The 72,089-nt window shown below is 35.6% G+C and overlaps 1 protein-coding gene across 1 annotated transcript; it reads left to right on the forward strand.

Annotated features, from left to right (window-relative positions):
• The first annotated feature begins 411 nt into the window (after window positions 1-411).
• Window positions 412-58,412, forward strand: LOC112665491 (ovostatin homolog 2-like). Its single transcript, XM_035707118.2, is given in 37 exon segments — window positions 412-613; window positions 932-1,115; window positions 1,632-1,788; window positions 2,563-2,615; window positions 3,053-3,073; window positions 4,835-5,003; window positions 5,477-5,561; window positions 9,763-9,880; window positions 11,762-11,873; window positions 13,185-13,294; window positions 13,628-13,786; window positions 14,659-14,886; window positions 15,685-15,739; window positions 16,170-16,315; window positions 16,703-16,852; window positions 29,413-29,583; window positions 30,373-30,520; window positions 33,075-33,100; window positions 33,102-33,157; window positions 33,574-33,802; window positions 34,165-34,294; window positions 36,550-36,668; window positions 37,346-37,397; window positions 38,374-38,457; window positions 39,213-39,389; window positions 40,322-40,403; window positions 41,219-41,375; window positions 43,545-43,619; window positions 44,458-44,623; window positions 45,421-45,632; window positions 46,678-46,887; window positions 47,336-47,460; window positions 48,885-48,975; window positions 49,361-49,429; window positions 50,411-50,513; window positions 51,200-51,275; window positions 58,239-58,412. Coding segments are annotated over 36 exon segments (4,347 nt in total). The 5' UTR covers window positions 412-548; the 3' UTR covers window positions 51,253-51,275; window positions 58,239-58,412.
• Window positions 58,413-72,089: the final 13,677 nt, after the last annotated feature.

A 72,089-nucleotide genomic window follows, 5' to 3' on the forward strand; every position in this document is an offset into this window, starting at 1 on the left:
AGATATACTATACTACTTTCCTCAGCAGCCTGAAAAATTTACCATTTGGCAATTGCGATGATAACAGCTCTTTGGAGAGGTATTTTTCTTCCAAGTGCAAATTCCTATCTATTAATGCTTTTGATACTGTGGTCAGCCCTGTGGGGGGGAAGTGCTAAACCAAACTAATGTACTCCTAAGTGTCACACAACGGCTTTCTTTGTTTTCTCTTTCTTCCTGTCCAACCTGTACTGCTGATTCCAAAACCAGAACAGCTTCTTACGCTGAACTTCTTAAGAAGGAAGTCAGTCCCCCACCCTCCCACCCCTGTCCTGCACTGAAGTAGAGGGAGAGGCCATTTAATGTGATTGATGGGTCCCATGTGACATGTTCCAAAGAGTAACTGATCCTTCAGTGTGCTTGACTATAAAAGCAAAGAAGTACAGGGAGAGGCAGAGTAGAAGGAAGAAAAGAAAGTGGATAGTTGGGGCAGCTAACATCTATTAAGAAGGAAAGAGAGAGATTAAATATTAACCTTGAAGTCTTTATTGTTCAGACAGTGGGCTAAAATGGTGCCCATCATTATTCTGAGCATCTTTTTGCTTCATTTTACTGTTTCTGTGGCCTCAGAACCGTAAGGAAATGTTACACCCTTTATCCTTACTATAGTAGTAGCAAAGTGACCTTATCAAATGCATTCTGTGTTCAGATTTGATTATATTTCACCATTTCAACTTCTGAGACTGAGTGCTGATTTGTCTTATAAATTTTAAACAAATGTATAAAGGAAATCAACATCTTTTTCTTAGGAGAACTCTCTCTGCATATTCAAGTTTATTGCAGTACTGTGAAAAATGTTTCAGGAATATTTCGATTAGCTGTAATTGTTTCTTAAGCATGTTCTGCATTTCTGTTACACTGGTTTAAAGCGTTGATCATTTTCTTTCCATAGGCAGTATATCCTATGGGTCTCCTCGGTGATACAGAGTCATTCTACCGAAAAGGCTTGTCTCCACCTTTTAAACCTTAATGAATCTGTATCCTTGAGTGTTGTCTTAGAACATGATGGATACAATACCACTATTTTTGACCAGTCTGTGGAAGAGGATAACTTCTACACTTGTGCAGATTTCCAGGTGAGGCACTGGATTGGCCTTTTCAGAACTTATGTTGGGGTGATGAAATTATTACTTAAAAGTTATTTTGAGAGAGATAACAAATTTTGATTAGGAACGAATTGTGGAAGCTAGAGAGTAGAATTAGAGAAATCCTGAGAGGGACCCCTATAACAAAACTTGTGAAATATTGCCATTTTTCTTTCATAGGGAGTGATAATAAAACATAATTACTTTTTTTTTAGATGGAACCATTTAACAATATGAGGAAAGAGAATCCAGGTAAAGAGGAGCAAGACTGGGACTCAGGGCACAAAGAAAAGGAAAATAGACATAAAAATAATAGACATAAAAATAAGTTTATTAGAAACTGCTCTCATGCTAAATAAAGGAATTGTAATAAGTGGTCTCCAAATCTCCCATTAAGAAATGATGTGCTCTGTGGAGGCTCTCAGCCTAAGAAGCCAAATTAAGACATTGTTTACCAGCTTCTGTCTAAAAATTATTTTCCCTTTCTCTGCTCTTTAACATAAACAGGTTTCTCAGATGTCCTCTGAGCAATTGGCTTTTGTGACATTGCTGGCTAAAGGAAAGACGTTTAAAATCTCTGAGAGGAGATCTGTAGTACTCATTTCAGAGGAGACGGCAACGTTTATGCAGACAGATAAGCCCATCTACAAATCTGGAGAGAACGGTAAATCAATGTTCATGTTTCCTTTGTGTCACTAGCCTCAGGAACACGTTCTTCAGATTTAGAGCAATCCAAATATGTGAACATCAGTCTTAAGTTTATTCTTAATGTTATGGGATCATGGATTTCTAGAATTTCTACTGGTTGCCTAGGTCAGTTATGAAACAGTGCCTCCAAATTCATTAATTGAATGCTTTGCTTCTTAAACTTGTGCATGCCATGTTCAATGTTTAAAAAATACTAGTGACAGACTTCCATAATACAGTGACTATGGGCATGGGACATGGAACAAAATTTTTTGGTTTCAATTGCTGCTCCATAATTTACTAATTGGGCAAGTAAGATATTTAATCCTCTGTTTAGACTCATTATTTTCCTCTATAGAATAGACATACTAAAAATGTCTTACTTGAAGAAATATTGTGAGAATAAAATAAGCTAGCCAATGTAAAATAGTAGCTAGCACACAGTAAAGACTCCATAAATATTATTAATTTATTATTATTATTTATACCAGTAGAAATAATCACAAATCTGTTAACCTAAGCTGAGTCCTTCTAATTTTTTTATTATTGTGGTAAATAAAAGGTAGCAGAAGAAACACCAAACTAGGATTCTGAAGGATATGAACTTTGTTTTGGCTCTTTTGATAAATTACTGGTTTACAATATTCTGTAATAGCAAGACAATTAATTTCTGTATCTATTTACAAGAAATCATACCTGGGCAAAAAAATAACAAGAAAAAATATTTTCCCTTCTTCCTCTTTTCTTTTAGTTCAAATTCGCATTGTGACACTGGATACCAAGTTCAGACCTGTTGAGGATTTGGTATGTTCAATATTGTCTAATGGTACAATGAAATTTAAGCAAATTAAACAAATTCATTGCTACCAAAAGTGTCATCAGGAAGCTTTCCATGAGTACAGAAATCCATTCTAACATGGAATGCTATATAGATATGGCTTCAAAGCTGACCCCCCAATTTAAAACTTTCCTTTATAGTGAGTTAATTTATACTCTTTAGGTCTTCTTGACATATAATGAAAAAACAAATAGGATGCATGGAACCTGCTTTCTACTTCCCCGATGAGGTTCGGGATCTCTTTCACATTTGGAGTTTTCTTGTCATTCTTAGCTATAGAAATTTTGTCTTCTGGGAATGTTAAGTCAACACTAAGTCAGATAATCTTATTAATGCAATATCTGGGGGGAAAAAAAAGAAAAGCTCTATTACAATATTAACCTGCATTTTTTTTTCTTTTCAGTATCCATTGATCACACTTCAGGTAAGTGATCTGCTTTATCACACTCATTTTTAAAATATTCAGTAAATAATGATGTGTGTCTAACTTTCATTACATGTAGTTATAAATACAGATAATTGAAACAAGGGGAAGAGAAATCTTTATCTACCTATACAATGTAAGGCATCAGAGGAAGACTCAAATAAAAGTTTGCCACTTTTAGTGTTAAGTCCTATGTGGCAGGTGCAGTAATGGGTTTTCACAGAAAATAGAAGATTGGGCTCCTTGTAGGAGAGTTTTATATTTAAAATTGCTCAGGTTTTTGAGAGGAGTTTTTTGGCTACTGGCCCTTCTCCATCTTAATTTAACCACATCTTGTTTTAAGGAAATATAAAACATAAACATCTAAAGATTTGAAATAAATTAGGTGATATTATTCCAAAATGGACACTTTGCTTTAAAAAATATAATGGGGTCTCCTACCAATCCAAATTTCTAGTGCAGTTCAAACCCATTTCAAATCTTAACATCTGTCAGTAAATTATTTGTAAGCAACTCCAAAATATGTATTTTAATTTCTACATGCAACATGTACCATTATTAACTAAGTCTAAGTGTTAATACACTGAGATCATCATTAATGAACATGTATGTAAATGCCTACTTCAAATGGTCTTTTTTTTATTTTTTTTTTACTTTGTTATATGGGTGGCAAATAGCTCATCCTTTTAGCAGTATAAATATCAAGTCAGCCATTTTTATGCTTTCTGCATTATTAATAATCTGTAAATAGTATTATCTTCACATCCTAATTCAGTTAGCATCATGTTCCACGGAAAGCAACAGAAAGCTTAATTAACATTGGCTTCAATGAGTAAAAGGCTTATTTTCACAAACCCCTACGTCTGAGTGTAGGTGCTTAAGTGTGGGGACAGTAACAACATTATATTACCAAGGATCCAGGCTTCTTCTACTTAACCTCTCTGCCATCCTCTGTCATTTTAGTCTCAATGCCAGCTGCATCTGATTCCTTTAGAAATAAGTTCCCAGTGACTTCTACTTACATTCAATTGGTTACATGGGCAATCCTTCCTGAAAGGAAGCCTGGAAAATTAGTGTTATGGGATTTATCATAGAGGGGAAAAAGACAATTAAAAAATTAAGTAAGTAGTAAGTAACATTTTTGTTTCTTTGTAGAAATCTTTTAATCAGGAGTTCTTTAATCACAATTGGGTGATATCAATAAATTTACAGAACCAGGCTCACAGAAGGTGCAATATGCTAAAAGCAAATAAAAAAGAAAAGGTGGCATTATCAATCCTTTCTTACTGTAGAACTTCCACTGCCCATCTCTTTCATGCAGTGCAAAAATTCATGACTAATTTACTTACAGACCAAATGAACATCAATAACACTCTATAAGTATCTGTTAGGATAAATTCCTCCCTGTGCATGTGTGTGGATCCACTCTACTTTGGAAAGCATACTCTGGAGCAGGCACACTGAGTTTTAAATTTTTTAACTATGCAGCTCTGGTTCAGAAAGACAAAAATCCAAAGCATTCGTTACAGGTTATAGTTCTTATCTGGTTGGGGGGCTTAACAGAGCTATACTATATTAATTGAATATTAATATTAATTGAATTTGGATACCTGAGAAAGTTATATTATTTTTACAGTTTGTGATATTAGTTTAATAAAGTGTAGCTTTCTTTGCTTATAATAATTACAGAAATACCCAAGGTAAAGAAGGAAAGCATAATACTCTTTATGACCTTCGCTTTTATTTCTTCTTTATTTCCAGGATCCTCAAAACAATAGGATTTTTCAGTGGCAAAATGTGACCTCTTTTAAAAATATTACCCAACTCTCATTCCAACTGATTTCAGAACCAATGTTTGGAGATTACTCTATTTTTGTGAAAAGAAAATCAGGAAAGACGTTGACACACCAATTTACTGTTGATAGATATGGTAACCAACTATTTATGTTTGTTCCATGTAAATGTGGAGCTCAAATGACTGAACAAAACCGTTTTTATGTTAGATTTAGGCAAAAGTCTATGGACCTGATTTGGTTTTCTGTCATTTCCCTTTCTTGGGGTTTTTTGTTTTATAATCTCTCCTTTCTTGTTACTCACTCCTTGCCGAGTATTGTGATTCTAACCTCTGACTCTTCTACCTAGGAAAATCTCCTCTTCTAGAATCCAGGCAATTGTCTACACAACGTAAAAGATTACAATAATTACATTTTATTTAATGTAAAGTTCTGACAATAGGGAAAAGAAAGGAAAGACACTATCATTTACTGTGCAGTTGAAATGTGATCTGTACAGATGCATACATCGGACAATGTTGTGCACAGAGGGATACTTAGTTACATGACTGGCATAAGTTTTTCTCACTAGCAATTGTAAGGGCTGAAGTCTCTTTCTTTGTGTTTCCAGTGTTGCCCAAGTTTGAAGTTAAGGTCAACGCACCACAGACAGTGACGATTTCAGATGATGAATTCCAGGTGAATGTATGTGCTAAGTAAGTATTCAGGAGATTTGACTCCATAGGTCAATACAAAATTCAGAAAGAATGAGAAATGAAATTAACCATGTAACTTTAATTACTTATATTCTTACATTAAGATTATTAGAGAAGTAACGAATTCTCATTGAAAAATATTTGAAAAAGATTAAAAGGTAAGAAATTACATATAATTAATTCTACCAATGGCCATTTAAATTGTAATGTATTCTTTTCTAATCTTTTATGAGTATTTTGCACAGTTGCAATCATACTTTTCTACCCACTGTAATTAAGAAAACATGTCTTAATATTAGCCAATGTTTCATGAATTCCAATTCCTTGCTGCATAAACATACCTCTGTGTGACTGGACCAAAATAACTTTTCATTTTTTATATAACACGTAGGCTATTAGATTTTGTTTTCCTAGTAAGAAATACTATTATAGTATATATCTTTGTGTACAAGTGTATAAGAAGTAGCTTCTGAATTAAAAATTACTTACTAGAAAGATGTCCAGAATTGGAATTATCAAGACAAAAGGTGATTGCCATATTACTCACTAAATATGTTATGTCAGCCTACAATTCCAACAGCTGATACAGAAGTATCTGCCTCAATGAATCATCACCATCATTAAAAGAAAAGAAAAAAAGAAAGAAAAAGAAAGAAAGAAAGAAAGAAAGAAAGAAAGAAAGAAAGAAAGAAAGAAAGAAAGAAAATAAGCCCTTGAAAATGTCATGGGGGGTATAAAGATATTTTGTCAATTTAATTAGGATTAATGTGAATCCTTTTAATGTGAAAATTTTTCCCTTATGATTTGAGAAATTTTCATTTTCCTTTTTGGGAAATTATTTCTAAAGTCTTTTATATTTTTAAAAATGTGATGCCTTTTCTCAAATTTCTAATAATAATTAATATAGTTAATATTTAATGAATGCCAATTACTATGTTGAGCACAGCATTTATATTCTTATCATAATACTATTATTATGAGAGCTATTATTATCATCTCTATTTTAGGAAGAAAGATAATAAGACACAGAGAATTGAAATAATTTATCAATACTAATGGAGCTTTTGAATGGCAGACCTAGCATTAGATTTAAACCAATACTATTTGGCTTCAGAGGTACTCTGCTAAAGGGACCTCTGTTATAATTTATATAAATAATTAGCAAATTAATATTTGATATTATTTTTTAAACTTTTAAATTAATTGATGACATGGAAATTACTTTTGAGCATTTTCAAAGTATTTTAAAAATTTTTTTTTAATATTTTCAAAGTATTTTTTGAGAATATTCATAGTATTTTAAAGACATTGAATAAAAGGCTGACAGTTTTTACAATGTCCTTTGGGCTCAAGGAAAATTGTAACAGCATTTTTTTGTTTCAGGAAAGAGTAGCTGACATGTGCCAGAATTTCACAAATGTAATATATGAGAGATGGAGATTGTTTTTAAAAATAGGGAGATAATCAATATAAGCTTCAAAAAATCCAGGATCCTAAACTAGTTACACTAGTAAAACCCTACATGGAACCAGAATTGTCAATGGGGTTAATACCTATAGTTCATCTGCCCGGTGGTATGCTAAAAATGTTCAACACACGTATCAGGAGAGCTAAAATATTTATCAAGTATCACCTTCATATGAGACTTGCTAAGCTGGTATTGATACAGAATTGGGACTTCTTGACACTTCTTTAACATTATATTCCACTTAGATTTAAGATTAAATGGCATGTCAATATCCTACAACAGGACCAGGCAATTGAGACAGAAGCTCTGCTGGCTATAAGGTTATTTCTGGGCAGGCTACAGGAGCATGATGAATGAAATCAGTATGTCTAGAAGTTAACAAGAGTGAATGAATTGCCTACTTGAGGCTGTGTATGCTGTGTCTGTGCATTGTTTTTTAATATTCCCTGGAACTTAACTTGGGACAGCTGAACAACAGCAAATCGTATTATTTGCATAACATATCTCTATGTGACCAGACCAAAATAACTTCTCATTTTTTACATAGCATGTAGGCTATTTGATTTTGTTTTCCTAGTAAGAAATAGATGAATTAAGAACCTCAGACATGAATCAAGCTTTTAGAATGGAAGAAAACTTACTGCAAAGGCACTTTAATAAACTGCATTAGTATCCACCAAACACTTTTCAAATCACAAAGGGAGAATGTTTATTCTTTCTGTTCTGTATGAAAATTAGCTACGTATTTCATGGGCATGTGTTAACCCATATATAATACAACAACATGGTTTTATTTTGTAAGCAAAAGTTGGTAAGAAGAACTAAGATATAAGCAGGTATAACATTCGTAACCTGAGCTTAGTCTTGCTTCTATTTTGTTTTGGGTTTTTTTGTTTTTGTTTTAAGATTTCATTTATTTATTCATGAGACACAGAGAGAGAGGAAGAGACATAGGCAGAGAGAGAAGCAGGCTCCTGTATGGAGCCCAATGCAGGACTCGACCCCGGGACCTGGGATCAAGCTCTGAGCCAAAGGCAGACGCTCAACCACTGAGCCACCCAAGCGTCCCAATCTTGCCTCAGGTTTACATGTAATTGATATTTAGAGCTGTAAACCTGTAATTGATATTTAGAGCTTACAGAGGATTTTAGTGATTTGGGTAGAGTCTCTGAAGCACTGAGAACTTTTAAATAGAGAAAAACCAATTAGTGGAAAGGGAAGAACATGGACTGTGGGAAGAGAAAGACCTCAGTTTGAATTTTAATTCCATATCTTACAACGTGGAGAAGTGAGTTGCTTGATCTCAAGTCACTAATCTGTACAATGAGATAATACATACATCTCAGGATCACTTAAAAAAACAAACAATATGTAAACATCGGGTATATACTAGTGTTCAACAATTAGGAAAAATATTATCATTGATAAATGTAATTATATTCAATTTTAGTATTTACTAATCTCACATTTGTAAACTTTTTTTCCTAAATCTTAGTGGAAACAATCCTCAAGTAACAAGAAAACCCAAATCAACTGTATTTCCCTTTGACTGAAACTTTAAAAACACTTGTGTTATAGTTTTTGTTTTAGAAGAGAATTAGTGGGATCCTTGGGTGGCGCAGCGGTTTGGCGCCTGCCTTTGGCCCAGGGCGCGATCCTGGAGACCCGGGATCGAATCCCACGTCAGGCTCCCGGTACATGGAGCCTGCTTCTCCCTCTGCCTGTGTCTCTGCCTCTCTCTCTTTCTCTCTGTGTGACTATCATAAATAAATAAAAATTAAAAAAAAATTTTTTTTTAAATAGAAGAAAATTAGTTATTTATTTCAACCCACCCTAGGACATACTTTTCATCAAAGTTTATCTAGTTTATGCCAATCTCCATACTTTTTCATTTATTGAACGTATAACGAGAATTGTCATTTAAGGCATTGATCTAGAAGTATTTTAAGAAAAAAAAACACGTGTTACTTATATGCATATATATTTTCTGCTAAAGAAAAAGTGCTGAGAAAACTTTTTAATATTATTTCTATCAAACCAAAATATCATTTTAAAAACTCAATTTAGGGCAGCCTGGGTGGCTCAGCAGTTTAGCGCTGCCTTCAGCCCAGGGCCAGATCCTCGAGATTCGGGATCGAGTCCTGCATCAGGCTCCCTGCATGGAGCTTGCTTCTCCCTCTGCCTGTGTCTCTGCCTCTCTCTCTCTCTCTCTCTCTCTCTCTCTCTCTCTCTGTGTGTCTCATGAATAAATAAATAAATAAATAAATAAATAAATAAATAAATAAATATCTTTAAAAATAAAAAAACAATAAATAAAAACTTAATTTAATCACTAAATCCTATTCACTGAGATTTTAGATTCTACATTTCCTTAAATTTGATTTTTTTTTTCTTTCTTTCCTTTTTTGTTTTTAAAGTAAGCTGTATGCCCATCATGGGGTTTGAACTCAGTACCCTGAAATCAGGAGTCACATGCTTTACCAACTGAGCCAGCCAGGTGCCCCCTGAGTTTGATTTTTTTTTTAAAAGCAGCTGAATCCTCATAACAGATCACATGCCTAATTCAACCCAAATTCTGTGGGGAAAAATAGCACCAGTAGATGGGGGTTCCTAATTGAATTTGGTCATTGGGATAGTCATAGATAACAGATTTTATATACAATTTCTGAAGAACCCCATAAAATATTCCCGTGGTATTGTTCATCTATAATTATGTACACTTTCTCCTACCAGGTACACGTATGGCCAGCCTGTGCAAGGGAAAGCCAAAATTCGGGTGTGCAGAGAATTTTTTTCCTCTAGGAATTGTGAGAACAACAGCAATGAAATATGTGAACAATTTATTGAAGAGGTACAGATCATGATCTTTACTCGAAAAAAAATTCTTGTTCATTTCATGATTATTCTTTGATTCTGTAGAGAAAGAAAAAGTCTCCCTCTACCTTTCAAGGTCTTTCACTGAACCAAACTAAATTTACAAGAAGCAGGTTAACAGGAGAAAAAAATAGTTTTATTAGGTGTACACGGAGGCCCCATAATGAGACAGATCTAACAAAATGACTAAGGCAGGTAGTTTTTATACTTTTTTAGACAAAGAGACAAATTTGTGAGGAATTGACAGGATAAAGAAAACAGACGTTTAGGAACTTTAATTAGTAGGGAATTCTACTCAGAATTTGGGCTGAGGTAGTAGATTAGAAAAGAAGTAACAAGGGTTCATTTCCACAGCTTGCTGGGCTTTAAAGTCCCTCTCTCCAGGGGTTAGGATGTCTTTTTACTTTTTAGTGAAGGGAGAATGCCTTTCATATGGGAGATTTGTCTCTTGCTTTCACAGGGAATGAGGAGGGTCTGAGTATTCTGGCACTGGCTGTTTCTTAAATAACTTTTATTTAAAATAATCAATATGTCAAAGTGACATGTTTGGGGAGGTCTGCCCTTGGGCTCTACAATTCCATTTATAGAAAGGATTCAACAACACTATTTTCATTTTGTGGCTAATGGAGGTTTCAGCTAGAGAAGGTGAAAAATGAAGAACAATTTCTACAATAGTTTTCTTATTCTCTAGGCTATGTAAATTGTTACCCACCCATGGATTCACAGAATTGCTAAATTTGAAAAATCTTATTGGCTTTCTTGTTTTATATACTGTCTACTGACGTCTCTGATCTTCTGCTTGGAATCATTAGTTATCTGCTAAATAAATGAATCCCTGATCATATTCACCACAATATGCATTACTTATGAATTTGAGCATATTTTCATATTTTTGTTATCAGTTTGAATTTGTCCTCTTAAGAACTCTTAATCATCCATTTTTCCTGCTCATGTGAAATTGAAACTCACTTTTATTATAAATATTACCTTCTATCCTTTAAGCAATTTTTTTCCTTTAACAGTAGCTTAATACCATAGATTTTCATACAGATCACTTTCTTCCTTGGTATTAATGTTGAAATTCTTCTCTCTTCGACTCAGGGATTACTGAAAAATGTTTTCTGTTAGTTTCAAGGAAATTAAGATTCTTCTGATTACATTTCTTTTTAATTTGTATTATAAATAGGTGTAAAATCTGTTTTTGTTGCTAATATTATAGTTGATAGTTCAAAGGAGCACAATGGCTAGCTACCACTTTCTATCTGTGTGACCTTGGGCAGCTTATATAACGTCCTATATCTCAATTTATTCATCCATAAATGGAGGTAATAATAGTGTCTAGCTCATTAGGCAGCTTTGAGAATCAAATGAATTAATATATCCCTCTAAAGTTTTAAATTTAGAATTAATAGACACTATTTTAAAATAAAATTAAATCTGTATTTCTCTAATTCTTGATGTCACCGATGAAAGATTATCTATAGATTTTTCCTAATTTTAAACGAACAGTTTACCTTAAAAAGTGTTTTGGTGTTGTTATACACTTGAAGACTTGAGATGATTTTAAACTCTAATTCTCAAAATATCATTCAGTTCCATACTCATCCTTTAATTTGTTCCCATCTACATTGTTTTCAGTAGAGTATCCCTGAAATCTGTAAAGTATACATTACCCCCTTGCTTTAATTACTGATGAACTCCAACCCCTTCTTTTGTAATTCCTGGTCACGTCAACAAGTTTGTGAGATGAAGCCATGGGGTGAGGGTACAGGGGCTAGAAATCTGCACTAAAACTCTACATCTTTTTAAGATTCTTGAATCCCTAATCTTTTCATTATACCTTCTCTTCATTTTTCAGTTGGGAAACGGTTGTGTTACTCAAATTGTTAATACAAAAGTCTTCCAACTCTACCGTTCAGGATTTTTCATGTCATTTCATACCACTGTAACGGTTACGGAATTTGGGACAGGTAATGATCGCATTTTATGGGCAACCTGGAGATACATGCAGCTTACTGAGGAGTTTATTGAGTTAGCAATATTCACCAAATAGGTATCAATAATTGTTCAACAGAGTTAAGTGGAGTATATTAATCAATAGGCCAATTGAAGTTTGCTTTTGAAAAAGATTTTCTTCATAATATTTAAAATAAACTTATTATGTAAATGCTATACATTTATATCTGCTTCTGTGGCTGCATCAATAAGACTGAGGAGCTTTCTTCTGAAGTAGTAGAGCTAAGCAAATGAATTATGGATCACTTTTTAACTTTGTATCAATCAGTTGATAACCAATTGCCAGGGTCTAATCTTTGATTTAGTATAGGAGTTCACAATTTATATCTAGAATGTCAAATCCAGCTCCATGCTTACTAATGTAAAGTTGATTGGAACAGGACCACATTTGTTTACTTTGCTTAAAAGCTGCAATTACAAAGTTGAATAGCTGTGAACCTAGTGACTCGCAAGCTTAGACTAAACACTATGAGATCCTCTTCACAGAGGAAGTTTGTCAACCTCTAGTTTGATACAAATGAAGATGTTTGCAAGTGTAAAATATTACTGAGACATTTACAAGATTGCACATAGTCGGAGCTCAATAAATAATTGTTAAAAGATTAAAAAAGAAAAAGAGGAAAGTGAAATTTAATTTGGGATGGAGAAAACCAATTATTAATTATTCCTTGTTACATAAAAATGATTAGGATAATATTATTTATAAAGTGCTTTATATAAATGTACTTGATCAGTAATGTGATGACATTCATTCTGGATGTTTGTCACATTCATGTTATAACTTAGCTAGATATGTTTACCTCTGCTTATCACATGTTTTGCTGATACCACAGTGCATTTCTATTTACTTTGCTGTCAGATACTTTTCTTATCTGGTGAAAGTCTAAAAGTAGAGTTAACTGGTAGGCTAAAGGAAGATTTAAAGGAAGTGAAAGCCTTATTTTTGAGATGTCTGTGACATAAAAGGAGTTGCAAGCCAGAACTGAGTCGAATGGTCAGAGAAAGGAAATTAAAAGCATTTTCTCCTTCTTCTGATTCAAATACTTTCATATTAATTACATTATTCAGTTTGATGTATATTATAACCAGATAGATATAGAGTAGTATTCTGCAACATGCTCCAAAGCATTCAGAACCTCCTCTCAATGTAGAACAAGACTGTAGAATTACAAACTTCTGTGTACAGAAGTTTGCATATGTCCTCCAAGCTATTTTTTCTTTTGAGAGTCTTGATCCTCCCTCACAGTAATTTTCATTTCGTACAGGTGTGCAGATCAGTGAAAAAGCTTCTACTTTTATCACCCAATTGCTCGGGAGTGTGAGCTTTGAGAACATGGATCCTTTCTATAGAAGAGGAATTTCTTATCTTGGAACTGTAAGTCTGTACATGTTTCGTTTCATTTTCTTGGATCACGGATTGCCCTTTAAACATTTCTGGACACGATTTTCCTACTTTCCTAACACCCTTGCAGCCTTCCTGCATCTGATACACAAAAAAAGTCCCTGGGGAAAAGAAAGCAATAAATACAATTATAGATGTCTCCATTTTATGTTATCTATTTAATAGAACATCTTTTTGCCTATAGGAATATCATAAAATTACAAATAAATGATCATTTTTATGAATAGAACAATTCTTTCTCTCTAGAAATGTGACATTTCGAGTTTTAAAAATTAATGCTTTTTTTTTTTTTTTTTTTTTGGACAGCTTAAATTTTCCGGTCCTAATAACATACCGATGGTGAACAAGTTATTGCAATTGGAGCTCAATAACAGATTTATAGGCAACTACACCACAGATGAGAATGGGGAAGCTCTATTCTCCATTGACACTTCCGATATATTCGATCCAGAGTTCAACCTGAAAGTAAGACATCAAAGAGCAGACGAGATCCCAGAAAGTATTAGTGTTATGAATGTTGAACATTGGGAATCTCTTAAAAGATCACTTGTATTAAGAATGTATTTTAGGGGTGCCTATGTGGTCCAGTTGGTTAAACAACTGACTCTTGGTTTTGGCTGAGGTCATGATCTCAGGGTCATGAGATCGAGCCCCACAAGGGCCCCGTGCTCAGCTCCGAATCTGCTTAAGACTCTCTCTCCCTCTCTCATTGCCCCTCCCCTCTCTCTAAAAATAAATAAATCTTCTTTAAAAATAATATATTTTAACGAAGTTTTAAACTTTAGAGTATTTTATTTGTTTGCTTGTTCATTAAATAACACAGGAGAATACTTATTCAAGAGGATGAGATAATAGCCTGGTACAATTGTTACAAAGTCTTTACCAACCAATATTTTCCTCTGAGAAACTAGAGATAGTTCATGAAGGTAATTTGGCCCTTGGTTCCCCTTTGATCATCTGATGCATAGATAAGGGACATGCTATGATTTCTATTTGTCTGCTTCTTAAACAGAATTTTGGAGTTGAACAATTTGTCCATGTACAAATACAGCTGTAAGACACAGGGTATAAGGCTATTCTCTGACTTCAATTACAAAATAAAAACAAATTAGGGTGGGCCTAATAACATATATATACAATTATGGTCATGTTTTATATACAAAAAAGAAGGAAGTGTTGTTATTTTTTTACTTCCAAAAACTTGATTTTAGAAACCTCAACTACATGCTAAGTTTCCTCCCTACTTTGAGGAGATAAGAAGCCTTCCATTCTGAAATAATTTCTGTCCTTAAAAGTCTTTATAGCTCTAAGATCCTGTGCTTTCCTTTTCTTACCAGGCCGCATATATTACTCCTCCAAGCTGCTATCCTCCCAGCTGGCTAGCACCTGAGTATATGGATGCTCATTTCTCAGTTTCACGCTTTTACTCCCGAACCAGTAGCTTCCTGAAGATTGTTCCTGAGCCAAAGCAACTTAGATGCAATCAGCAGAAAATTGTTACTGTGCATTACTCCCTAAATGGAGAAGCATATAGGGATGATTCAAATATCAACTTCTTCTACTTGGTAAGTCTCAGTTGCTGGATCCTTGGGTCTTGTCTAATTGTCTGCTTAGCATAATGCAGCTTAGAACAGTTATGTCAATCATGCCATGGCAGCTGCGTGAGCTGACCTTCTCCCTTTGTTGTGAATACTGTTGGATCTTTTAAGAACAAACACAGAAACAAATAAATGAACACATAAACGAATAAGCACATTAAAAGATCCAAGGTGATTTCAGTTTCCCTACGGTTGAAAAACTTACTCTTCAGAGTCCATTTTAAGCACTCCATTAAAATTCATGTCAAGTATTTATGACCCTCCATGAGAGTACATTAGGCAGGTGCCAGAGAGTAAGGTGGAAGGCTCGTTTTTATAAGCAAAAGAAATTAGCCCTTTTGGTTCTGTCCCCATATTTATCCATCCTGTCCTTATCAGACATATTGAAAGGTGAAAAGCTAGACTTTGCTGCCCTGTGGATGTCTCCATCTTACAAATAAGAGAACAGTGATGAAGTGAAATGACTGGGCTTACTCAAAGCTAGAGAGACTAAATAATTCAGAGCTTTGTACAGCCCCTTGCACAGTGCACTGCATATTATTCACCAAGTTTCTAGCACATAATAGGCTTACAATTAATCATCATTTCTGTGTTCTTTTCCAAGTTGTGCAGAGTTGACTTTTAGAACTTGTTCATAGAAGCTACCTTCTCTTTGAAAGAGAATTATCATTAGACCGTTCATTATCCATTTTTTTTGTTATCCATTTTTAATGTCTACTAAATGGTATATGATGTTAAATATTGTGTTTTCTTTATTCTGCACAGGTGATGGTAAAAGGAGCTCTCTTCCTCGGTGGACAAAAGGACATCAGAAACAAAGGCATACAAAATGCATTCATTTTTTCCTATGTACTCTGCCTTCGTTTTTCTTTCCTTTTAAGGAAATGTTATAGGGATAGAGTCAAGAGGTTAGGAAGAGCGACTTAACGTTACTGATCAGTGGCTAGAAAGCAGTAGTACGGCCCAGGGTATCCTTCCAAATATTTCAAAAAAAGATTTCAACTTGTTTCTGTTATTGCCAGATTATCAAGCACATTATAGAAAAGTGATGTCCAAAACCTAAATATCATTAATGCCTAAATTATGCAGTCTTTTTTATTTGTGTACATCGTTCTCATTACATAATTGATTTAGCTTTAAAATAAAGCCCAATTTGCTCTTCCTATGCCATTCTCTTTGAGCTCAGTGTAGCCAATGAGCCAGAAAACTTTGGGCACTGTATCTGTTAGTGACATTTCTTATTTACACAGCCTGGAAAGGAAGCTTCTCATTCCCAATCAACATCACTGCTGATCTGGCTCCCGTGGCCGTCGTGCTTGTCTACACCCTTCACCCCAGTGGGGAAATCGTGGCTGACAGTGTGAGATTCCAGGTTGACAAGTGCTTTAAAAACAAGGTGATGTTTCTTCTATTTCTTGCCTGTCTTGAGAGAGAGCAGCAAGCAGTTTTCTCCCTGTTGTCTTCTTATGTGACTACCGTCAGCTTTACGTGGTGATCTCACAGTAAATATTGGTGTAATTTAATTATTAGAAATGAAAGAACCCCCAAGCAGAATGAATAACCTTGGCAGCAATGCCAATACTGAGATGGTAGGAGGATGGTGAAGGAGATGTCCTTTAAGAGAGTGAAGGGTGAGAACGGGCAGGGAAAACATAAGTACAGCGATCTAAAAACCCTTATTTGGAAAAGATTGAGTTTATTCAAATTATTTTTCATGTATCAAATTTATTTATTCAAGTTATCTTTTAAATTACCTGACTCTCTTTTCCTTCCTCCACTCTAGGTTAGCATAAAGTTCTCAAAGGACCAGGGGCTACCGGGCTCCAATACGAGTTTCTATCTGCAAGCAGCCCCTGACTCATTCTGTGCACTCCGGGCTGTGGATAAAAGTGTTCTTCTACTGAAATCAGAGCAACAGCTGTCAGCTGAAAGTGTAAGCTCTCTGATTTCCTCATTTTCATCCGGACCTCTTACCCTTCAGCTGATGTTTTTATTTAAGATGAAACATGTTAAGAATATCAAATACTTTCTCCCTTTGTTCCCTCATGAACTATATATTTTATTTTTCTTGAAATCTAGAGTTAAACCTCTGTGTTGAAGGATATGCTTGGAAACAGTCTAAAGTTGTTATCTATTAACAGATCTTATATTTTCTTTTTTTTAAAGCATTCATTTTTTTAATAAATACATATTTTAAAGATTTATTTATTCATGAGAGACACAGAGATCGAGAGGCAGAGACACAGGCAGAGAGAGAAGCAGGCTCCATGCAGGGACCCCGACGTGGGACTCGATCCCGGTCTCCAGGATCAGGTCCTAGGCTGAAGGCAGTGCTAAACCACTGAGCCACCCGGGCTGCCCCAGATCTTATATTTTCATATGCATTTCGAGACCAGTGGTTCTAGAGTTTCACATTAAAATTGTTTCCATTAGTAACAGTTGAATATTTTTCCTTATTTTTTTAGCATAAGGACATATAAATATTGAGATGTATGATCCTATTTACAACTAATTTAATAATTTAACATTTTTTCTTATTAAAATTATACCTGTTGCTTTAAACTATTTGAGCTGCTATAACAAAACACCCCAAACTAGGAAGCTTATAAACAACAAAAAGATTTCTCACAGTTCTGGAGTCTGAAATTCTGAGATGAGGGAGCTAGCATGGTCAGGTGAGTTCCCTCCTCTGTTTTGTAGACTCCTTGTATCCTCACATGGTGAAAGGGACAAAGGACATCTCTCAGGCATCTTTCACAAGGGCATTAATCTCATTCTCTACTGGCTTCACATTAATGACCAATTCACCTCCCAAAGGCTTCCCCTCCTAATTCCATCACATTGAGCATTAGGATTTCAACATGTGTATTTTGAGAAGATGCACACATTCAGACCACAGCACCTGTGTAGTTAGAAAATGTGCAAAAAACCCAAAGGCATAAAGAAGGAAATCTTTAAAATCATTTATAATCTTAACACTTAGACATATATTTTTTATTTACAAAATTTCACAAAATGAACTTTTATTGTACAGAAATGAACATTTCTGATGCAATTGTTTAAATCTCTTTTCTGAAGGCATATGCATTTTACAAATGAGATCTCACTGAAAAATGCAATTTTGCATTCTGCTTTCAACATACTAAGTAGACCTAGTTTTAAATATAAAGTATAAAAATTAATTAATAACTATACTAACAATTATTAACCATGACATAAACTGTACATTTTTCCCCAATCTAAAAGTTAAGTACATTTACATTTCTTACTGGAGCTAAGAAGCTTCTAACTGATTTCAGAGTTAGAAAAGTATCAACAGATAAAGGATAAACTTACCTATAAATGTGGAAAATATATATGTACTTTTTTCTAAGAGTTTAATGGAACACGAATAAATAGTTTCTGCTCATTCTTACTACAACTGGAGGTAGCAAGGTCTTAGAAAGACCATCTTGAGGAAAAACCATGAAGGGTCCATCATTAGAAAATTCCAGAAGCACCTCACCAGACCAGAAGATTCAAGTGAACCAGAATATAACACAGAGCCAAAACTAGTTGCCCTTGTTTACTATCTATAGCAATATTAACACTGTAAGTCATGTTATATAAATGAGTTCCAATTCATATTGTTTGTAGTACTTTTAATATTGTGTTTTGTAAGTTTTTTAGTTTTAAATAATTTTAAATATTTTATTTATTTTATTTTAAGTGGGGAGGTGCTAAGGTGTGGGGCAGAGGGAGAGAGAGAGAGAGAATCTCAAGCAGACCACTTGAGTGTGGAATAGCATTTATTTAATTTTTCTCTTTTTAAAATTTAATGTCCATCCAATTGATACATTATCCTTGCTTTACTGATTTGTGGTACTACCTTTTTCATATACTGTATTTCCGTTGGTAATTATGTTTATTTCTGGAATTTATATTCAATTTCATTGGTCTATCTATTATTGTGCCAGGACCACACTGTTTTAATTATGGAAGATTTGTAGTGTGCATTAATTTTAGGTAGGAATCAATTCCTCATCTTCATCCCTCAGCTCTTTGGTTTTAGAATTTCCTGAGCTATTTTTCCAAGTTTGATTTTTTTTTCCATGGCAATTTTATTTTTGACTCATCTAACTAAAAAAAAAAAAGTTTACTGATATTTTTATTGTGATTGCATGGTATTCATAAATCAAATTAACTACATCTTGATGGTGAGATGTCATATCAAAAACAAGGAATGTCTTTTCATCTGGTTAAGTGTACTTTTGGTCTTTCATGAACTTTAATTTTAAATCGTTTTTATATAGTTTCCTATTAAGCTTATTTATGAGCATGTTAACTCTTTTGTTGCTATTATAAATGAGATTTTTCTCTTCTCTTATACATTCTAACTTGTTATTGTTTGGGTATATGGGAGGTATTTTTTGCATAGTAATTTTATATTTTGCTGACTTACTGAATTCCTTTATTGATTTAGTTAGTTTATCAATGGTTCTCTAGGCTTTCTAGGTATATGATCTATATCAGCAAATAGAGATAATGTTCTTTCTTCTTTTTCCCCAATGCATCTATATTTTTTAAATTTTTTTTTTTTTTTTTTTTTTTTTTTTTTTGTTTTTGTTTTTTTTTTTTTTATTGGTGTTCAATTTACTAACATACAGAATAACACCCAGTGCCCGTCACCCATTCACTCCCACCCCCCGCCCTCCTCCCCTTCTACCACCCCTAGTTCGTTTCCCAGAGTTAGCAGTCTTTACGTTCTGTCTCCCTTTCTGATATTTCCCACACATTTCTTCTCCCTTCCCTTATTTTCCCTTTCACTATTATTTATATTCCCCAAATGAATGAGAACATATAATGTTTGTCCTTCTCCGACTGACTTACTTCACTCAGCATAATACCCTCCAGTTCCATCCACGTTGAAGCAAATGGTGGGTATTTGTCATTTCTAATAGCTGAGTAATATTCCATTGTATACATAAACCACATCTTCTTTATCCATTCATCTTTCGTTGGACACCGAGGCTCCTTCCACAGTTTGGCTATCGTGGCCATTGCTGCTAGAAACATCGGGGTGCAGGTGTCCCGGCGTTTCATTGCATTTGTATCTTTGGGGTAAATCCCCAACAGTGCAATTGCTGGGTCGTAGGGCAGGTATATTTTTAACTGTTTGAGGAACCTCCACACAGTTTTCCAGAGTGGCTGCACCAGTTCACATTCCCACCAACAGTGTAAGAGGGTTCCCTTTTCTCCGCATCCTCTCCAACATTTGTTGTTTCCTGCCTTGTTAATTTTCCCCATTCTCACTGGTGTGAGGTGGTATCTCATTGTAGTTTTGATTTGTATTTCCCTGATGGCAAGTGATGCAGAGCATTTTCTCATATGCATGTTGGCCATGTCTATGTCTTCCTCTGTGAGATTTCTGTTCATGTCTTTTGCCCATTTCATGATTGGATTGTTTGTTTCTTTGGTGTTGAGTTTAATAAGTTCTTTATAGATCTTGGAAACTAGCCCTTTATCTGATAGGTCATTTGCAAATATCTTCTCCCATTCTGTAGGTTGTCTTTTAGTTTTGTTGACTGTATCCTTTGCTGTGCAAAAGCTTCTTATCTTGATGAAGTCCCAATAGTTCATTTTTGCTTTTGTTTCTTTTGTCTTCGTGGATGTATCTTGCAAGAAGTTACTATGGCCGAGTTCAAAAAGGGTGTTGCCTGTGTTCTTCTCTAGGATTTTGATGGAATCTTGTCTCACATTTAGATCTTTCATCCATTTTGAGTTTATCTTTGTGTATGGTGAAAGAGAGTGGTCTAGTTTCATTCTTCTGCATGTGGATGTCCAATTTTCCCAGCACCATTTATTGAAGAGACTGTCTTTCTTCCAATGGATAGTCTTTCCTCCTTTATCGAATATTAGTTGCCCATAAAGTTCAGGGTCCACTTCTGGATTCTCTATTCTGTTCCACTGATCTATGTGTCTGTTTTTGTGCCAGTACCACACTGTCTTGATGACCACAGCTTTGTAGTACAACCTGAAATCTGGCATTGTGATGCCCCCAGATATGGTTTTCTTTTTTAAAATTCCCCTGGCTATTCGGGGTCTTTTCTGATTCCACACAAATCTTAAAATAATTTGTTCTAACTCTCTGAAGAAAGTCCATGGTATTTTGATAGGGATTGCATTAAACGTGTATATTGCCCTGGGTAACATTGACATTTTCACAATATTAATTCTGCCAATCCATGAGCATGGAATATTTTTCCATCTCTTTGTGTCTTCCTCAATTTCTTTCAGAAGTGTTCTATAGTTTTGAGGGTATAGATCCTTTACATCTTTGGTGAGGTTTATTCCTAGGTATCTTATGCTTTTGGGTGCAATTGTAAATGGGATTGACTCCTTAATTTCTCTTTCTTCAGTCTCATTGTTAGTGTATAGAAATGCCACTGACTTCTGGGCATTGATTTTGTATCCTGCCACGCTACCGAATTGCTGTATGAGTTCTAGCAATCTTGGGGTGGAGACTTTTGGGTTTTCTATGTAGAGTATCATGTCATCGGCGAAGAGGGAGAGTTTGACTTCTTCTTTGCCAATTTGAATGCCTTTAATGTCTTTTTGTTGTCTGATTGCTGAGGCTAGGACTTCCAGTACTATGTTGAATAGCAGTGGTGAGAGTGGACATCCCTGTCTTGTTCCTGATCTTAGGGGAAAGGCTCCCAGTGCTTCCCCATTGAGAATGATATTTGCTGTGGGCTTTTCATAGATGGCTTTTAAGATGTCGAGGAATGTTCCCTCTATCCCTACACTCTGAAGAGTTTTGATCAGGAATGGATGCTGTATTTTGTCAAATGCTTTCTCTGCATCCAATGAGAGGATCATATGGTTCTTGGTTTTTCTCTTGCTGATATGATGAATCACATTGATTGTTTTACGGGTGTTGAACCAGCCTTGTGTCCCAGGGATAAATCCTACTTGGTCATGGTGAATAATTTTCTTAATGTACTGTTGGATCCTATTGGCCAGTATCTTGTTGAGAATTTTTGCATCCATGTTCATCAGGGATATTGGTCTGTAATTCTCCTTTTTGGCGGGGTCTTTGTCTGGCTTTGGAATTAAGGTGATGCTGGCTTCATAGAACGAATTTGGAAGTACTCCATCTCTTTCTATCTTTCCAAACAGCTTTAGGAGAATAGGTATGATTTCTTCTTTAAACGTTTGATAAAATTCTCCTGGGAAGCCATCTGGCCCTGGACTCTTGTGTCTTGGGAGGTTTTTGATGACTGCTTCAATTTCCTCCCTGGTTATTGGCCTGTTCAGGTTTTCTATTTCTTCCTGTTCCAGTTTTGGTAGTTTGTGGCTTTCCAGGAATGCGTCCATTTCTTCTAGATTGCCTAATTTATTGGCGTATAGCTGTTCATAATATGTTTTTAAAATCGTTTGTATTTCCTTGGTGTTGGTAGTGATCTCTCCTTTCTCATTCATGATTTTATTAATTTGAGTCTTCTCTCTCTTCTTTTTAATAAGGCTGGCTAATGGTTTATCTATCTTATTAATTCTTTCAAAGAACCAACTCCTGGTTCTGTTGATCTGTTCCACAGTTCTTCTGGTCTCGATTTCGTTGAGTTCTGCTCGAATCTTTATTAGCTCCCTTCTTCTCTTGGGTGTAGGATCTATTTGCTGTTTTTTCTCTAGCTCCTTTATGTGTAAGGTTAGCTTTTGTATTTGAGTTCTTTCCAGTTTTTGAATGGATGCTTGTATTGCGATGTATTTCCCCCTTAGGACTGCTTTTGCTGCATCCCAAAGATTTTGAACAGTTGTATCTTCATTCTCATTAGTTTCCATGAATCTTTTTAATTCTTCCTTAATTTCCTGGTTGACCCTTTTATCTTTTAGCAGGATGGTCCTTAACCTCCATGTGTTTGAGGTCCTTCCAAACTTCTTGTTGTGATTTAGTTCTAATTTCAAGGCATTATGGTCCGAGAATATGCAGGGGACAATCCCAATCTTTTGGTATCGGTTCAGACCCGATTTGTGACCCAATATGTGGTCTATTCTGGAGAAAGTTCCATGTGCGCTTGAGAAGAATGTGTATTCAGTTGAGTTTGGATGTAAAGTTCTGTAGATATCTGTGAAATCCATCTGGTCCAGTGTATCATTTAAAGCTCTCGTTTCTTTGGAGATGTTTTGCTTAGAAGACCTATCGAGTATAGAAAGAGCTAGATTGAAGTCACCAAGTATAAGTGTATTATTATCTAAGTATTTCTTCACTTTGGTTAATAATTGATTTATATATTTGGCAGCTCCCACATTCGGAGCATATATATTGAGGATTGTTAAGTCCTCTTGTTGAATAGATCCTTTAAGTATGATATAGTGTCCCTCTTCATCTCTCACTACAGTCTTTGGGGTAAATTTTAGTTTATCTGATATAAGGATGGCTACCCCTGCTTTCTTTTGAGGACCATTCGAATGGTAAATGGTTCTCCAACCTTTTATTTTCAGGCTGTAGGTGTCCTTCTGTCTAAAATGAGTCTCTTGTAGACAGCAAATAGATGGGTCCTGCTTTTTTATCCAGTCTGAAACCCTGCGCCTTTTGATGGGGTCATTAAGCCCGTTCACATTCAGAGTTACTATTGAGAGATATGAGTTTAGTGTCATCATGATATCTATTCAGTCTTTGTTTTTGTGGACTGTTCCACTGAACTTCTTCTTAAAGGGGAATTTTAAGAGGCCCCCTTAAAATTTCTTGCAGAGCTGGTTTGGAGGTCACATATTCTTTTAGTTGCTGCCTGTCTTGGAAGCTCTTTATCTCTCCTTCCATTTTGAATGAGAGTCTTGATGGATAAAGTATTCTTGGTTGCATGTTCTTCTCATTTAGGACCCTGAATATATCCTGCCAGCCCTTTCTGGCCTGCCAGGTCTCTGTGGAGAGGTCTGCTGTTACCCTAATACTCCTTCCCATAAAAGTCAGGGATTTCTTGTCCCTTGCTGCTTTAAGGATCTTCTCTTTATCTTTGGAATTTGCAAGCTTCACAATTAAATGTCGAGGTGTTGAACGGTTTTTATTGATTTTAGGGGGGGATCTCTCTATTTCCTGGATCTGAATGCCTGTTTCCCTTCCCAGATTAGGAAAGTTTTCAGCTAGAATTTGTTCAAATACATATTCTGGCCCTCTGTCCCTTTCGGCGCCCTCGGGAACCCCAATTAAACGTAGGTTTTTCTTCCTCAGGCTGTCGTTTATTTCCCTTAATCTATCTTCATGGTCTTTTAATTGTTTGTCTCTTTTTTCCTCAGTTTCCCTCTTTGCTATCAACTTGTCTTCTAGGTCACTCACTCGTTCTTCCACCTCGTTAACCCTCGTCGTTAGGACTTCTAGTTTGGATTGCATCTCATTCAATTGATTTTTAATTTCTGCCTGATTAGCTCTAAATTCTGCAGTCATGAAGTCTCTTGAGTCCTTTATACTTTTTTCTAGAGCCACCAGTAGGTGTATAATAGTGCTTCTGAATTGGCTTTCTGACATTGAATTGTAATCCAGATTTTGTAACTCTGTGGGAGAGAGGACTGTTTCTGATTCTTTCTTTTGAGGTGAGGTTTTCCTTCTAGTCATTTTGCTCAGTGCAGAGTGGCCAAAAGCAAGTTGTATTGGGAAAAAGAGAAAAAGAGAGGAGAGAAAGAAGGAAAGAAAAGAGAAAGAGAAAAAAAAGGGAAGAAAAAGGAAAAAAAAAACGAAAAAAAAAAAAAAAAGAAGAAGAAAAAGAGAAAGAAAAAGAAAGGAGAAAAAAAGGGGGTGGGGGAAGGAAACAAATCAAAAAGCAAAACAAAACAAAAACAAAAACAAAAACAAACAAACAAAAAAAAGAACCACCGGGGAGTATCTTCTGATTCTGTGTACTTTAAGTCCCTTGGCTTCTCCTGGAAGTTGTCCGTCTAGCTGGTGTTCTGGGGGAGGGGCCTGTTGTGCTGATTTTCAGGTGTTAGCAGTTGGGGGAGCTGCTGTGCCTCTGCCTGGTGCAGGGCTCGGTGGGGGTTGTTTACCCCGTGAGGCCGCAGGAGGAACAGCCCCAGTGGCGGGGCAGCTCTGGAAACCTGGATTCAGCTCCGGCAGGAACTCCGTCTGCAGGGCCTGGAGGCTCCGGGGCGGGGCCGCTGATCTGCTCAGCTGGGGCAGGAGCGTCCTTGCTGTCCTGGGCCCTCCCGGCCTCTGCCTGGCCCAGGGGAGGCGGGATCCTGGGCTGTGTCCCGGCGCCCTGTGCTCCGGAGCCTGCGCTGGTGGATTCGCGCTCCAGGGCCGCAGCCCCCTCCGCGGAGCCGCCGCCCGAGCCCCTCCGAGCTGCTCCTGGAACCGCGCAGCCCCCTCCGCACGGAGCCTCTTCCTCTGCCCGAGCCCCTCCGAGCTGCTCCCGGGGCCGCGCAGCCCCCTCCGCGGAGCCGCCGCCCGAGCCCCTTCAGCTGCTCCGGGTCCCGCCGGGTCCCCCGTGCGCGCTGCAGCCCTTAGGGAGCTCGGCGCACTCTCCTGGGCGCGCAGTTGCTGTTACTGTCCCCGGGAGCCCGAGGGCATCCTCGCCCTCCTGGGTCCTGCTCCACCTCCCCGCGAGCCCCTTTCCGCCCGGGAAGGTCGGTGCAGCTCCTGCTCCTCCGGGACGGGGCTCTCCTGTCCTGGGGACACTCGCCCCGGCCTCAGCCCGGCTCCTCGCGGGGCCCCTCCCCCTGGAGGCCTTTGTTTCTTTATTTCTTTTTCCCCGTCTTCCTACCTTGATAGATGCGCGAACTCTTCTCACTGTAGCATTCCAGCTGGTCTCTCTTTAAATCTCAGGCCGAATTCATAGATTTTCAGGATAATTTGAAGGTTTTCTAGGTAGTTTGGTGGAGACAGGTGATTTGGGGACCCTACTCTTCCGCCATCTTGCTCCCTCTCCTATTTTTTAAATTTTGTACCTAATTGCAGCACAATGTTAAATTGCAGGAGGAATAGCATTTTTGCCTTATTCTGGGCCTTTACAGAAATAACTGGTAGACTATCCTATGCCTGTTGCTTTTGTGCATGGTAGTTTCTTCATAACCTCCTCTATTTCTTTTATAGAAATTAGTCTGCTTAGGCACTGTTTCTCTACTGGTGTCAGTTTTAGCAATTTTTATTTTCCTAAAAAAAGTAAGCCTTTAATATAGCCTTTCAAATTTATTTGTACTGAAAAGTGCAAAGAAATCTCATGATGTTTAAAAATTATGTGCTCTATACCCTATGATCCAGCAATTGCACTACTGAGTATTTACCCCCAAAAATACAGATGTGGTGAAACGAAGGGGCACCTGCACCCCCAATGTTTATAGCAGTACTGTCACAATAGCCAGATTGTGGAGGGAGCTGATATGTTCTTCAACAGATGAATGGATAAAAAAGAAGTGAGATATAGATAGATAGATAGATAGATATAGATAGATACTCATTTTTCTTTAGTTTCTTTTAACCTAGAACACAGTCTTTCTTTGTCACTTGTGAAAATGTTATTTTTGAAGAACATAAGCCAAATAGGTTTTTGTTTGTTTGTTTGTTTGTTTGTTTGTTTGTTTTTAAGAGAGAGTGTATGAACAAGAGGTAGGAGGCAGAGGGAGAAAGAGAATCTTAAGCATATGTATATAATGGAATATTACTCAGCCATCAGAAAGGTATGCTTTTTGGGCAGCCTAGGTGGTTCAGTGGTTTAGCACTGCCTTCAGCCCAGGGCCTGATCCTCGAGACCTGGGATTGAGTCCCACGTTGGGCTCCCTGCATGGAGCCTGCTTCTCCCTCTGTCTGTGTTTCTGCCTCTCTCTCTTTCTGTATGTGTCTCATGAATAAATAAATAAAATCTTTAAAAAAGTAAGGTATACTTTTAATGTATCCCTTAGATTCTGATCTATAGCAATTGCATCATCATTTTTTAGAAATTCTATAATATTTGTATTTAGCATTTCACTGAAAACTCATTTATTTATTTGCCTGAAGGCCTTGAGGGCTATTTTTCCTTTATATTTGAAGTCTAACGGTTTTATTAAAACATCTATCAGAAAAAATAAAAATAAAAAATAAATAAAACATCTCTCAGAATCTGTTGTTTGGGAGAATTTTTACCAGATATTCAGTAGACCTATGCATTGTGTAAATTCATCTTTCAATCTTTCATTTCCAGATTTTGTCTTGAATCATAATTTTAAACATTAGTTTTTCTATTTTCCTCTTTCTAGAAAAACTCTGTAACTCTACTGGATTTTCTTTGCTGGCTTTCCAATTCAACTACTTTGCCTATGCCTTATTTTAATTTCTTTTTCTCTCATTTTTATTCTATCTTATATGCTGCTTTTTAAAGTTCTCTTTCAATCTATTTTTTCTTGAACTTCTTATAGAGTTTATTTCTGATATTATTTTGACTATTTCCAACTTTAATAAATTACCATTTTATTTCTTCCTAGGTTTTGTTCACTTTCATTTTTCTTTATTGAATTTCTAATTCATGGTGCTTTTTTAATACCCCAAATGAATGTTTGAGAATATTTGACTTATACAAAGTGTTTTGGGATGGCTTTTCTGTGTACTTATTTATTCAGTTAGTTAGTTTCTTTAGCAGAAAAGTTACATTGGCTAAAATGTTTCAATCTGCATTTTCTATTTTATCTTATTCAATTTTCTATGGAATTAATTTTCTCCAGTTCTTGATATTTTTCTGGACAGTATTCTTGAGTAAAGAGTGCCTTTTCCTGTTATTTTAATGAAATGCATTTTCTTTTTTTTTTTTTTTTTTTTTTTTTTTTTTGCATTTTCTTTTTTAAAAAATGTTGTTAATGTAGGAAATAGTGGTGGAGAATTGGCATATTTTTTTGTCTTTCCAAGGGGCATCACACCTGCTCTAATTATCTATTTCCCTTCAGCTATGCTTTTGGGAGCTGCCACTTCCAGGCCGATTCATTTCAATCCCCTTTCCTGTATCCTATATTGAGTCTAAAAACTAGGACTCATATTTTGATACAGAATATTATATTTTCTTTATCTGGAGTAAATTTGGTGTATTTCCTCTCATTTCTCCATCTAGTCTCTTCTTTCTCCTTATACTCAGTTAAGCCTTCCCTCTCCAACTTTCCATACCCTCAGATTTTCAGAAGTATGGAGCTCTGTTGGAATTTGGTGTTAATTTCTTTACTGACAAGGAATCTGAAGGTCATGGTATTATCTATATCCTAGTAATGTTAAAGATACATTTATGCGTTATTATTTCTCTTTGACCTTATATTTGTTTTGGAAGGATATTTGAGAAGATTTAGAATCAGCTACCAGATGACTCGGGGTCCTAGCATTATAAATGCAATGGATCATCTGTAAACTAGGCCTTGGATTAATCCACAGATCTTCAGTCATCTCTTTCTTACAAGCTATCCTAAGTCCTAACCAAAGCTGGAAGTCCTAACCATGAAATTGACCACCTCAAAAAAAATTGAAATTTTCCTCTTCTGAAAGGATAAGTTGACTCAAAAGTGTTAGATTAAATATCATGGATCTGCTTTTTTTTTCCTTCAAAATTTTTATTTAAATTCTAGTTAGTTAACATAGGGTACAATAGTGGTTTCAGGAGTAGAATTCAGTGAGTGATTCATCATTTACATACAACAGCCAGTGCTCAACATGACAAGTGCCATCCTTAATATCCATCACCCTTCTAACCCATCACCCTCAATTTGTTCTCTATCTTTAAGAGTTTGTTATGATTTATTTTCCTCTCTCTCTTTATCCCCTCCCATATATTTATCTGTTTTCTTTCTTAAATTCAACATATGAGTGAAATCATATGGTATTTATCTTTCTCTGAGTGACTTATTTTGCTTAGCATAATACCCTCTAGATCCATCCATGCCATTGTGAATGGCAAGATTTTATCCTTTTTGATGGCTGAGTAATATTCCATTGTGTATATATACCACATCTTTTTTTATCTATTTATCAGTCAGTGGACATCTGAGGTCTTTCCATAGTCTGTCTATTGTTGATAATGCTGCTATAAACATTGGAGTTTGTGTACTCCTTTGAATCTGTATTTTTGTATCCTTTGGGTATTTATCTAGTAGTGCAACTGCTGGATCATAGAGTAGTTTTATTTTCAATTTTGAGGAATCTCCATACCGTTTTCCAGAGTGGCTGCATCAGTTTGCATTCACATCAACAGTGCAAGAGGGTTCCCTTTTCTCCACATCCTCACCAATGTCTGTTGTTTCCTGTGTTGTTAATTTTAGCCATTCTGACAGGTGTGAGGTGGTATCTCATCTTGGTTTGACTAGTATTTTTCTGATTATGAGTGCTGTTGAACATCTCTTTATGTCTCTGTTAACCATCTGGATGCTTCTTTAGAAAAGTGGCTATTCATGTCTTCTATGTGATGGTTACTTCCTTAAAGAAAAGAACAAATCATTACAGCACAAACCTTGCCAATTTTGTAAAAATAAAAGGAATACTTAAAATCATTGTGAACCATGTACTTTTTCTCATAGGTGTACAGCCTGCTTCCAAATATAGAACTATATGGTTATTTCCATCATGGTCTCAACCTTGATGATGGCAAGCTTGAAGCTTGCATTCCTCAAAAGGATATGTTTTACAATGGTTTGTATTACATACCTGTAAGCAACTATGGGGATGGAGACATCTATGATATTCTCAGGGTAAGATCATTTAATATTTTAAAAATTGTTTCATCTCAATTTTGATTTTAGTATTCATTGTGCATATCTATGTTTTATTCATTGTATATTTTTCTTCCTATTTGTAGAGATTGGTGTCCATAATTTGTTTAAAGATCATTCAGAAATTGTCTTATAAAAAGGAGATATTAATTTTTGTTGATTTTTCTCTCTTTTGTTAAAAATAAGTGACAATGAAGTTATGAAACCTCATGTTTAAATAATGAAACAGTAAATTTATTGCAATAAATATTATGCAGAAATCATCAAATGAAGATGCTAAAATATAGTGCAGGCTCCATCTATATCTAGGCTATCAATTAGATATGCTGAGGCCTCCACAAAGGGATCTTTATAATTGAAGTTAGACGTATAGGAGAAAAAGAGCATATTATTAGACAGATGTTAGTTTGTCCCAGCTCTCCACAAGACTGACTATGCATTATGTGTGTTTGTGTTTGATGTTAATTAGGGTGATGATAGTGCTTATCTCATAAGTATTTTTCCCATCAAATTAAATGGGGAACAATTTAAAATACTTAGCAAAATCCTAGAACAAAAATGCTAGACAAATCCTAGTGCTTATCATTTTTGTTCCAAACTAAAAACTTTCCATATATCAAATAAAAGTGACTTGAAAATCCCAGACCTTGCTAGTGGAGGACACCTGTATTTATCATCTCCTTATAATTATAATATAGTTAATAGCCCTTTTTTAGATCTTACATGAAAGAAATTCACAACTTTCTTTTGTTGTTTGTTTCTTGGAAGGGCATGGGTCTGAAAGTCTTTACCAATCTTCATTACCGGAAACCAGAAGTATGTTCAATGGAGGGAAGGCTGCCATTCTCTAGGCCATCATATTTAGCCCCAGAAGAATATGCACCGATATACAGTTATGCCCCATCCAGAATTGCATGTGGGTAATCTAGAATTTTCTATCTGGGAGATGGCTAAAAGAATTCATAGAATTGGGTGTATTTGGGATAAAGCTATAAAAATTGGGGTTTACATGTGAATTATGCCATGTCTTTGGCTATAATTAGAAATCCATCCGCAAGTGAATAAAGCAGGATAAGGCAGACTGGAAATGGTTTTGTTTTGCTTTTTTTTTTTTAAGAAAAAATTTGCTTCAACTATGAAAGTTTATTTTTATTGGTAGAACACAATATCAGAAGAGCATAGAAAGCAGGCAATGTGTAGTGATATAGGAAGACAGTCATTACAAGTGATTATGAGACAGAAGAATGAGGTGTCCTTAAAGGGCCCTTATTCCTTTATTATGTATAAACCATAATACATAGAGTTCAGGGCAAAGATATTTTAACTCCCAGAGAGCCAAAAAGCTGGCATCAGAGAAGCATGTTCAAATACCAGTCCACTTTCTATTGGAAAGGCTGTAAGCACAAAAAGTCAGCCATAGTCTTGGATAAATGAAGTAGCCAGGAAGATTTTCAAAACAGAAATTTAAACAGGGAAGCAAAATGCAACAAGATCATCAAAGTGGAACTAAAATCGAAGCTGAATTCCAGGTCTGAAAAAACTTGAATAACAGCCTTAAGTCCTTCTACATAACATTGAATTAGTAGTATAGTAATTGAAGTTAGGATGATCATAAAGATGAGTACTAAAACTACTCAAGAAAAGTGAAAGGCCTGACAACTTTAAACAAGGGTGAACTCAGTGAGGAGTCAAGAAGCCCTATGAAGTCCAGAGTTTGAAACTACTCTGTAATCCTAATCAAGAGGTTGGGCTTTCCATTTTTCTGCTACTCAATGACACCATATTCAGTAAACTTTATCAGAAACATTTCAACTTTTTAGTATGTTTCAATAAAATATTTTGAAACCCAGAATCATTCATTTTAATCTTTTTTTCTTCAGTTATGCATTTGTTAAGTCACTCAAGAAGCATTTATTGAGGCCAGGAACTGAGTCACACATTGTAAATGCAGTGGCTTATTTTCTACTCTCGTGGAACTTTTAGTCTAACAGGGAAGCATTATAGTGAAACAGGTAATTCCAAAAGCCTTGGGAGAGTGCATTATATGGAAAGAATATGAGTAGAAGACATTAATTTCAAATCTCCAAGCGCCTATTATATGCCCCTCAAATAAGTAGCATTTATACCAAGAAGTGAAAGATGAGTAAGACACCACCAAAAGAGATAGAAGGGCATTCCAAGCAGGGAGAAAGTACTCTGAAAGACAAGCTAAGAAGGTAGATAGCTATGTAGACCTTGTAGGACATTCTAAGAGTTTGTAATGCATCTTAATCAATAATGCACTACTGACAAGTTTTCAGCAAACAATCTAATATGTGTTTTTAAAAGATATCTCTGAAAAAAAAAAAAAAAAAAAAAAAAAAAAAAAAAAGATATCTCTGGCTGCTCTATGGAAAAGGGGATTGGGATTTGGGCTGTTTGTATGAAATATTCTAAATGCTAGTAATCAAATTGAGAGATGGCGGTACTTGGACTACCATAAAAAGACACTGGAAATAGAAAAACGTGGATAGATTTGAGAGCTGTTTTCAAGTAGTTTTCATCAGATTGGTTAGGATGCGAAACGTAGGATGAGGCATGGGATCAAGGACAATTCTTCAGTTTCTGATTTGGGCAAGTGGATCTTGGTACCTCTCAAGGAGACAGGATATACTGGGGGAGGATATAATCCATTTACTTTTGGAACAGTTTCATTTGAAATGCCTAAAAAGCATTTTAGAAGAAATGTGTGCATAAGGGTATGACATGCATAAGTCTGGGACTCAGAAGAAAGGTCCAGGCAGGAGACACAGAGGTGGGGGCGGGGGGCAGTCATCAGCTCACACATTGTAATGGCACCATGTGTGAGGATATGGAGACAGTGTATAACGCAAAGAAGAGGAGGACCTAAAACAGAGCTCTTAGTAACCAGTCGAAGAGGGACTAATTACATCCTCAAATGAGAATGGCAAAATGAGAGTCGCAAAGGAAAAAGAACTAGAAGGATGTGCTATCACAGAGGTTAACAACAGTGACAGTTTGAAAGGAACACAGTGATGAAGAATGTCAAATACAGACTAGAGGTAAGGCAAATGAAAGAAAGTGTTCTTTAGAACTAGTAATATTAATGTCCCTAGAAACTTTAGGGAAAGTAATGTTAGCATAATGGAACTAACACTATATTGTCAAATGAGAAACTCAATTCAATAAATAAATATAACTTTCTCTAAATTTGGCTGTGGAAAAACAATGTAGACCAATTGTTGTTTTTGTCTGTTTGTTGCTGTTTTTCGTAGTGGCAGAGATTTGAACATCAAAATGCTGATGCCTTGGTTGAAATGTACATTTATTGGCAATGCCAATAATGCCAGGAGCAAAGCCCTATTTTGCTTCACACTGACCATGTGTGGATAAAGACATAGCTAATAGATGTGTGCCACTGAAACCCATACCTTCGTTCTCTCCAAATAAAGCATTCTCTTTTCTTTTAGCTCATGAAAGCTTGAAGGAGAATTTTGACTACAGTAAGGACAAACTTTCCAGAGACATGGATATGGGACCTTGTCAGTGTCGAGTGAGTTTTTGAGTTTTCTCTCCTGTGTCTTTATTTCTATTTTCTTTTTGTGGTTATTTCTTCAAATTTATTTCTGGATATATAAATCAATACCATATTTGTAAAATATGTAATATATTCATTTGTATGTACTGACCCCATATTTTAATTTTTTCTAACATTCCTCATTTATTAATCTCATGCATATAGATGTAAGCTGCCTCAATTTTTAAAAAAATAATTCAGTGTTTAAAGAAATATGACATTTTTAAGGATAAATTTCATAGAAATCCAGCTCTCGAGATTGTTATTTAATGCCCTGTCTAAACATCTTAACTTACTTTTAACCTTTGGTTAATATACCTTTGCTTGCTCTGGACTAAATTTAGTTTCCTTGTTTAGATAAAGAATGCATTTTATCAATGATCTCTCCTTAGTTCCTCAGGCTCAGCAAATCTGTCCTTCGTTATCCCTGATACTATAACACAGTGGCAGGCAAATGGCTTCTGTGTGAATGGTGATGCTGGATTTGGCATTTCATCAACAGCTACCCTGGAAATCTCCCAGCCTTTCTTTGTTGAAATGACCTTGCCTTTTTCAGTTGTTCGAAATGAACAATCTGATTTGATTGTCAATGTCTTCAGCTACCTGAACACGTGTGTAGAGGTAAGTTGCTGCTTTTGACATGGAGACAAAAATCTAACATGGCCAAGAGATCCCTCAATGTTTTCCTTGACTATTGCCATCTTCTTTTTCTTCAAGTGCAAAATGGTACTACAAAGTGATGAGACCTGTTTCCATATTCCCTGGACAAAAACTGTTGCTTTAATTCACAGCAAAGATTTAAATACTACTTGACAATGTCCTTTCATAATGATGAGTGTTCTACCCTATTTTTCTTCTTGTGAGAAGTCATTTGGTATCTTTAATTTTTGCTAACTTAAAATAGTTAACTTTCTCAAGAAGGGAAGAAGAGTAGTAACAGTAAAGTATTTAGTGTCACCCTCATTGCATGACTGTTTTTTTAGATTTCTGTTCAGTTGGAAGCATCCCAGGATTTTGAGGCAAATATCAGCACCCCTATAAACAATGGCAGCGAGGTTATCCAAGCTGGAGAGAAGAAAACATATGTCTGGACTATATTACCTAAAATATTGGGTAAGCAGCTATGTATATGCCAATGTCTCATGGGAAGCCAGTGTCTTTTTTCTTTTTTTACTTTTAATTCCAATATAGTTAACATATATTAGTTTCAGGTGCACAATATAGTGATTCAATAATTCTATATGCTATTTAAGGCTCATCATGATAAGTATACTCTTAATCCTTGGGATGGGTAAAATAGGTGAAGGGGGAAACCAGCCTATTTTTATTCCCTTCATTTATTTCCCTTACACCTTCTGCACAAACAGAATTTTCTCCCTCCCCTTTTTTAAAATTCTCAATTAAAAATTCTATTTAAAAAAAACTATTTTTATCATCTAATTCCAGTTGCTTATGCTTATGTAGAGCAAAACTACCATTCATTTGCATAAAAGCATAATGTGATTGAAATACAATATAAATGCCAATTTTCATGATTTATAAAATCCATACATCATATACTAAAAGATTATATTTTCATTAATGTGGCCTAGTTCCTTCACTTCTAACTTACTCCTTCACCTATATCATGAACATGTAACCTACCAAAATTTCTCCTCAATCACAATGATTGCCAGGATTTGCAAATTTACTAAATATATCATGAGACATCAAAAATACTGAACACTTGGATGGAGATCAAACACTGAGAAGAGTATTGTCTTCATGTTATACTGTCTGCAATATAGAAAAATAAATTTGAAAATATCTTGTTGAAAATAAAAGGGAAAGGAAAGGTAAAAAGAATCTAGTAAACAGAAAACACTAGATGTGGTAGAAGCATGATATGCTTTATCGCTTATGTAAAATATTGTCATTAAATTTCCTTTATTTCATGTCCCATATTCATTGTATTATTTGGGACAGCAATGGGTTTATTTATGAGATTATTTTAGTTCACCTGTGAGGTTGGTCTGATTAAAACTAGTTTTCCTGTTAGATTTTGTTTCTCAATTGTTCTGACTACAGTAGGTCTTCAAAAATCTAAACCTGGCAATTAAGATAGAATACTACATGGCATTTTTTATGGCAACTTTTATGACACTAAGTGGGGGACATAGTTCTAAGAATGGAGAATCAAAGGCTTTCTTAAAAAGAAACAAATGAGACAAAACACAGCAATAAGCAAAAACAAGAATAGTAAATATATACTTATGTATATATTATAGTATATATATTATATATACAATTTACTATATATACTATATATAACTAGTTATATATTTACTATATTATATGTATATTACTATATATATATATACTATATAAAATATATCCTATACTATATAGTTATATATATATATATATATATTGGTGTTTAGGCATACAGTAATACTAAACCAAAAGAATGAACCTTTTCAGTCTTCTAATTTTTACAAGGAAACTGAAGATCAGTTTTAATTTCATGATCTATGATTCACAGGAAGTTAAAAAAAAAACTACTCCTTGCTAACACTAGTTTAAATCTAACACCCTTTCCACGATGTCATATTTTACTATTTTTGTTTGTTCAAATTTGGGGAAAGTTAGGAGTCCTGGTTATTTGATGTTATGCCTGCATATTGGTCTATGTAACCTTCATAAACAACCAATGATCAGGGAATTGGCTCTGTTGGCTTTGCAAATTATTGTTTTTCCTTAAAATTTCTTACTTTTTAATTAAGTAAATGAATCACTTATTTTTTGGTTGGTTGGTTGGTATTTAAAATTTTTTTGTTTGAGTATGGTTGGCCCACAATGTTACATAAGTGTCAGGTGTACAATTTAGTGATTCATCATCACTATAGGTTATGCTGTGCTACCACAAGTATAGTTACCATCTGTCACCATACAAGGCTATGATGATATTATTATATATTTCCCCTACTGTGCCTTTTAGTCCCATGATAATTCATTCCATAACTGGAAGCCTGGATCTCCACTCCCCTTCACCCATTTTGCTCATCCTCCCCCACCCCCATCTCTCTGGCTACCATCAGTTTGTTCTCTGTATTTATAGGTCTGATTCTGCTCCTTATTTGTTTATTTGTTTGTTTCTTGTGTTTTTAAGGTAATGAATCATTTATTCAATGTAAGGAATCTTGAAACAGGTAAAACAGAACATACCAAATTATCTTCAAGCAGGAGAAAAAGCAAGTTATTTTGGTCAAGCATAAATATGATGATAGTATTCAGTTCATTGGATTCAAGATGTGGTTCATTAGACTCTAATCATTTCTTTACAGATGGACCAGTCATCAATTTAACTTATATTCTGGAATGTTTTCCAGGTAAAGTGAATATCACTGTAGTTGCTGAGTCCAGACAAAGTAGTGCCTGCCCAAAAGAAGCAACTGAGCAGCAGAATCTAAACTGGAAAGATACTGTGGTCAAAAGTCTGTTGGTAGAGGTATGTGCATACAAAAGTATCAAGCACTTCCAGATAAGAAATAAGTTAAATATGTAAAGACATTCTTCTTGAATAAACTTGATTGACTACAGTTACTTTTGACACAATACATAACATTTTATATGAAATAAAACAGCAATAAAATTCATCCTTTCTTTAATTAATATCTGACCCCAGGATAGTAAAACTTAACACTCAAAAAAGGTTTGATGATATTTTCCTTCTCCTGAATCATGTTTCCTGTTGCTCTTCCCTTCCCTTTTTAAACCAGCTCTCAAATCCAAGACAGATCTATTTGTCCTACACTCCCATGTAGTTCTCATCACCCTCAAAAAGAATTAACACTGGTCAGTGCGTAATTCTCATGTTGCCTCTTGGCCTGTCCCTACCCTGCAAAACACGTTCATTTGTCTATTGGAGATGCTAGACAGGATCAGAAGAGTGGAGATTGTCCCACAATGACATCAAAGTTATCTCTGTCTGAACTGTGGGAACACAAGGACTAAAGTGGGTACTGTACAGTGATCTTCAAATTTAAACAAAAGGGAGCAACAAATGGATTATCTCCCAGGGACAAATATGTGCCAACCGTGCCTATCTGAGCTGAGGCTTGATAACGTTTCCTACATAGAAGGTGACCCAGACTCATTTTGTGCTTGTTGTTTACTCTTTGACAGCCTGAAGGTATTGAAAAAGAAATGACCCAAAGTTTCCTTATCTGTACAAAAGGTAAGAGGATCCTTTAAGTGGTCAGATTGGTCCCAAAGAAAATTTATCAACAGAGTCAACTTATTTCCTCTCCTTCCACGTTGGTTCCCTTGCCATATTGAGTCATTTCAGTGATTACATTTTAAGGATCTAATGGAGGATTACTTCATTTCATGCCTTATCTTCATTGTATAATTTTGGCTAACAAAAAGTATGAGCGGTTTTTTGTTTTTTTGTTTTTTTTAGTTCACCTATGACATTGGTCTGCCACAGCCTATTTTTCCCATCTTATATGTTTTTGGTTCCTCTTGTCATGTGATCGTGGCACAGTATTGGACAGAGGAAGGTCATGATTATGCCCTTTGTACTCTTGGGATAAAGCAACTGAGAGCTACATCACTGTCCCTCCATCACCTGCTTTGTGGCCATCTTGTTGATGATGATCTGATTTTAGTGGGAGTCTCCAAGCTTCACCTTTTGTGTGTGCTATTTTATATGTCACAGTCAGTAGTTTTTTGCATTTTTTTGATACATAGAAGTTTAGGCATTAAACTAATGGAAGATAAGGGCCATTATCCAATACATACATATATATACCATTTTCTTTTTTTTTTGTTTGTTTGTTTTTTTTTAATTTTATTTATTTATGATAGTCACACAGAGAGAGAGAGAGGCAGAGACATAGGCAGAGGGAGAAGCAGGCTCCATGCACCGGGAGCCCGATGCGGGATTCGATCCCAGGTCTCCAGGATCGTGCCCTGGGCCAAAGGCAGGCGCTAAACCGCTGCGCCACCCAGGGATCCCTATATACCATTTTCTGTATGTACCATGATTTTAAACTAGATCAGAGATGTCAGTTTTATCTTTTCTAACAAGCAACTTGCAAAATAAAAGTAAATAATGGAATCTACTTCCTAATATATTGGTCCCACAGATCAGCTGCTACAGTTTATAAAAGAAAATTATCACATTATCTTTATCGATATTTTCTTTCTAGGAACCAAAGCCTCCAAACAGGTAGTTTTGGACTTGCCAAACAATGTAGTAGAAGGATCAGCCAGGGCCTTTGTCACTGTCGTTGGTAAGTTCGTTAAATTTTGTCTTTCGTGATGCTTTGAAAATTTTGATTGAGATCATCTTTAAAAAATAATAATCCTTAAAATAACATGATGGAGAAATTTTTCTAAAGTATTAGCTGGAGGGAAGTACTGTTGAAGGTTCATCCTCTATGCTTGTTTCCATGTGGGATCTAAAGGAATTACAGTACCATTTTCAAGTCTATGTCCCAGGAAACACTTGTTTCAAGTCTATGTCCCAGGAAACACTTGTTTCTAAATGACTGGCATTTAGAAAACAAAGCCTCCTGTTATATAGCTCATTCTTCTGAAATATTAAATTCCCTTTTGAAGAATCAGAATAAATTCTGCTTGTTAAAGATGGTGGGAATTTCCTCAGTAACAGAAAAATATCATTTTATAAGAGGTAAACTTTTTTCTAGCATTAACACTTCTTTAGGAGTGATGGATTACAGTTTATAATCCACAGGGTCAGTTTCTTGAAGAACAAGCAAGCAAACAAACAAACACACATTCTAACTTCCTCTTCTCTCTGGTAATGAGATCTTCAGAAATATTTTTCATACCAGAAACTCCTTTAACTTCACCTTTCATGCCTATCTTCTCTTTAGAATTACCTCATGAAAACTTTCCTTGTTTCCACCTTTTAAGTACAATTTAAAGTATTTCCTACATCCACTATGTGTCTTTTATCCACAGTTATTAATGCTGAGATGCCAACTTATAAGCAGTAGTAACCTTCTGCTTTTCTTATTTTTAGGGGATATCTTAGGACTTGCTATGCAAAATCTGGAGAATCTTCTCCAAATGCCCTATGGATGTGGAGAGCAGAATATTGCCCTACTAGCATCAGATACCTATGTCCTTGACTATCTGAAATCTACTCAACAGTTGACAGAGGAAGTTAAATCTAAGGCTTTCTTTTTCTTGTCTAACGGTGAGACCATTTAAGTTATTTCTGTCCATAATAAATAAAATTAATTGTTACTAATACTATGATGTCATAAAGCTCTTACTGTGATATATTATCATGGGTAGGGGACAGTGGATCTGAACTCTGAACTGGGATGCTCTGAGTCCAAACTAGTCTTTTTTTTTTAATTCAGTATCTGTGTGGTCATATAGCTTCTCAATTCAAAACAATAACATCTCAAATTATAAGTCTATTTTTTTTAATCTGAATATTTTGCCAAGTTACCTTGTTCATTGCTGTTTTTCCTAATAGTAGCTATAAATAGTTCATTTATCAGCTTCCGTTTGTTTGTTCAGTTGTGTTCCATTGCAATGGAGTGATTGGATTTGTATATAGAAAAAGGATGTATAAATCTTGTAAAATACGATATCAAGGGATGTCTGGGTGGCTCAGGGATTGAGTGTCTGCCTTTGGCTCAGGTCATGATCCTGGGGTCCTGGTGTGAAATCCCGCACTGGGCTTTCCTCAGGGAGCCCGCTTCTCCCTCTACCTATGTCTCTACCTCTCTCTCTGTGTTTCTCATAAAAAAATAAATCTTAAAATCTGAAAAAAAAATGCTATGAAGAAAAGACCCAAGGGTATAATTTCTTCAGGTTTTCTTTTCAGAAAGATAACACAAAAGAAAATTAACCTTAAGGAAAAGGTATTAAACAATTAGTTAAGTGCCTATAATTACATATATATATATTTATAGTCACATGTAATATCTTGTCATAAAACCCCAGAAAGTAAAATTTACTTTTTCTCACTATGAGTAGAGACTCTGAGTTTCAGAAATTAAAGTTGATCAATCTAATAATTTATGTCTAAAACCCAAACACAGGGCTTGTACTATGCCATTTTTTTCTTCTAATTTTCTTAGATTAAAAAAATAATTTCCTGATTTTTTACTTTAGGTTATCAAAAACAGTTGTCTTTCAAAAACTTTGATGGTTCATATAGTGTTTTTTGGCAGAAGAATCAGAAAGGAAGCATATGGTAAAGTATTTTCTTGAAAAAAAATTTATCTTGAATTATATAGGAGTGATCTGAGGAGGGCTTGTGAGGGTCTGAGGGAGTTGAGTTTGGTAGGATTGGGAAGCAAAATGGGTTTCAAAGTGAATTTACAGAGATGAATCAGAGAACCTAAAGTGTTTGATTATTCTAATTCTAATGCAACCATACACCTGGAGTGCCATGGCAATTTGTCAAGGAGTCTGATCATTCACTGACAATCTCCTGTACTTCCACAATCTAACCTTGTGGAAAGTGACACAGGCTGATCTGCACTTCTCAGAGACCTGTGTAGAGTTAGGAGAAAGGAAAGCAAAACTAGAAAGCTCAAGGGGCACCTAGGTGGCCTAGTTAAGCATCCAACTCTAGATTTTGGCCCAGGTCATGATCTCAGGGTCTTGAGATCAAGCCCCATGTTGAGGTCTCCTTCTCCCCCGCCTCTCCCCACCCTTCCTTCTCTGACTCTCTCCCTCTAAAACAAACAAACAAACAAACAAAACTAGAAGCATCTGATTATACCCCCTTCATCTCCATGTATAGATAATCTAATGAACCATAAAGCAAGAACTTTGTCTGTAAACATGCTGAAAATGACCTACACTTCTTCTTTACATATTGATTTTCATAACATTTTACTGATCAAAAGGAAAAAATGCACTATCAGTAAAGATTCTTTGCAGTTAACATTAGCCAAATTAGATGCATCTGTTATCCAAAGGGAACAATGGTAAGTGAATCTGTAGAGTAGATGACATTTCTTTCTTACCTAACTTTTGTCTAACTAGTGATTTGCATTACAGGCTCAGTGCCCTTACTTTTAAGACATTAGAGAGAATGAAGGAATATGTTTACATTGATGAACACGTTCAAAGAGAGACTTTAATCTGGCTTTCAAGCAAACAGAACATAAATGGCTGCTTTGAAAGTGATGGCAAGGTTTTCAACAATGCCTGGGAGGTAAGAAATGAACACAATCAGGCTCTCCTTGCCCCCTTTGCATTGCCTATCTTTCCTACCTCTGATCTAATTAATCTGGAACAGGGATGTTTTCTGGTGAATATTACCCTTCTGAATCTGCCAGGCATAGCATCATTCTACTACATACTTGTTTACCCCATCTAGACTTAACTCCTCATGAATCTGCTGTTTGCTTCACTGTCTTTTGTTCTTCCATAGAACTAGTTTCCTTCAGTGTATAAACTGAAAACAGGAGAGAAGGAAGAAAAATCTGGGAAGATAGCATTCATAAATTTGGAGCCAGACAATATGTAAAGGATCCTAATCAGGATCCTTGATTAGGGAATTTATTCCTATTATGGATAGCAAGAAAATTCAGGAAACATATCTGGGAATTTACAGCTGAATTTCAGTGAAACACTCTCCTAATACCTTCTCAAGTCAAAGCATAAAGACCTCGCTTGCCTTAGGTCAAAATTCAAATGATATGAACTATGTCCTTAATGGTACCTACTCCCTATCCATATTTAGGTAAATTGCTAGAAATTTTCCCTTCTGATTTCCTTTCTTTGCAGATAGGTGTCCACTTCCATTCCATCCCCTGTGTCTTTTATTCTCCTAATCTTTGTATTTTCCTCTGGAAACAACTCCTCTGATCATGATACTTTAACATGACCTACTATCACCTGAAATATTCTGGGCTTTCCTGCTGTATCCTTCTTAATCACCATTCCTGTTCTTGGATTTGGGAATGTAAAGCTAATCAACTTCAAGATATGGACAAATGGCCACTCTGTGTGGTATGCAATTTTAATGCAAATGGTTTTCAGATTGCTATACTTTTTGTAGTGTAGAAAAATGTCTTTAAATTATTCCAAATCTATTCTTCACAACAGTAGCTCCCTGGTAGAGAAGAGCCCTTGTTCTCATGTAAAAAATGAGAATTTTTCATGTTCTCTTCTAAAACATCTCTACATTTTTCTCCTTAGTGAATTCATTACTGACTACTGCTTCAGTTTGTCTGATCTTACCCAATCCCTCTTCCATAATTGTGTGTTTGTGTGTGCGTGCACGCACACACGCGTGCGTATCAAATTGGAAAAGAGTAAGAAGCAGCGAAAAAATAAAAACCTATACTGTAGAGGAATGGTAATAGAACTTATTATAATTTAAATGGATTCCTGCATCTTATTTTAGTGTTTGCTTCTACAGTTATTTGTACCTTGAAAACTGAGCTCCTCAGATATTCATTTTCTGTAGAAGAAAGAGGTCATATTTTTGCTTAGAGAAAAAAAGAGGTTTATGCTAGATCAGTGGATCTCCAGTGCCAGCTGAATACTGTTTTGTTTGTATTAGTATCTTTAGAGCTCCATACAGCTCCCTCTGTCTTATTCTTGACTTTTTGAATCAGAATCTATGGTGTGAATGCTGGTTTACTTAATGCTTAAGTTCCCCACTGCATTTCTATTCACTGTCAGCTTACAAATTGCATAACTTATACATGCTTTTCTGATTTTATCCTCTAAGATTCTATGAGGGGACACCTGGATGGCTCAGTCAGTTAAGCGTCTGCTTCAGCTTAGGTCATGATTCCAGAGTCCTGGGATTGAGTCCCATGCTGGGCTCCATGTTCAGAGAGGTCTCTCTCTCCTTCTGCCCCTCCTCCCTGCTTATGCTGTCTCCCTTACTTCCTCTCTCTCTCCCTCTCAAATAAATAAATAAAATCTTTAAAAAAAAATAGAAATCTATGAGACCTAACTATTGTTACTTCTCAGGATACTTTTCCAGAAAGGTTCAGGCACCTTCCCAGAAACTTTCTCTCCAAGCAGCAGAAATTCTTTGCTTGCGTTTCCAAATTAACAACAAATAGAGTAAAATAGAGCCATAGAAATTGCTTGGAATTCATACTCAAGATTAGGGCATAAATAGATGTGTATTATGTTTTAATGTACTTGAGATTAATGGTATTTTTTATTTCATTACTGTAATAAATCTTGATGGATTCTTATTCAGCATAGTTATTAACCATTTAATTTTAAAATTACATTTAAGATGATTTTATGAATAAGGGTATTTGTTCTACTGTTTTTTTCATACTTAGTTTCACTCCAGAAGAATAGCTTTTTTTATGGCCTACTGTCCTCTGATTAATTATTCCTTTGTGTTTAGGGTGGAGAAGAAGAGAACATTTTATTCACTGCATATGTTGTTGGAGCCTTCCTTGAAGCTGGACTCAATTTCACTGTATGGCTTCCCATCATCCTTGAATTCCAGTCACTTAAATGCACATTAATTATGGATTCAGAGTGATCTGAAATTCTCAGACTGAATGAAACATCAAGAGAGCATTTAATTCATTACCACCCCTTAAATGAATACTGCTCAAAGATTTTTTGATTCGTAGAAACTGGTGATGAGCACTCTTGAGTTTTTCTATAGGGAGAATACACAACTGCACACATACACAAGCTTTTCATACCATTTTGGGTATTGAAATAACTTCTGAAGTTTGGCCATGAATTTCAGGTGAAGAACCCCTATTCTATGTATAGGCATAACTTAATATTCTATTTGTCTAACCAATTCAGTGTGTAAACATTTTCAACTTAAACATGATTCATATTGGCTACACTCCATCTCAAATTCAGATTATCTGACTCAAAAATCTATTTCTGAACTAAGATAGCAGGAATTTTCTGAGTCATTAGAATATGTCAAAAATCATCTTTAGAAATATAAACCTCTATTTTAGATATTAGAGTAAAATATCTTAGGTCTAAAAATAAATTCATATGCTTTGCCACATAGAAGAAGTACATATTATCAATTAAAATATTACTGAGGAGATATAAAACTACTATTTTCATATTATGTATATTTTATTTCCCAAATACTAATGTTGCCATTAAAAATGAATTTTAACAATTTTATAAAGTATAATACATGTGTACATATGAATAGGTTTTTATGTAAAATATACCTCAAGGATATACTATATAAAGAATGATTATTTTAAATATTCAGCAAGCTTATGAAGTATTCTGATATATTTTTAAAATATATTATCCCTCTCCTTAACTAGTTTCCTGCTCTACGAAATGGACTCTTTTGCCTAGAGGAGGCACTGGAAGATGGTGTCACCAATGGCTATATCCATGCAATTCTAGCTTATGCTTTTGCATTAGCTGAAAGAGAGAAGCAAGTGGAATCCTTACTCCAGATCCTCGATCAATCTGCTACCAAAACAAGTAAATATTATTATTCACTTTTACTAATGGGGATGACCTTGAGAATAAAGCAATGAAACTTACTTAGCAACCATATAGGAACCCTGTCTTCACTGATATGTTTCTATTTCTCTTCTGGGGTTTCTCAATGGCTCCTTTATCTCTGAAGAACATTACATATTTTCTACTTCCTTCTTTCTCCTTTCAACTAGTTTCTTTTCAAATGAGTGAAATAAAGGAAATCAAGCATTGTGATCATGCCATAGACCAAAAGTACTGTTTGTGGGATTTAATCACATACCACTTTTAACCTTAGGAAGTTGCTATTGGAGGCTTATTAGTGTGATAGGACCTCCATAACAAAATACCACAGACCAGGTTCCTTAAACAACAGAAATATATTTTCTCACAGTTCTGGAGGCCAGGTGTCCAAGATCAAGGTGTCAACAGGTGTGGTTTCTTCTAAAGTCTTTCTCTTTGGCTTATATTTGGACATCTTCTCCTTCTGTCTATACACGGCCTTTCCTGCCTATCTGGTGTCCCTTTTGTGTGTTCAAATTCCTCTTCTTATTGGAACACCAGTCATACTGGATTAGGGCCCACCCAAATAGTTTCATTTTAACTGAATCACCCCCTTTTAAAGGCCTTATCTCCAAATACAGTCATAATCTGAGGTACTAGAGATTAGGACTTGAAATGTGAATTTGAAGGGGACTCATTTCAGCCCATAGCAGAGGCCAGGAATGGAATTTGCACTGTTCTTATGAGTAATTAATGGTGTTTATAGGGACTGTGTGAAAATTCTTCCTTTTCCTCAGATAATGTGATATATTGGGAAAGGGCAAAGAAACCCAAGACAGACACATCCCCATCCTTTATTCCTCATGCACCTTCTGCTGAGACCGAGAAGACTTGTTACGTGCTGTTGGCTGTTCTTTCCAAGAAAACTCCTGACCTCACCTATGCGAGTAGGATTGTGCAATGGCTTGCCCAACAGATGAATTCGCATGGGGGCTTCTCTTCCACTCAGGTGATTGATTGTTCTCGATAATAATAACAATATGTGTAACACAAAAGATACTACTTTTCAATAATCTAGATAGCAAAGGTAATCATAGAAAATGCTTTCTGAGATGAAGAATATTCGATATTATGTATTCTATTATTAGTCAACAACTATTTATTGGGCTGTTCTTGTGTAACAGACACTCTAGGAAGAACTCTCTATTGGTATAAATGAATAAACTAAAGTCTCTTTTCAAGGAATTTATGACTAATTTCTCCTTTCACATATACAGTAGAAGTAGAATACAGGTCTAGAAGAGATTGTTGTCATAAGCACTGGAGTCTTGATGATAAGTTAGATATCCAATGATACTATATATCAACCAGGAAAAAAATATTTCCCTCTGTTTCTGTGATATATACATTGGGAAAAACAATGAAAGGAATGAGTAACAGAAGAAATGGGTATAAAAAGAATAGTGGTTTGTGTCTTAACGGAAAAAAAATTAAAATTGAAAGAAATGCAGTTTCATTCCCTCAAAGGAAAGCTTTACTTCTCACCTTACTTTCTTTACTGTAGTCTTACTTTCTGAATAAAACCATATTAGTGTATCTCACAACATCCTTTTCTGATTCTGAATACTTTCTTCAAAGATCAATGGGCATAAGCATTATCCAAGGTAACCAAAATACTTAGCAAATGGACATAATGGAAATATCATATGATAATATAAGTAATATTATATTATGTCAATTTTTATAAAAGATTTGGCACTATTTTCAATGCAGAGATTACACTTTGTAAAATCCTTGGACTACTAAAATCTGAATTTGTTGAGGAAGACTAAATGACAACAATTGCATAGCAAATGTATTTTTCTTTTTATTTCTTTCTTTTTTTTTTTTTTTTTTTTGCAAATGTATTTTTCTATTGTTTAGGATTTGGTTCTTGGTGTTCTGTTGACCTGTCATAGGAATATTTTTATGAATCGACTTAAAGTTAATGGCCAAATGATGACTAATATGGCATCATAACAAGCTGAGATCTTTGCTTCTACTGTTCTTTGCAGGACACTGCTGTCTGTCTTCTTGCTATAACCCACTATATGAAGTTCACCTTCTCTAATGATCAAAACACTGTCACCTTAAGCGGTGAAGAATCCAATGAGATGTTCCAGGTCAACGGTGACAATCGCTTACTGGTCCAGCGTTCTGAACTAACAAAAGCACATGGACAATACACACTAGATGTGGAAGGACAAGGTTGTGCATTTATCCAGGTAATAGAAATCTACCTGAGACAAAGATAAATATTTTCCAGTTAAAGAGCTAGACTATCCTTTCGGTTACAGATGGAGTGTTATTTTGCCATTGTGTATTTCCATTATTATCTCTGTTCTTTCTCTCATTGATATTTTCTATTCAATAGTTGAAAATGCAAGTTATTTTACAAAAAGATACTCTTAAGCATAGCTAGATAACTGAGGTTTCTTGAAGAACATCGCTGTTAGAAAGCATTCTGATGTTTCCATTATGTCAAGATTATTTGTTTATGTAAAGATTCTTGGGTCTACTGAAACCTGGATAATTACATTTTGCCTTATTCCCTAATGATAAAAATGTAAAAAAAAAAGTGCAGTAATAATGAAAATAGAGAAAAAATAAGTCCTTCAGTTCTTACTACAGGATATATGAATGGATTGTCTTCTGATTTGGCATTCTTTCTAGGTTACCCTGAGGAATAATGTACTATTACCTAAAAAAGCATCTGGATTTTCCCTTTCCTTGGAAATAATCAAGAAAAACTCTTCAGATACATTTCAGAGATATTTTGACCTGATAGTAACCCTCAAGTAAGTGTTCCATTTTGTTATCAACTCCTGGGTTAGAGAGATCCTGAGTAATAGATTAAAAAATAATTGTTTTTTTTAAAAAGTAATTGTTTTAAATACTAGCAAAATAAATATTAATGATGGTGACCACAATGAGTTCATATGTTGGTGGTGACATTTCTATAGCATAGTCTCTTTCTAGCTCTGTGTGTACATCACAGTGCAGGGCTTATGCAAGTGAGAATTGTACTGTAGGCAAGTATGAATTTGAAAGCTTCTGCATCACTGATATTCCAGAAATGCCTCCGGTGTTTCATGTTTATGGAAGTACCGTTGGATTTGGACAATGGAGGTGCCAAAGACAGGCACAGGTGGGCCAGCATGAGAAAACTTATGGATGCTTATTCTCTAACTGTGTAGAGCAATTATTTTAGATTTTTATTTTTTGGAGTAGATAAAATAATTTTCCTGAGTTAAAATATAATTTATAGGTGCCAGAGAGTTTTAGTCCTCATTAATACATGGAGAAACATTGAATACAATTCATTTGGGGGATTTTTCTTAGGATTTCCAAATGAAATCTTTTAAACATCAGAGCTAAGATAAGAACTGCATACACCATGGAACTCTCAATTTTGTGTCCCAACAATGCTATCCAGAGTTAGGGACATAATCTACATGACTTGGGGACATGGTTACTCTAAATTTCTACCAACACCTTGCTTTCTAAACAAAGATATCCTTTAAGTATTATGCAAATCTGAAGCTAAAATAAGTATATGTGATATAAACTTATCAGCTTTGTTTATAAGCTATGACTTTGAGGCCCCGAGGAAGCTTAAAAGAGATTGGGGTGATCATGGTATCTCCCCTGCCAGGTAAGTATTATGCTGAGTGAAGTAAGTCAGTCGGAGAAGGACAAACATTATATGTTCTCGTTCATTTGGGAAATATAAATAATAGTGAAAGGGAAAATAAGGGAAGGGAGAAGAAATGTGTGGGAAATATCAGAAAGGGAGACAGAACGTAAAGACTGCTAACTCTGGGAAACGAACTAGGGGTGGTAGAAGGGGAGGAGGGCGGGGGGTGGGAGTGAATGGGTGACGGGCACTGGGTGTTATTCTGTATGTTAGTAAATTGAACACCAATAAAAAAAAAATAAAAAAAAAAAAAATAAAAAAAAAAAAAAAAAAAAAATAAAAGAGATTGGGGAGATTTCAGGTCCAGATAATTCACTCTTTATCCCAATTTATATGTCCTTTGTCTTTCTAATTGTTCCTATTCTCAGATGTTTGAGAATCACTTTCTTTAGGTGTTCCCTCTTCAGTTTTTTACCTTTGCTCCAGATATATAGCCAGTTGGTATCTATGTATCCACCATCCTTGCCATAAGATAGGTCACTTTTTTAGGCTATTGTCTAAACTTGTGTTGTTTTTAAATTTCAGGTATACTGGAATTCACAATAACTCCAATATGGTCCTTGTTGATGTAAAAATGCTGTCAGGATTTACTCCAGTCATGGCATCCATTGAGAAGGTAAATAATAGAAGATTACACTTTCAGTCCAGAAAAAGAAATTGTGTATAGATACAATAATTTGTTAGCCAAACAAAGTCATGTAATTCTTCCTTTACATAAATATACTCAAAGTTCATTTTTATTTTTGCTATAACACTGGAGAAACAAGTATTCTTAATTTGAAGCAATTGGCAGTCATTTTTCCCATAGGTCATAATACAATTATACAATTCTTTGTTCTTTATTTAGTCCCTACTTGTGTTTATAAAAAATATCATGGCACAGACAACATCCATAATATAGAAACCTGAAAACTGGTTAAGTAAAAAGCAAGAAAATATTCAATACTAGAGGTATTCTTTAATATTTTAATCTCCATCCCTCCCTGCCAATTTCTATAAAGCTTGAAAACAATGGCCAAGTGATGAAGACTGAAGTCAAGAATGACCATGTTCTTTTCTACTTGGAAACTGTAAGTTGAGTAATAATTTTTTTCCCCATGGCTTTCTTTTCTTTTCCGAATGTCCTTGGATGCTTGTATTTTATTCATATGTAAATGAATACATCCAGTTGACCCTTGATCAACACAGGTTTGAACTGCATGGGTCCACTCACACAGGACTTCTTTTTTATAAATGCAGTACAAAACTGTAAATATATTCTCTCTTCCTTATGATTTTTTAATGACATCTTCTTTAGCTTGCTTTGTTGTAAGAATACAGTATATAATACATATAACCTACAAAATATGTCTTGTTTATGTTATTGGTAAGGTCCACAGTAAGCTATTAGTAGTTCAGTTTTTGGAGAGTCAAAACTTATATCAGATTTTCAACTATGCAGGGGGTTGATGCCCCTACAGAGGGTCAGCTGTATATATGACAGAGTTAGTCAAAAAATATGGGACATTAAAGATGATCAGTGCTCTTCAATCCCACTGATAATCTATCTTCTCCTTACTAACTCTAACATTGTTTTATATATGCTTTTGCTACTTGACTAGGTGACTCTCAAGTCAGAACTATCATTTCCCTGTTTTTCATTCCTCACAGCATCGAACATGGTATGGTTACAGAGCAGATGTATAATTCTTTTATAGTTTGGCTTGAACTCCAACAAAGTCTAGCAAGAGTTTTAGAGTCATCCCTTCTATGTGTACATCATGACCATTCACACCTGCATTACCCTAATGCTTTCAATTAGATTTCTTGGACCTCAATATAAGAAATGGAACTTAAAATTTCATATAATTTAATATCATTTAACTCATTATTTTGTCATTATGTAAGATCCTGCTACCCTAGATCTATTTAATTAAGTAAATAATGAACTCCCAGAGATAATTTGTTCTGTGATTTTCTTTTTGTTGCTGATGTATTTATACCTAATGTATTTATAATTTGTGTCTTTGTGTGATGCAGACCTGACATATTTATAATTTGCATCTTTACAGGTTTTTGGGACAGCAAACCACTTTACTTTCAGTGTTGAGCAAACCAACCTTGTGTCCAACATTCAGCCAGCCCCAGTTATGGTCTATGATTATTATGAAAAAGGTAGGCAAGCAATGCCTATGTCCTAAAGCTACTGACTTCCTGAGCCTCTACATTTTCCAAAATCATCCTCCGTCATCAAAGACTAAATGATGACTGCTTTTACTTTATATATTGATTTTTTTTCTCCCTACTATATATTTTGTCTGGGCCATTTTCCAGTTACCAGAGTTTTTCAATGCCTAGAATCCTTTTGATGTGAGAGGGCTCCTCTTTAACTTGAGATACATGCTGAGCTTTAAGATCTCTTTGTTGTTATTTTTGTCGTTGTCAATGCCAAGAATTACATTTCATGCTACCTTTATGGACATTGATTTGAGAAGGGGAGGGGGCAATATTTTGAAACGTTATAGGAAAGTCTTGATAGATTAATTTCCAAAACAATTATTAAGATGTATAAAGACCCTAAAAATTTTCCCTGGAAGGTCAATGCTATTAGTTTCTCATTAAATATCATACAAAGTCTGTCAAGTATTTGAATTCCTGCTCTATCATTTACTAATTGAATGTACTTCATTAAATACCTTAAGCTTAAATATGATATTTTTGGATTTAGAAATTGGAGAAGTGATTGATTGTCTTGTAAAATTTTTGGAAAGATTAGGCCTGATGTACCTATATTGTCTGACATAATCTGGTTATAGAAAGTTGGAGATTTAAGATGGGTGAACTTACTCTTTATTTTCCAGATGAATATGCCCTTGTTTCTTACAACATCAATAGTGTTTCAGCTTCCCAGTAAGACAAAACAAAGCCCAGGAAGAGGTAAGAAAGTTACAAATATTGAAAACATTGAAACCATTGAAAATACATCTGGTACTAAAAGGAAAACCTAAAAAAAAAAAATACAATGGATGAAGCAAAGAGAAGTCTGTGGTATATCACAGAGTTTGAATAGTTTATGTGTTCTAGATGCGTATTATGATAGTCATTAAGATTTTATTTTCTTCAAAATAGCTTTAAAGAATTTACAACTATATGGGACACCTGGGTGGCTCAGTTGGTTAAGTGTCTGGCTTTGGCTCAGGTCATGATCTCAGTTTCCTGGATCGAGGCCCATATCAGGCTTTCTGCTCATCGGGGAGTCTGATTCTTCTTATGTGCCCTCCCTCTCTCCATCTTTCTCTCTCTCAAACAAATAAATAAAATCTTTTTAAAAAAAGAATTTACAAAAAAAAAAAAAAAGAATTTACAACTATATATGTGACTTTTACCGATGTCTCATTTTTAAAAATCACTCATCTTTGTTTTATAAAATCAATAGGTCATTAAATACATATGTACCTATATTTATACATATTCACATATATATATGTATGTGTGTGTTTGTGTATGTGTGTATATATGTATGTTTTCTTAGCTATATATATATATACACACACACACACACATAGTTATGCATCGTTTAAACTCTGTTTTTATATCCCAGGTGGAAAGCTATTTACTATGAACTAACTCATTCTTCTGTATCAAACCTGGAAGAAAACCATGAACGACCTCCTGTACTGAGTATACTGCAATCTGCCATGACTTCTTATCAGATTTTATTTCACTATTATTCCATAAAATGCTCTCATTTCTCATCTGAGTCTGTGATTTTCTTTTCTTTCCATATATTATACAGAATTTTCATCCTAGAAAACTCAAGATTTTCTTTGAAGACAACTCTCATAATTTGCTTTATTGTCATCAATTCTAAATCTAAGCTTTTAGACATTGTGATGTACATAATATGGAATCCTCCAACATACAGAGAAAAAGAGAGAAAGCCAGGGTCAGTGGACATGAGGGAAAGAGACTAAGTTGCAGAGGACTTCATTTGAGCTCAAGGAAATAAACACATGCAACACAAAACACACAGACTCTTCTCCATGAAAGATCATCAAAGAATGGGGGAAAAATACTAAGGAAGTCATAAATGAATTGATGGATTTATTGAGTTTCCACACATGATTGAAAGGGTAATCCAAGGGCATTTTATCTTTTAAGATTTTATTTATTTATTTATGAGAGACACAGAGACATAGGCAGAAGGAGCAGCAGGCTCCCTATAAGGAGCCCAATGTGGGACTCGATCCTAAATCCTGGGATCATGGCCTGAGCTGAAGGCAGACGCTCAACCGCTGAACCACCCACGCGTCCCAAGGGAATTTTATCTTTTTAAAAAGCATTTTTATTGTACTAATTTTGTCACTTATTACTGAAAAGCAACATTCAATGTCTATCCTTTGCTCAACCTAACACTACTGATAAAGCAATAAATTAATATTGAGAAAACAGAGGCAGGAAGAAATTGGAGAAAATAAGGATAGAAATGAAAACAATTTCTCTACTGACTTCTCTACAGGCTTCTAACCCTGCTGAGAATACTGCTACAGGCAAGAAAAAGATACAGATTAGTTCTCCAGCTGTAGGGTTAAAAAAATTGGAAACAGTGTTCTGTCATCAGTGCCCCACAAATTAAAAATACAGTGTTTTAATAGATGATGATTAGACTTACTTATTTTTGTCTTTCTGCCCAGTGTCTACTGCTTATAGTGCCCACGTTATAACTTGGCCCTTAATAAATGTTTATTAATAGATTTATCATAGATAAACTGCTGGTGTCAATCTATATCTGGTGCTATAAAAGTTTATTTCATTGTGTTAAGAATTTTTTTATGCCTTCTCAGTTTTCTTATTTTATCAAAACTTGGCACATCAGATGTGTATATATGACATCAGTATTCATAGTTTTTAAAAACACCCTAGGCTCTATACATACTCAAGAGTTTCACTCAAGGAAAATATGACTCTTCTAGTACATTTTATGCTAAAGGTTCAAGTAAAATGAAGGGAATTTACTTTGTGGTAAATAATGTCTTTTTGTGGGAATTTTTTTTTTTTTTGCCTAAGTAAATAATTCTAAATCCCCATTTTACTTAGCATATATTCAATAGTTAGTCTGCTGGTATAATAAAATTGTTTTTCAAATTCTAAGCAGCCAAAGAGGTTATGGGGAGGCCTGCTACCAGCTATGCTTCAAGGCACAGATAAAGTTTAGAATTTAATGTTTATACTTGCAAAATTTCTTGGTAAGTATGAAAGATGACAGGGAACTGGGATCTAAATATATTCTAAAGAATAAGACTATTAATGAACAATATAGCTCTGTTACTTGCCCCTTGCATTGAAACCTCTTTCTGGTTTATATTGGACAGACAACCAAAATCATTTCCTTGGTCTACATTTGAATATAAAATAGGACATACCGGATGTTCTAGTTTAGAGTGTTGAATGGGAAATGCCAAGTTTCAATGTGACTGTGTGTGTTTCTGTGTACACGTGTGTATTTAAGAAGGGATTTTTAGTAAACTAGACCGCCATGGACTATTTCATGGAGGATGATGTATAGCTCTGATCTAGATGAGGCTCGTGTTATCCAAGTATCACATGACACTTGCCCCTCTTGCCCCTCTATACCAAAGTACTTGGACAACAGGAATAATTCATTCCATCTCTCATGTTTTTATGTAGTCATCACATCCTTTTTGCATTTTGAAATAAGTTAGGTATACATTTAACAAGTACATGAAATACCAAGCCCTAACATCCTCTTTACTGTCTCCTAGAAATCTCATCCTTTTTATCCTCCTCCTCTTTCTATCAGCTTTTTCCCTTTTATCTCTTTTCTTAGGTCTCATGCTCTTTTTCCTTTTATTGTTTTATTTTTCTTCCATCATCACTTAACAATTTGGTTCCTCCCTCTCCACAGTATGTACATTTCCTTCTCACTATCCAGATACTTATTGATCTTCTTTTCTCAGCTCCACTTTCTCTTACCAAACATTAAATAATATTTTTCATCATGATTCTAGCAAGTCTTTTTCTCTTCTCACTATACACACTAAAAATCCTACAAAATTAAAATTTATGTCTGATTCCCACATATATGCTTCTCTATCTACTTTCCAGCCTCCATGAATCCCACTGTCTATTGTACATTAGTCAAATGTCCCACAGACACCTCAATAATATCCATCATTTACCCCTAAACCAGGTTCTTTTACTGAGATACCCTATCTCAGTGTGTGACAATATCATCACTAAAGAATTATCTAAGTATCTCACCTCGTCCCTCACATTCTACTCATTCACTGTTGATAATGGACCAGTGTTCACCTACCAAATGAATAACTCATTGATCCGTTTCCTTTTATCCATACTGCCATGCTGTTTTAGTTCAGACCATCAGTCTTGAGTGCCTATATGCACCAAAAACCTCTTCTGGACAGTCAGGCTATATCGGTAAATGAAAATAGTAAGAAATGGCTATCCTTGTGGAGCTTACATTTCAATGGGAGAGATATACAATACATGTAATATAATCAAACAATAAATGTAAGCATAAAATCAGCAACATAGATAAGCAAAATTTAAGAAATTGGAAGGTGGTAAGTGTTGTTGGAAAATAAAAACTGTAGAGATGGGTAAGAGGATCCAGAATGTCCAGGGAGATGGGACGAGGAGAAGGATTGAAATACTAGGTAGATTTACGTTCAACCTCATTGAAGCAGTGACATTTGAGCAAAGATTTGAAGGAGGTGAGGAAGTTAACTGCATAGATGTCTGAGACAGTGAGAAAAACTAGAAAAACAGAAATTTGTGTTTAGCTCTGGCCTCGGGCAGGATACTTTTGGATGAATTATAACTATTAAGCCAATCACATTATCACAGTTCCCACTGAAAGGGAGTGGTGTCTGGGGTCTAGGTTCCCTAGAATATAGACTCTGAGGTGAAGATTTGTGGGTAGGGAGTTTGACTAAAGAGGGCTTTAAAGAATAACACCAGTGGAGGATAAAAGAATCTGGATTATACAGAGAGAAGAGTTGAGCTGTGATGAATCCCAATAAAAATCTCAGACCATTGAGCTCTTTGGTGCTAGAATGGGTCTTTAGAATTCTCCCATCTTAAGGTGAGGGAGCTAGGTCTTTATAGCATCAAAGCACCCATTATGGGATACCTTAAGGGGATGAAAAGTCTCTCTTATACTGAGGGAGACTTTCAGAGCTGAATTCATCTGAGAGCCAACAGCCACCAACATTTCTAGCAGCTGGGATTATGAGTATTTCTGCCATAGAGAATATCTAAAGGACACACCACAGATCACTACTTTGGTCTAGCACTGAGATATAAGAAACAAATCTAAGGACCTATACAAGGATGTCTCCTGGTACAGCATCTGGAATGACTTTGATCCTTGGTAGAAAAGGAGAGAAAGGAGAGAGAGAGAGAGGTATTCAGGAGATTCGGGAGAAGAAAACTCTTTTTCTGCTGACCCTCTTCTTTAAGACTGAGATATTATTGGGAATGCATAATGTTTGCTACTGTAGAAGCCAAGCTGTCACTAAAGAGGCAAAAAAAATACTGACCCACCAAGTGGCAGAGAAGAAAGAATGAAAGAAATGCCTTGAGGGCATTGGTAAGCTGCTGAACCAGTGCCAATACCACCTTCCTCAGAATTTGTGCCAGAAGAGATAAATGTTTGATATTTTTAAGCTCGGCATTCTGTTACATACAGCTCTTAAAGATTTTCTCATCTTTTTTTTCCAATTCTTTGCCTTTTTTTTTCCTATCATATTTTTATATAGAACTTGTAATGTCTCCTTTTTAAAGTTCTTTCTAGATTACTAACCCCAGGGAAATCATTTTGAAGAGGGGCTAGTACACGTGCTGATTGACATGAACCCCCCTATTGTTCACAGTAATGTTCTCCACAATGAGAATTTGGCGGGGGGGAGGGCTGTGCATGCATGCATATGTATGATATCTTGATAGGGACTTTTCCAGGGTTTTCTAAGTGTCAGGCACTTTAAATATATTAATTTCTTTAATCCCCACAACAAGCCTATAAAATATTGTTATTATTATTCTTGTTTATGGACAAAGAAAGAGAAACACAGGGAATTCAAGTAACTTATTCAAGGTCTTTCCTCTGTTAAGAACTAGGATCCAAACACTGGCTTTCAGACTCTAGAGACTTTGCACTATAACTGCTTTGCAAAGGAAGGAAAATTCTATACACAAATCACATACTAATACTGAAAAGACGAGTTGAGTAAATGTGTTTTCCTATGGGCTACAATAAAAGTAGAACTTTATTCGTGTAAAGAGGTTGCATTTATTACAAACCATTCCCAGCGTGGTGCATTCATTCCCAGTCACACTCTGCCTTAAAGACTAAGTATGCCTCCACTGGCAAAAAGATTCTGGAAATTTTTATAACTTGCTAGAGAAACTTTGATGCCAAAATCAAAACAAGTTTACAGACACCTTATTATTTTCTGTAACAGTACCTCAGAAGAGAACACTGTGAGCTTGCTACCCTTGACAGGGCCCCACCGCAGGCACATACTCTGTGGGTCTTCACACAAAGAGAGGTCTGAAAGAAGAACACAGATGAGCATTGCTTACCATCTACTGCATGAAATATCAGCCTACTGAGGTTACGGGTAGAATTCTCGTCATGAACAGGTTCTACAGAGCGCAGGACAAGGTCTCATTTGTTACGTGACTCGTGACTTGTACTAATTTCCTGGCAGATTTCTTTAAGTCCTTTAGCCTCTACCCTAACACTGAATGTTATGCAAAGTAATGATAGTTAAAGTTGGCAAAATGGTTAGGGAACTTCCCAGAGGTTTCATATTTTATTTTTTTAAGATTTTATTTATTTATTCATGAGAGACACAGAGAGAGAGAGAGAGAGAGAGAGACAGAGGCAGAGGGAGAAGCAGGCTCCATGTAGGGAGCCCAACATGGGACTCAATCCTGGGTCTCCAGATCACGCCCTGGGCTGAAGGCGGCGCTAAACCGCTGAGACACCCAGGCTGCCCTTTTTTTTTTTAAGATTGAAGTTTCATATTGTAATGTTAAAAATTATAGATACCACCTGAGGAGCTGTACTTTAAAGAAAATGAAGCAAGAAAGGAAGGACAGAAGAGAAGTTACACTTCAAAACTAATTTTGGGAAGGGAATATAAGGGAAGGGAGAAGAAATGTGTGGGAAATATCAGAAAGGGAGACAGAACGTAAAGACTGCTAACTCTGGGAAACGAACTAGGGGTGGTAGAAGGGGAGGAGGGCGGGGGGTGGGAGTGAATGGGTGACGGACACTGGGTGTTATTCTGTATGTTAGTAAATTGAACACCAATAAAAAATAAATTAAAAAAAAAAAAAAAGAAAGAAAAAGAAAAACTAATTTTGGAACTGAGAATATATTTTCACTAAGATGGGAAATATAATTTCCTCTTTCTTATTTTGACTTTTCATGAGTATTTATTACCTACTTACTTTTTATTAGTATATATTGCCTATATACTTTTCAATCATTTTTCTATGTAGACAAGAGTAACTGGATATAAAATGTCTTTGTGTATTAAATATATGAATATATTGAAATAAAAGCACACTATCAATAACTGCAATATATTCATAAATATACAGACTTGGACTTACATCTTCATTATATTTCATTTGACTATTACTGGACTCATTCTCTTGATTTTATAAAGGAAGCCACTGCTCTTTTGAAAACATTTACCATAAAGGAAATTCCAAGATACATTTTAGACTAGAGCAATGACCTTGAAAATAGATTTTGTTTGGAATTCTTTATTATTATCTATAAGGAAGCCTTATTCCAACATTGCACATTTATTCTTCATGATGAAATAAATCTCTGCTTTACAGGATGAAAAAAATGTACACTGGAATGTATGTGAATAGAAAAAGGCGAATTTCCCATATGTTGGAAGTGTGACACCAATTTTGCCTGATGAAAAACCCAAGCTGAGAATCAGAAGCAACTGTTCAGCATTCCCTATTGAAATGGCATTCTTATTCATTGAATTTATCCCAAAAACATTGTGTGTGTGTCTGTATTTTTGTGTGCATACATATTTCTGTTATTGTTACCATTTCACATTTAAATTTCACATTTAAACAGCTAGATAACTATACCAAATTTAGAGAGTGTATTTGGGAGATACACACACGCACATGTGTATGTGCACACATACACATACAATGGCTACTCTGCAAAATTCACTTTGGAGGTCCCAGGAGGACACCTCAAAACAAGAAGCAATCATAGTCTCAGTCAGATGCAACTGAATTACAATCAGAGGCGAGTATAAGTAGATTAAGAGAATCATTCTCTGAGTATCATAATTCCATGGAAAAAGAAAATAAACCATAATTCCAAACATAAGTCCCAGATAGAAAATTATAAGGGTAGATACTACAAATTTTTGTTGCTAATTGGCAATCTAGAGAATTCTCATATGGGGAAGTCTCTTTAGTTAGCTTAAAGGTAGATATATATTTATTTATCAGAGGGGTATTCAAATATTTAATAATTATGATTGTCTCTGCCAAATCAGGTCAGATTACATGTACATGTGTAAATATAAATTCAATTCACCTTACTAAAAGGAAGTGTCTTGCAAATTTTTCCTTTCCTTCAACAAACTTAAATGTTTATAGTAATTACCGTGTATTTTAAAAATTCCTCATGTTGACTTTCCTCTAATTGATGTTAGATTTAAAGCATCCAAATTACAATATATTAATAAAGTCTTAGAAAACATTTGATTTCCAGCTATGTCCCACAGCTGGTATGATTTATATTCTGCATTTTAATTAATAAAAATGTTCTAAATGTAAGTACCCTTTCAGAGTCACACTTTGGAGGAAGTGTTATGACAAAGGGCAAAGAAATGCTAAGGAATGGAAACACATGAAGAGCAGTAGATTTTTGTTGTTGCTTTTCATAAGGGATAACATAAATGCTCACCAATCTGAAACTGCTTCCTATGTGTGATGGAGAGAAGTATTAGGTTAAAGACATGGTCTTAGTCAACTAAGTGGAACCAATTTTCTTTAGATTTGGCTCAAATCCTCAAAGTAAAGAAATACACAACATGAGGCTGTCTTTTTAGAAAGAGGTGAGTGAAACTATAACAAGAAGAAAACACAAGTTAATGCCTCCTTAAGTTTACCATACCCTATGTCAGCCTTGTAAAAGAAAAAGGTAAACAATTCAGCCAGCAAAATTGAATTTATTCAAAAATAGCAGAGGAGTCACAATTCGACACAAACAAATTATGGTGAACCAGAGGCAAATCCAGAGAACAAATGAGGACAGCATCATTTTATAGAGGAAAGGGGGAAGTTGGGAGGAGTTGTTTTGAGCAAAAGTTTATTGAAGGAAAATGAGAGTTTGAAGCAGTGGTAGCTTCTCACTGGCTGCAGACAAGGGCACCTTGTTGTTGCTGCTAAAAGAAAACTATCCTTCTTCCTGCCGGCCAAGCTGTGACAAGTGTACATGCATAAAAGCCCTCTTTTCTTGGCTTGCCAATTGCAATTTTTTAAAAAGATTTATTTATTTATTTGGGGGTTGGGGACAAAGGGTGAGAGAGAATCCTAAGCAGGCTCCACATCCAGTGCGGAGCCTGACATAGGGCTCCATCCCACAACCCTGAGATCATGACCTGAACTGAAACCAAGAGGCAGATGCCCAACTGACCGAGCTATTCAGACACCCCTACTAACTGCAATTTTGAGTTAGGTTTCCTTAACATGTTTTCACATCTGAACACTAGATGTGATTGACTTTAGTCCTTTTTATTATCTGGAATGTGCAACAGTGGGAACCCAGCAAAAGACACTTTTGGTTGGAGATGTGTATCTTTCCCTATTAAAGGAATAGTGTAATGTAATGTACACCATGATGACTGCTGCATAGTGCATTTGAAAGTTGTCAAGCAAATCCTAAGAGCTCTCATTATGAGAAAAAATATATTTTTTCTTTTTTTATATTTATATGAGATAATGAATGTTAATAAAACAATGTGGTAATCATTTCATAATATATGTAAGTCAAATTATTATACTGTACATCTTAAACTTATACTGGGCTGTATGTCAATTACATCCTAATAAAACTAAAAAAAAGTGCTTCAGACACGTCATAAGGTGGGTTCAGTGAATAGGAAGAAGTTCTCTTTCCTGCTAGAATTAAACTCTTATGCTTTACTCCCTAAGAAATGCTTAGTTGGGAGCTGGGGCAAAATTCTATGCAAAACCTAAAGCTGATGAAGAGCTATAAGTAACTCAGAAGGTGCTTGCATTTGTTAAATATTTAAAATAGTGTTAGCATTTATTAAGGGCTCATAATAGTCTCACTATTAGAAAGTTAACCATGAATAAAACATACCAGCGGTGCCTCTGAGATTCTGACAGCCATGTGCAGATGTAACATAAAAGAAAACATTTACATGGGAACATGATACTCTGTAATAGAGATATATATTTGAGTTATTATAGAAGTCTAAAGTACCAACTACTTCCATTGGAGATTCGTGAAGGTTTAAAGTGAACCATGAAGGAGAAGAAACAGAGCTGCAGAAAGCAAGTCATGGAGAGACATTCTACAGGATGTAGCACATACACAAACACAGAGAGACAGAGTGTGTGGCTCACATAAGAAATTGCTTGTGTTTTCATAGAAATTAGCAAAGTACATCTGTAAGGAAGTGGATGGTGCTAAAGTGGAGTATGGACCATTAAAGAGTTTTTAAACAGGACATAATATCATTAATTTGCATTTTAGGGGGGAAAAAAGTTGATTTATTGGTGGAATAAAATGATTTCCCACTGTCTTCAGTAAAGGGGCAATATTAGAGGCAGAGCCCAGCAGAAGAAATCCTTTGGGCTGCATGAGATCACAGCAGTCCTAAGATTGTCTTCTGAGAGTTTCTTGTTTAGTCAAATGCCCAGAGTAACACAAAATAATGGGCAATAGTCTTGGAAAGGGAAAGGAGCAAATACATTGTAAAAATGGGGTAATGCGGGCAGCCCTGGTTGCCAGTGGTTTAGCACTGCCTTCGGCCTGGGGTATGATCCTGGAGACCCGGGATCCAGTCCCACATCAGGCTCCCTGCATGGGGCCTGCTTCTCCCTCTCCCTGTGTCTCTGCCTCTCTCTCTCTCTCTCTCTCTCTCTCTGTCTCTCATGAATAAATAAAATCTTTTTTTAAAAAATGGGTAATGCTTCAGTGTCCTGTCAGGATACCTTTATTTCACAGATCACTAGGCCTTGTAAGGCTTACCTCACTCCACTTAACCACATCCTTACTCATTTCCCAAATGGTGAATGCTAAAGTGATCTATCTCCTGGAAGTGGAAATTCTCTTAAGCTTCTAAGGCAAATTGTCCTACTACTTTCCTGAATTCGACCTACCAAGGAACATAAAGAGATGTACCTTGAAAAAGTAATGGGGGGGCGGGGCAGGAAGCACATCTAGATTCATATGTGACCACCACCTATCTGCCTTTTTATATTTATACATTTATCTCTCCCTCTTCCTCTTTGAAATTACAGAAGATATAACATCAATCCACACTGAAAATTGTACAGGCAGTTCTTGATGGCTAAGTTATTGCAAATTTAGCCATTTAAAACTCTTTATGAGAAGATCCATAAATCATCCAGATACGTTTTTTAACTTTATGTTTTCCAGTTTCACATTTGGCATTTATCACATATAGAAATACCCTACACTTGTAATTAATGAATTGTATGAAGGCCTGGTTTGACCAGAATCATCTGCCTTGCAAAAAAACTGGATATTTAATTGGCTCTTCTTGAGTGTTGTCATCACTTCTGCCCAAAGTTGCTAGGAGCAAAGAAAAAGCAAACAATGAGACTTAACTCAGAGATCAGAAATAAGGACACGCTAGCTAATTTATTTGCCTGCTTTTTATGAGCAGTGACCACAGGGCAGGCCTTAAGAAATTTAGTTTATGGGGCACCTAGATGGCTCAAGTCAGTTAAGCATCTGCCTTCAGTTTGGTTCATGATTCTGGGGATCTGGGATCCAGCCCTACTTCAGGCTCCCTGCTCAGTGGGGAGCCTGTCTCCCTCTCCCTCTGCCTCTCCTCCCTCCACTGGGCTCTGTCTCTTTCGTGCCTTCTCTCTCTCTCAAATAAATAAACTCTTTTTAAAAGTCTAAATCAACAAAAAAATTAAGAAATTTAGTCTGTTTTATCTTGCATAATTTCAGGTTGCAAGTCCCTCCCATAAAATGAGCACCACTGCTAGTCCTTGAGTTCTGCAATTCTATAGCAGGAGCTACACTGCATTTGTTTAAAGTATCTATCCCTGCTAGAACACAAAATTAATACCACGAGCCATTTTCTTTATTTCAATTCAATAAGTTTTCAGGGTTTTTTCTTGAAAATACATACAGGTAAATCTCTAGAGATACTGGGCATCTAAGTAGAGGGAAAAAGAATGCTTGTTAAAAATTTGAAAGATAAAAAAAAAAAAGATTTGAAAGATGTTTTAAGTCCCCAAAACAAATTTCTAAATATCATAGAATTAGGAAGGGGAGGTTATTCGCACTTACCAGTCTGAACCCAGAGTAAATGATAGTGTACCTCCACTATCTAGAAGAGTATTATGTTTATATGACAATTATTGTCATTCTTTGAAGAAAGTTTTGTCTTATTTTGGCAATTTTATGCTATCTGATTTTATTTCACCAGAAATTTCTGTGAAGTATATGAATTTAAACTATATGATTTTGAAAGTGTTGACATGAATATATATATGTATTTAAATCTCACTCTATGTTCATAATTTTAGTAAATTAAAACATCCTTTCATATTTTTTAAGATTTATTTACTTGAAAAAGAGAAGCATGAGGTAAAGGGGTGAGCAGAGGGAAAGGGAGAGAACCCCAAGTAGGCTCCACATCCAGTTCAGAGCCCAACCCAGGGCTCAATCTCACAATCCTAAGATCACAACCTCACCAAAATTAAGAGTCAGATACTTAACCAACTGAGCCATCCAGGTGCCACCTTCCTCATATTTTTTAATTTTTTAACTGAAAAAAAAAGTTTCAGTTGTCATAGTTTTTTTTTAATTAATTTATTTTAAAAACTTTATCCATCTATTCATGAGACACACAGACAGAGAGGCAGAGACATTGGCAGAGGGAGAAGCAGGCTCCCCACAGGGAGCCTGGTGCAGGATCATGACCTAAGCCAAAGGCAGACGCTCAACCACTGAGCCACCCAGGTGCCCCGAGTTTTCATAGTTTTAAAGCTGGCAAAAAAAATAAAATAAAATAATGCCAGCAAACTGAATGTACTATAAGCTATTTCTGCTATGGCCACATGGGAAATTTAAGTAGTCCACAAAAAACATACATCATGTTTTAACAAGATAAGTCCTAAGTTGAATAAGTTTTAAATTGAAATTTTCTATAAATAATAGTGAAAGGGAAAATAAGGGAAGGGAGAATAAATGTGTGGGAAATATCAGAAAGGGAGACAGAACATAAAGACTCCTAACTGGGAAACGAACTAGGGGTGGTGGAAAGGGAAGAGGGCGGGGGGTGGGGGTGAGTGGGTGACGGGCACTGAGGGGGACACTTGACAGGATGAGCACTGGGTGTTATTCTGTATGTTGGTAAATTGAACACCAATAAAAAATTAATTTATTAAAAAAATAAATAAATAAATTGAAATTTTCAAGAATGTGTCTTACATGAAGGGCACCCTCTTATTAAAAAAATTAATAAAATTAACCTATTGTGATCTAATATTATATAGCTGTCTCAAATATTTCACAGGATGTTGACACAATTCTAAAACACCTAATTTACTCTGTGTAAAGTTATAAAAGAAGGAAAAATGCAGTATCGTTAAGGTGAATCTACATGGAAAATATACCCACAGATTTAAGCACCCCATGAACCATTTTTGGATATTATTTCTGTAATTGGTTTACAATTATTTTGTTTTTATCTTAAGAGTTTTGCCTTAGTTTTCTTTAGTGAATATGTGTTGTATAACACTAAACTTTCATAATAAAATCACCTGAACTATTTGACATTATAAGAAATATTAATTCATAATTCCATAGAAATCTGTCCTTCAAATCAACAGTGAATAATGTCATAGTAAAATACTTAGTAGAATCTTTATATTTTAATATGGTTGAAAAAATCTACTGTCATCAACAAACATTGAACTCTTGTTACACGCTGGGTAATCTGATATAGGGTAGCACTACAAAAGTGAATAAGAAATACAAAACTCGACTTGATGGGATGAGCACTGGGTGTTATACTTTATTTTGGCAAATCGAACTCCAATACAAAAATATACAACAACAAAAAAAAGAAATACAAAATTCGTAAGCAGGAAACTGATCAGGGAGCCCAAATTCGTTCATGAATAAATAAATAAAATTAATAACGTACCGTGATAAATGCTATATAATGGCATGGACAAAGTATAATGGAAAAAAGTACAGTTGAAAGAAAATAAAATGACTAACTCTTCAATTCATAAAGAAATATATCAAAGGGAATCTACAGGAGTGAATCTGGAGAGATAAAGGATAATGTAGTTAAAATACAGTCTTCAACAACACTTTCAGTTGATTTCAGTTGTGTTTGGGAGAATTAAAGAAGGGGCTATCCCACGCTTCCAGTGGCAAGGTAAAAGAGAAAATGCCCCCCTGCATGGAAAGAAAAGGGCAGAATGCATCATATGAATAGCAATGAAAGAAATATAGGTAGGACAGCCTGGGTGGCTCAGCGGTTTAGCACTGCCTTCGGCCCAGGGCATGATCCTGGAGACTCAGGATCGAGTCCCACATCGGGCTCCCTGCATGGAGCCTGCTCCTCCCTCTGCCTGTGTCTCTGCGTCTTTCTCTCTCTGTCTCTCATAAGTAAATAAATAAATAAATAAATAAATAAATAAGAAAGAAGTATAGGTAACGCTAATGAAGAAATAACTGTAGGAAAGATGTGCCTTGTGGCCCCAGGTTAGGTGGTATCCTAGGGAGTGGCTGAGTAGGAGCTTTGAGAAGATAGGCCAGTACTTTAACAAAAGCAATGTGTGACCAGCTGCCTACCAAGATATGAAGACACTGACATTTATGCAATGGAAGGCTTTCAGCAGAGAAAAGAGAAGAGAGCTCATTTTTGAAAGGTTAACACTGATAACTATGGAAGACTTAGCTGGATTAGAGCAACACTAATGGCAGAGTTAGAGACTGTTGCAAGAGACCAAAGAAGGGTACGTCTTGAACAAAGACAATGAGTAAATGGTGTTGGAGTAAAGGAGAAATCAATTGTATATCTCAGATTGCAATAAGCTAATGCTTTCTGATTTAATTAATTTAGTAGGAAAGCTCTTAAGACACACACACAAAAAACACTATCCTTACATTATATCCTTCTCAGGGATGTTTTGAGTTATGTCTCTGGATGTTTTGAGTTATGTTGAAGAAATTCTAAGTTGTAATTGGCAATACAGGGACGCCTGGGTGGCTCAGTGGTTGAGCATCTGCCTTCAGCTCAGGGCGTGATCCTGGGTCCTGGGATCAAGTCTTACATTGGCTCCCTGCGGAAAGCCTGCTTCCCCCTCTGCCTGTGTCTCTGCCTCTCTCTCTCTCTCTCTCATGAATAAATAAATAAAATCTTTTAAAAATGGAAATACATAGGTATTTATGCACATTTTTGTTTCTTATGTCTTAAAGGGAATCTGCAAAAATAAGGCAGGCCAGTCTTAATTATTGATTCTGTGTTCCTCGTAGCTTTATGACCCATTAGTCGGTGGAGCAGGCAACTCTTGATCTTAGGGTCATGAGTTGGAGCCTTACACTGAGAGCAGAGTTTACTTAAAATAAGTAAATAAGTAAATAGAATTCTTGCCCTTCTTCTTTTCTCTCTCTCAGGGCAGCAAGTTAAATATATTTCCCAATTCCTCACAAGATTCCTAATTTACTGAACCTTTACTACATATAAAAGACAGTGCTAGCTAAGGTGAAATCAAAAGAAAAAATCTTTCCGCCCTCAAAATGATTTCATGAGAAGTCTTTGAAGAAGGGGTGCCTAGGTGGCTCAATCAGCTAAGCGTTTGACTCTTGATTTCTGCTCAGGTCATGATCTAAGCTGGTGAGATCTAGCTCCTTGTCATTGGCTCCTTGCTCAGCAGAGTCTGCTTGCAATTCTCTCTCTGGCTCCCTCTGCCCCTCACCCTGAATCCCTGCACACTCGCACGCTCTCTCTTGCTCTCTCTCGAATAAATTTACTTTTTAAAAAAGTATGTGGAAAAGAATATAAATAGCCATAATCAAAGTGACATAAAGAAATCATAAATAAACAAAACACAATTCTGTGTCCTTGATATCTGGAAGAATAGGACTTGGCACACAGTAGGCTCTTAATATTATATAATGAATAAATTGTGTAATGAGTAAATATTATATAATGAGTGAGTTATGTGATAAGTAAATGAAAATATTATGGATGCTTCATATTTTAGTTATCAAGAGATGTATTATCCTAGGCCAGCTTCCCCAGACTCAGATTCTGAGACACAAAGAAATGAACCAGGGAGTTATTAAGAAAGTGCCATCGGGGAGAAACTATAAAAAAGAAAAAAAAAAGTGAGGGAAAGCAAGGGAAGGAAAGAAACCAGTCAAGGGGGCATTTGATTTTAGACAATGTCTTAACTTCAGCTCGTCCCATGTCCAAGAAAGGAACCTAAGCTTTTATTCTATCACCAGGCAGTTACTAGTGATGGGCAACCCCCAAAGCAGTGGCAAAACCCCAGGGACAGGCCTCTTAAAAAGTCCACAGAGGCAAGCTGTTAGAAGCAAAGCATAATGAAGCTGAGAGTGGGGCCTAGGGCTAGTAAAAGGGATCTGGGACGCGTGGGTGGGGAATTGGCTGTCAGCACTACAGGTGCATCTCAAAGGGACGGTGAACTCAAGGGACTCCTTAGAGAATAGAGATGATACGAGTGAGGATAGCATAAAGAAGAACAAGGTTAGTGAAGTCTTGTGAGTGGAGAATCAAGAGAACGTTGAGAATAGTAATAATCCAGCTCTGCTGAAACATACAACAAACAAGAAGTCACGGTGAAAAAAATTTGGAAGAGTCTCGGTGCCATGTTGTGAAGGTACTTGGGTTACAGTTAGTCATAAAATCACCCTTTGTGTTTAGAGTAGAGGAATAAAATGATTGGGGAAGGAGTTCAAGACCTCTTCAAAAATTACTCATTACTTCTGCCAGAATAGGAAAAATGAGACGTCTTTTTACCCATTCAGGAAAGAGACCACCCCCACATGCCCCCCACACCCCACACCCAGAAATCCAGAGGAATTATTTTACAGAAATCAATCTGCAGTTAAGAGATTAAATAGTAAGAATATGGTGATGATAGTCTAAAACAATGTTTTATCAATGGGAGAGTACTATTCACAAGAGGGTGATAATAATGAAAATGATCAAAAGGAAATGGGGCACCTGGGTGGCTCGGTGGTTGAGCATCTGCCTTCCGTTCAGGTCATGTTCCTGGGGTCCTGGGATCCAGTCCCACATCAAGCTCCTGGTAGGGAGGCTGCTTCTCCCTCTGTCGATGTCTCTGCCTCTCTCTGTATGTCTCCTGTGGATAAATAAAATCTTAAAAAAAAAAAAAAAGAAAAAAGAAAGAAAATGAGTCATGACTTCCAAGAGAATGAAGCTGCTGTCAGGATGCCTGACATATTTCCATATTTCATTTCCTGTGTTTTAGAATCCAGCATGTTAGAGCTAACCATTGTACTTTGGTCTCCACATCAATCTTTCAGCTGAGCACCATTACATGGAAGCTTGCTAAGTCCCTAGAGGGGGGCTATGCAGAAACTAGATTTGTGAACCCGGCAACTTAAAAATCTGCTAAGTGCTACAAATATGTAGCCACCTGACCCCAGATAGGAGAGTAATCAATTCGCCCTGGGGAATCAGACATCCTTATGTTTTGAATCAGTAGGTTAGAATCTTAATAACTGGGAAGCTGCTTGCTGACATTTTTTAATAAATAAAAGGAAATCCAGCATGCAACAAAATACACTTTCTTTTTTCTGGAATCCACATGTTAATCAAATTCAGTAATAGAAGGACGCCTGGATGGCTCAGTGGTTGAGCGTCTGTCTTTGGCTCAGGGCGTGATCCCGGAGTAACGGGATCGAGTTCCACATTGGGTTCACTGCATGGAGCCTGCTTCTCCCTCTGCCTATGTGTCTCCCTCTCTCTGTGTTTCTCATGAATAAATAAATAAAATCTTAAAAAAAAAAAAACAACAACCATGATTTGTTAAGTGGAAAACTGCTTTATACGAATGCATTTAAGTTTTTCTTCTTTTGACTGATAGTCTCACCCAAATGACTATGGATGTATCAAAAGGTATCTTAGTTGCAGACCCTGAATTCCAAGTTAATGTCTGTGCCTTGTCAGTTTAAATTGCACAATAGGGACACCTGGGTGGCTCAGTGGTTGAACATCTGCCTTTGGCTTAGGTTGTGATCCCGGGGTCCTGAGATCGAGTCCCACACCAGGCTTCCCAGAGGGAGTCTCTTTCTCCTTCTGCCTATGTCTCTGCCTCTCTCTGTGTGTCTCTCATGAATAAATAAATAAATAAAATCTTTAAAAAAACGTGTACAACAAAATGAGGCATTTACAAGAAGACATGAGAAAAAAAGATGATGACAACTAAAAAGAAGTAATATAGAAATATATAAAGGCAAAGGTAATAAAGTGTGAAATGATATTGTTGATTTTATGAATTCTTACTATATGTCAGTAATTATTTGAATGCATGTCTATGGCACATGATTTTAGGTAATAGTAAAAACTGCTATTTTCTTATTTACATCACAAGATAACACAGTGTCTTGTACACTCATACATGTGGCCATTGAAATTTCAATTAATTAAAATGAAATAAAATTTAAAATACGATCTCTCAGTTCCACCAGCCACACTTCAAGTGCTCACCAGCCACATGTGGCAACTGAATTGGAAAGCACAGACACAGAACATGGAACAAGCTCATCATTCCAGAAACTTCTATCAGACAGTAGCATGTGATTACTCTTTCTTGATTTAATCTTCATATATTACATGATTACAAGATAAATCAAAGCTCAGAATTCCCAGAGAAAATCACTATGAGAGCTGGAAGTGACTCCTGAGTAATTTTGGTGTACTGTGTGGAGACTATCAAAGATCAACAGTGTCACTTTGGGGCAAATAACTAGGTACTGAACTGGTGTATGGTGGAGTACTAGCCAGGTAGTTATAACTAATTTCTTTTTACCTCCTCAGTAAGTGCAGAAGCATAGCCGGGCTTGTGTAACCAGCAATAACAGCTGGTTATAAACATAAAGCATTGTCTCCCAGACCTGATGCAAGGATCAATTCTCTATGAATCAAATTACATGTATATTACATTATTTTTACTTTTTGGTAATTAGAAATAAAAAGTGCCCTGGTGATTTCCATTTATAAGGAAAGCCTCATTCTAGCCATCTAAAATTGCATGCTAAACTTCAAGGTTAAAGTTTTACCTATTCTCCAGATTCTCTGCTTTAGGCTGGAAGTCTGTAATGGTAAAGAAGGGGCATGGCTGACCTTTTTATATCCCTACCCTGGGCTTCACCTCTAGCATTGGAGCCAGAGGAGGCAAAAGAAGTACAAGACAGGAAAATCCCATTATACTTGGGGAAAGGGCAGGAAATTACTCTGGTAGCTGGGAAAACACCTGGACAAAGCAAATCCCCAAAGCCTAGATGACCAAGACAATGCATCAACCATGGTTGGTTGTGTGTCAACATCTGTGTCATTTTGTTGGAGAAATATTGCAATTAACCGACAGGCACTCTGAGACAGGCCAGATGGAAATCCCCAAACATAAACATGAATCACCAAATATTAAAGATGAACAACTTGAAATTAAGATATTAAACTGAAAAACAGCTTACAACTGAGAAAACAGTTGAAGATCACGAGAAGAATTTAGTAATAAGTAAAATTGACATACTCAGAAATTAGTGCATATCTTTTTAAAATAATCAAAGATCTTGAAATTCAGCATATTGATTTTTAAGATTAAAAAGTATAGATGGACTGATTAGGAGAATGGATAGCACTGTAGAGAGAATCACTAAGTGGACGATGAAACTGAAACATAGAATGTAGCCCATAGGAATCTACTATGATTCCTTACAAACAACTTTGCTCTTTGCTTTTTCTACCTATTGTTTTGATTTTTTAACAATGAAAACATAAAGTATAGAGAACAAACTGATAGTCACCAGAGGAGAGGTGAATGTGAGGATGGGTAACTGGTGAAAGGGACTAAGAGTACATCTGTCAAGTGAGTAATGTATAGAATTGTTGAATCACTATATGTACACCTGAAACTAGTATAACACTGCATGTTAATTATGCTGTAAGTAACATTTAAAAATAAAAAAATAAAAGTTTAAAAAATAATGAAAACATATACATACTTTGTGTAATTAAAAATATAATTTTAAAAAATAAAATAAAATAAAAATAAAGATAATTTATAACTTAAAAGTAAAACATAAACAATGTATGCTCATTATAGTACATTTTGGAAATGCAGAAAAGCTAAAAGATGCAAAATATTATCTTAAGAAATTAAATAATTAATTAATTTAATTAATCAATGATTAATCAAATAATCATTTCATTTCTTTTTTAATGTCTTTCTTTGTATTGTGTCTTAGTGACTTCAATATATGACTTCTATATGTTGTTGATTTCTAACTTTTTAATTAAAATCTATCTTTGCCTAAAGCATTTAACTCAATTAAAATCACATCATTTTAGATTTCCTCCAGAAACTAAAATTTAAAGTAATTGGCTATTTAAATGTAGATGCACTAATGGTTTTAGACACTAAAGAAAGGTTTCAAAACAGGCTGAAAAATTAATAATGACATTAATCTCTGTAATGTAATTAATCTCTGTAATTTTATTGTTTTTATTTTCTTTTATTAGGTATGAATGTTTAATAAAGTTGTGCATGCGTAAACTCCCATTACATATAAAGTGTCTGTGTGACTCATAGCACTATCACTAGCATTGAGTAATATATATATTTAAATTCTTCACAATAAAAGAGCACTAAAGATTATGCTTCATGTCCCTTTTAGTTTCCAGTACGATGAGTCTGGAAGACTTGTTGTATTTTTTATATGATTTTTTTTGTGATTTATTCCTTAAATCATTATTTTCAGTGTTTATTTTCTCCCTTTTAATTGCCCTTGAAACTTCTTGGTCTACTTTGATTTTATTTATTTATAACTAATGTTATCAACCTAGTAATTATTTCAGGGTATTCTATGATATATATATGATTTATTTCTAAATAGGTCACTACTTAACCAGAAACCTCTTGTCAGCTAATATTGTTTGTCCTGAGTTTTGAGACTAACTTTATTATGTTGCTTGCTATCTTCTCTACTTACTCTGTTGATCGACCAGGCTTTCTATTCTATACTATACTCTTTTAATTACTGTAATAATATAACATGTATTTTCTATGCTACTTTCTTTGTTATTTCTAGGATGAGGATGCGGTTTAATGAGGGCTTTTTAGAGTATTCTATGCCTCCTTTGATTCTAAATACCTCCTTAAGGATATAGTTATTTTACAAATTGT

The sequence above is a fragment of the Canis lupus genome, chromosome 27, assembly GCF_003254725.2.
Source record: "Canis lupus dingo isolate Sandy chromosome 27, ASM325472v2, whole genome shotgun sequence".
NCBI lineage: Eukaryota > Metazoa > Chordata > Mammalia > Carnivora > Canidae > Canis > Canis lupus.